The sequence below is a fragment of the Lathyrus oleraceus genome, chromosome 6 (genome assembly GCF_024323335.1).
Source record: "Lathyrus oleraceus cultivar Zhongwan6 chromosome 6, CAAS_Psat_ZW6_1.0, whole genome shotgun sequence".
In the NCBI taxonomy this organism is placed as follows: domain Eukaryota; kingdom Viridiplantae; phylum Streptophyta; class Magnoliopsida; order Fabales; family Fabaceae; genus Lathyrus; species Lathyrus oleraceus.
Window position 1 is genome coordinate 480,215,283 of NC_066584.1, and position 62,991 is coordinate 480,278,273.

The 62,991-nt window shown below is 35.4% G+C and overlaps 2 protein-coding genes and 1 long non-coding RNA gene across 7 annotated transcripts in view; 2 read left to right on the forward strand and 1 right to left on the reverse strand.

Annotated features, from left to right (window-relative positions):
• The window catches only part of LOC127092824 (uncharacterized), a 2,953-nt gene extending 1,994 nt beyond the window's left edge, over positions 1-959 (forward strand). For 2 of the 4 annotated variants that reach the window (XR_007792307.1, XR_007792305.1), the window contains exons 7-8: positions 1-232; positions 406-959. The exon at positions 1-232 is cut by the window's left edge and continues 136 nt beyond it. This is a non-coding gene — a long non-coding RNA (uncharacterized LOC127092824). The remainder of the gene's footprint in view (positions 233-405) is intronic. The other 2 variants (XR_007792306.1, XR_007792308.1) reach the window with 2 other exon arrangements.
• A 33,744-nt stretch (positions 960-34,703) lies between these two features.
• LOC127098518 (LEAF RUST 10 DISEASE-RESISTANCE LOCUS RECEPTOR-LIKE PROTEIN KINASE-like 1.2) lies at positions 34,704-46,245 on the forward strand. 2 transcript variants are annotated; one of them, XM_051037130.1, is made up of 4 exons: positions 34,704-35,595; positions 44,378-44,428; positions 44,670-44,927; positions 45,007-46,245. In XM_051037130.1, the coding sequence occupies exons 1-4, from the start codon at positions 34,815-34,817 to the stop codon at positions 46,005-46,007; spliced, it is 2,091 nt and encodes a 696-aa protein (XP_050893087.1). In that variant the 5' UTR covers positions 34,704-34,814; the 3' UTR covers positions 46,008-46,245. The 2 variants fall into 2 exon arrangements, with proteins under 2 accessions (XP_050893087.1, XP_050893088.1); XM_051037131.1 differs by lacking the exon at positions 34,704-35,595 and adding an exon at positions 42,356-43,932.
• Positions 46,246-56,075: 9,830 nt separating this feature from the next.
• LOC127096364 (uncharacterized) lies at positions 56,076-60,177 on the reverse strand. Its single transcript, XM_051034942.1, has 4 exons — positions 59,628-60,177; positions 59,398-59,522; positions 58,476-59,259; positions 56,076-56,908 (listed from the first exon to the last, which is right to left on the reverse strand). The coding sequence occupies exons 1-4, from the start codon at positions 60,175-60,177 to the stop codon at positions 56,076-56,078; spliced, it is 2,292 nt and encodes a 763-aa protein (XP_050890899.1).
• Between the last annotated feature and the right edge of the window lie 2,814 nt (positions 60,178-62,991).

The window sequence follows — 62,991 nt, forward strand, 5'->3', positions numbered from 1 at the left end:
TCAAAAATTCTGCAGGATTCTTATGGTAAGTTTGATATATTTCCATCAACTTCTCAAGGCTCTCCTTCTAGCAGATATCTCCTTATTCCAAAGTTTTCTTTCAGTAGCTTCAACCATTAGTTTCAAGGAAACATGCTTCAGGTTTGAACTGCAAATACCACAGGTTACAATTCCTTTGTCAACATAGCTGTGATGACTACATGCTACAGCATCTTAAGCTCTGGCATCTCAGGTAAATTTTCTAACCGCATTCTAGTTCGGCATCAGTGTTGGTTGAAAACTAGTTAGTAACTATGACATCTGCACCATAAAGCTTCAAATTTATCACATGCCTTAAATCTATTTGAGCATATTTGGTACCGGAGAGCACACTCAGATCTAACCGTCGAACTATCTGTCATGCAGGAACTGAAGACCGAGTGGTTGCAAGGAACAAAAACAGGTTGCTTGAACCAGCCTAGGCAGAGAGGATTTGTATAACATGGATACAAAGGAGTCTTCCGCCAATGTGAACAGAAAAATCCTTCATACTCACGAGTTCAAGTAACTAGTAGAAACCACCTTCAGCAGCAACAACAATACTTTCATATGCAACTGATGTGTAAATCCGTGGCTATGAGCATGAACTGCTCCTCCCTTATTATTTGTTAACTTTGTCACTTTGTAAACAAAATTGATTTTTCAGCATAATTGGTCATTCTTGATTCTAGTAAACTATAACAAGTTGATCAATTTTCCTTCTTTTTTGTGAAGGTTCTATTAGGAACTGGAAAGCGATGTTGAAAACCTTCTGTTATGATATTGATTTGTTATCATGTGTTGTAGAACTCTTTTTTGGAGTGAATTATTGGGATGCTGGAATTTAGATTCTTGATGGAGTTTTGATTATTCATTAAGATTGTATTTGTAGGATTTATGTAATAGGATGAACTTGTATGAAAATGTTGAGAAATGCAATTTGGAACATGATTTTTTTATTATTTATGAAAATGTTGTAATGCTATTTTGATTTTGAAATGTACTATGGATATAAAAATGGATTTTTTTAGAAATAATCCAAGACTAATTTAAATATCAATTTAAATAATAATAAAAAATCAGTAGAAAACCCAATCAAAATCAAATTAATCCAATAATTTGTTAAAATTACTTTTGACATCAATTCTAACATCTATTTGAAAATTAAAATCAATTAGAGTTTTGAATCATTAGTAAAGATAACAATTAAAATTAAATTGAAATTTGGCTTTAAACTTGATTTGAAATTAAAATCAAATATTGAAAAATTACAAAAGTCAAGTGATTAAAATCCATTTTATACTGATGAATGTATGCAAAATGCACAAATAAAAGAAAAAAATGAAAAAATTTCAGGATCAAAATCGGGGTATGACAGTTGCCCCTATTTAAGTATCTTCTACTTGAGAATATGAAGCAGGACACTCTTCATATGATCATAGTGGGAGATGATTAAATACTAAGAAGACCCGGATTTTGATCCTGAATCCCCATGACATGATGTGATATGATATGATATGCCATGATATGCCATGATATGCATGGATATGCATGGATGCATGATTTTTTGTAATTTTATCTGCTAGGGATATGATGGACCCTTGACAGGAGATGCTAACAGACAGACCAAACTGGGGAATACTGATGATCCACAGGGAGACAAACAAATGGTAAGAAACAACTTGCTGGGGAAACAGTCCTGCTGGAGAATCAGACACACACTGGGGAGTATTCAAAGTGAGATTTGATAAATGACACTTGGGATACAAGAGATTTCGGTAGTAAGTTCACACATGACTTACTAAACCCGAATAAGGAAGAAAATGCTACAACAGGTTCATATATGACCTGACAACGCTGGGGAATAATAAAGGAGAAAACTCTTCAGAACAGGTTCATGTATGACCTGACACCGGAATAAGGGTTCAACAACAGGTTCATTCATGACCTGAATGGTATTGAACAAACAGAGAAAGAAATCTTCAGAGCAGGTTCAAGCATGACCGGGCCCTGGAATAAAAGGGTTCAATGACAGGTTCGTACATGACCTGAATAGGATTGAACAAAGAATCTTCAGAGTAGGTTCAAGCATGACCGGACCCCGGAATAAAAAGGTTCAATGACAGGTTCATACATGACCTGAATAGGATTGAACAAAGAATCTTCAGAGTAGGTTCAAGCATGACCGGACCCCGGAATAAAAAGGTTCAATGACAGGTTCGTACATGACCTGAATAGGATTGAACAAAGAATCTTCAGAGTAGGTTCAAGCATGACCGGACCCCGGAATAAAAGGGTTCAATGACAGGTTCGTACATGACCTGAATAGGATTGAACAAAGGATCTTCAGAGTAGGTTCAAGCATGACCGGACCCCGGAATAAAAGGGTTCAATGACAGGTTCGTACATGACCTGAATAGGATTGAACAAAGGATCTTCAGAGTAGGTTCAAGCATGACCGGACCCCGGAATAAAAAGGTTCAATGACAGGTTCATATAAGACCTGAATAGGATTGAACAAAGAATCTTCAGAGTAGGTTCAAGCATGACCGGACCCCGGAATAACAACAAATGGACCTTGACCGTAAGCAATGGACTACAACCAGCTTTTAACGGATTTTGCCAATAACAATTGGACTTGAAAATGACCACGAAAACCGGATGTTGGTTTAGGGATACCAAAGACAAGCTGGAATTAGAGGTCAAAGGATCTAGGATCGACAACAAGACCTGGGTCAATGCAAAATGAGCACGAAATACATTTCGGCTATGCATGATTTGCATTTCCTTTTATGCATGATATATGAATGATCATGATTATGAGAATGCTGACATTTGGCAGACTGGGTGTTTGTAGAGACAGAGATTCTGATTCCTCAACACCAATAACTCATACTCGTACAATTAACAGGCGCATCCATAGGAGCAACTATCATGATTGACAGTTATAAATAACCAAAGGTCCATCCTTCTAGAGGATTCATAAGTTGTACTCCATGGAGACTTTTGTTGGTGATCCTGGAGTATTTATGCAAACTTTGAGCCTTTTGGGGAAACAAAAGATTTTCCTTCGATTTTCACATGTATCAAAGTAAATTTGTTCTAAGTTTCAAATTCTTTTTCCAAGTTTCAAAATTTCATTATTAACAAATAAATGACATTTTGCATAACAAAGAAGAGCATAGATGAACATAAATTAACAATGATTGGGAAAACTTGTATTTTATTCAAGAATGGTAGCCCACCAATGGCGTAGCTCCATAGAGCGTTACAATTTTTTTGAAAATGGCAATAAGGAAAGGTTTACATTGAAAATGGACTACAACCAGAATTTAGATTCTTGATGGAGTTTTGATTATTCATTAAGATTGTATTTGTAGGATTTATGTAATAGGATGAACTTGTATGAAAATGTTGAGAAATGCAATTTGGAACATGATTTTTTTATTATTTATGAAAATGTTGTAATGCTATTTTGATTTTGAAATGTACTATGGATATAAAAATGGATTTTTTTAGAAATAATCCAAGACTAATTTAAATATCAATTTAAATAATAATAAAAAATCAGTAGAAAACCCAATCAAAATCAAATTAATCCAATAATTTGTTAAAATTACTTTTGACATCAATTCTAACATCTATTTGAAAATTAAAATCAATTAGAGTTTTGAATCATTAGTAAAGATAACAATTAAAATTAAATTGAAATTTGGCTTTAAACTTGATTTGAAATTAAAATCAAATATTGAAAAATTACAAAAGTCAAGTGATTAAAATCCATTTTATACTGATGAATGTATGCAAAATGCACAAATAAAAGAAAAAAATGAAAAAATTTCAGGATCAAAATCGGGGTATGACACATAGATTGATCTTTGTAACTTACATATCTTTTAGGATTCTTCTGGTATGCCAAATCCTTCAGGCTGTGTCATGTATACATCCTCAAGAAGATTCCCATTAAGGAAAGCAGTTTTGACATCCATCTGCCATATTTCATAATCATGATATGCAGCGATAGCAAGTAAAATCCGAACAGATTTAAGCATTGCAACTGGTGAAAAGGTTTCATCATAGTCAATCCCATGAATTTGTTTATATCCTTTTGCAATCAGTATTGCCTTATAGGTATGTACCTTACCATCCATGTCAGTCTTCTTTTTGGAGACCCACTTGCATCCTATAGGGTTAACTCCTACAGGAGGCTCTACCAAGGTCCAAACTTGGTTTGTGTACATGGAATCCATTTATAATTTCATGGCTTCTAGCCACTTCTCAGACTCGGGACCAGTTATGGCCTCTTGGTAGGTCACAGGCTCATCTTGATCCATGAGTAATACATCACCTTGATCAGTTATGAGATATCCATATCTCTCAGGTAGGTCACGTATCCTGCTTGACCTACGCTGCTCATGTTCTACTTGAGCAGGTTGCTCCTCCACAACTACTTGTGTTTCCTGCTCTAATTCCTCTATAGGTGTATCAATGCTTTATGATTCTTGAATTTCTTCAAGCTCTACTTTCCTCCCACTGATTCCTTTGGAAATAAAATCCTTTTCTAGGAAAACTCCAGTTCGAGCGACAAACACTTTGCCCTCAGAAGGATTGTAGAAGTAATACCCTCTTGTTTCTTTAGGATACCCCACAAATAAGCATTTGTCAGATTTGGGCTCAAGCTTAGTTGAAATTTGTCGTTTCACATAAACCTCGCAACCCCAAATCTTCATGTAAGACATATACGGTTTCTTACCACTCCATATCTCATATGGTGTCTTCTCAACCTCTTTGGATGGAACACAGTTAGGTGTGTAAGCTGCTGTCAATAGTGCATGTCCCCAAAAGGAGTTTGGAAGATTGGCGTGACTCATCATGGATCAGACCATGTCTAACAGGGTTCGATTTCTTCTCTCAGATACACCATTCCATTGGGGTGTTCCAGGAGGAGTAAGTTGGGATAGGATCCCACACTCTTTCAGATGGTCATCAAACTCTAGGCTTAAATACTCACCACCTCGATCTGATTGAAGAGTTTTAATATTCTTACCTAGTTGGTTTTTTACTTCATTCTTGAATTCCTTGAACTTTTCAAAGGACTCTGATTTGTGTTTCATTAAATACACATAACCATATCTACTAAAATCATCAGTGAATGTGATGAAGTACAGAAAACCTCCTCTGGCTGGTATGTTCAGTGGTCCATGTAACACCCCTTTTTCTACCCCAAAATACTTAACATATAATCAGAGTAAATAGGCACGCATATAACCAAAAGGGCGTCACATCGACGTTTTCAAAAACTAAAAGCTTTCAAAAACCAACATCATTCATCATTAATATACACTACACCTGGTCATTCAAAATAACACATTTCAATTATCATGAATATTCAAGAATATACGTTCGCAGCGGAAAATAATGAATACTCATGCATTTCATAAAATGATCCATGTCCCATACCATGATCATCTCTCAATAATCTCTTCAAAATAATCTAAAAGCATAATCAGAATATTTGGCACTATGACCCCTCAACAGCAATTGCAAACAAGCATGTTCACGAGTAATAACATAATACTTATCCAAATAGGATACGAGTTCAATACTACTAATCTATCCAGTGTTACATGACCAGAGCATTGACTCATTACCTAGTCTTCAAACTAAAATACGGAAACTCTCCGGCTAATCTCGAGTGAGCTACCATCCACTCACTGCAGCAATACTACTCCTGAGTATCTGCACGATATCCATGTAAAGGTAACATTCAAACAGAAAGGGTGAGAATTCAAATCATTATGAAGAAGTATAATAAGGCACAATGATTAAATCAACAATTAAAGGAATTCATCACACTTTGTATAACCATGTAAATAATATTAATCAACATTTATTTCACATATTTCAAACACACACAAAAACTCAAGGGTTATAACATTCAAATCCAATATTACATTCTCAAATATACACACAACTACAATTATCACAAAATCACGTATTTTGCTAAATTATGTATCCAAACATCACCAAATTCAATTACCATATCTCATACACACATCACAATCATAACAATGCATACACTCAATTATCACATAACTCTAATGTGACTCAATGCAAGACATGTGACTCTATGCATGCGGTACCTCAATGTGAACCCAACGTTTCACCGCTTTCCGATTCAATATCTAGAATCCAAGCCACCACGTCTATTTCCAATTAAGGATCAACGTCTGCTACGCCTATTTCCAATTAAGGATCAACGTCTATATGGACCCAACGTTCCACCTCTTTCCGATTCAACATCTAGAATCCAAGCCACCACGTCTATTTCCAATTAAGGATCAACGTCTGCTACGCCTATTTCCAATTAAGGATCAACGTCTATATGGACCCAACGTTCCACCGCTTTCCGATTCAACATCTAGAATCCAAGCCACCACGTCTATTTCCAATTAAGGATCAACGTCTGCTACGCCTATTTCCAATTAAGGATCAACGTCTATATGGACCCAACGTTCCACCGCTTTCCGATTCAACATCTAGAATCCAAGCCACTACGTCTATTTCCAATTAAGGATCAACGTCTGCTACGCCTATTTCCATTCAAGGATCAACGTCTAATACCATGTGAACCCACAGTTTCACCGCTTCCACTATGAAGCCGACCATGCCATGAATGAATGTACAAATACCAATACATATGCAATTAAGATCATCTCTACCATCTTAACATTCCACATATCACCATAATTCAACTCTATGAATTATCCATCAATGGTACATATACACATTTATAACAATATATCATTCACAAATCCACCAATGGTACATATACACATTCATAACAATATATCATTCACAATCCACCAATGGTACATATACACATTCATAACAATATATCATTCACAATCCACCAATGGCACATATACACATTCATAACAATATATCATCCACAATTCACCAATGGTACATATACACATTCATAACAATATATCATTCACAATCCACCAATGGTACATATACACATTCATAACAATATATCATTCACAATCCACCAATGGTACATATACACATTCATAACATTATAACATTCACAAATATAGGCTAATTATCAACTACACACACTTAGATTGCATTTCAAAATAAATACAGCATTTAAAATCTCAATTTTTCACTTTTCAAACAGTGGTAACCGGTTAACGCTCGGTGAGTAACCGGTTACTGTAAAACAGAATTAACAGATTTTTAAGCAAGTAACCGGTTAACGCTCGGTGGGTAACCCGTTACTCAGTTTAATAGAATGCAGATTTTTAAGCAAGTAACCGGTTAACGCTCGGTGAGTAACCGGTTACTGTAAAACAGAATGCAGAATTTTCTGCGTTTTTTATCGTTGGAGGACTTTCGGACCTCCGATTTCGATTCCGTAAAAAGCTACACGTTCAGAAAATTATAACTCATACAATACCATAATTATATAACGTTAATTTTCAGTTTTAGCACAATTAAATCACCATAATCAAGAATATTCATCAAGACCTAACAATTCCAAAATCATGCAAATTAAGGATTTTAACCTAAACATGCTTCTACCCATTGACCCGATCATACTAACCCATAACAATAAGGATTCCCCCCTTACCTCTTCAATTTTTTGGAAACCCTAACTCCTTTCTTGTTCTTCCCCTCTTCTCCTTACTTTTCCTCTTCTCTTTCTCTATTGTCTTCAAATGATTAAATGAATCCTAATTCTCACTCCCTTACCTCTTATTTATAGTATTATATTTGGGCTTAAAGAGTGATATCTCTAATTTAATTAATAGGCCAAATAAGACCTAATATTTAAATATCTCTAATTAGTTCAATTAAATTAAACTAATTCAATATGCACGCCAAGCTAATTAATTTCATTATTCAATTATATCTCATATCAACTAAATAATCAATTAACACACCAAATTAATTAATATAATCAATTATTATACCACCTAACAACCAATTAATTAATTAACACTCTAAATAAATAAAATAAAATAAAATAATAATAATAATAATATAAGAATTAAATACTAGAAATTGGGTTGTTATAGTCCACATACATCAGTATGTATGAGGCCCAAAAGATCATTCGCTCTTTCACCTTTTCCTGTGAATGGAGACTTTGTCATCTTTCCAATTAAACAAGATCTGCATGTCTCATATGATTCATAATCAAAAGAGTCCAAGAGTCCATCTTTATGGAGTTTGGAAATGTGTTTCTCATTTATGTGGCCTAATCGACAATGCCAAAGGTAAGTTGGATTTAACTCGTTAGGTTTCATCTTTTTCGTATTAATGTTATAAATAGGCATTTTGAGATCAAGGACATATAGTCCACTGCTCATTTGTGCAGTAGCATAGAATATATCATTCAAATAAATTGAGCAACAATTGTTCTTTATTATAAATGAAAAACCAAACTTGTCCAAACAAGAAATGGAAATAATATCCCTGTTAATTGCAAGTACATAATAACAGTTCTCTAACTGAATTATTAAACCACTAGGTAAAGTCAATACATAAGTTCCTACGGCTAAAGCAGCAACCTTTGCTCCATTGCCAACTCGTAGGTCAACTTCACCTTTTGCCAAATCTCTACTTCCTTTAAGCCCCTGCACATTTGTACAATTGTGAGAACCGCATCCAGTATCTAATACCTATGATGCAGAAGTAGATAAATTTATTTCAATAACAAAATTACCTGAAGTTGAAGTCTCTACTCCATTCTTCATATCTTCCAAGTACTTTGGGCAGTTTCTCTTCCAGTGTCCGGTCTTACCGCAATGGAAGCAGGTGTCTGCCTTTGCTATGCCTCCACTAGGCTTCAAAGCAGCAATAATGGGTATGGGTTTGGCAACTTCCTTGCCTTTCCCTTTATCACCCTGCTTGATGGGCCTTTTGTTCAGTCTCTTTCCATTTCCGATCATCAGAATGGACTTCCCTTTTGACTTCAGGTTCTGCTCAGCAGTCTTTAACATGGCTAGCAGTTCAGGAAGAGATTTGTCCATATCCTTCATATTGAAATTTAGGACAAATTGACTGAATCTATCTGACAATGATTGCAAAATCAAATCAGTCGCAAGTTCATTTTCGAGGGGAAAACCCAACCTTTCAAGGTTTTCCACATACCCAATCATCTTGAGCACATGGGGACCTACAGGGGCTCCCTCAGCTAACTTGCCTTGAAAAAGGGCTTTTGAAACTTCAAACCTTTCATGCCTTGCTTGCTCTTGATAGAGCATCTTCAGGTGTTCGATCATATCGAACGCTGTCATGTTCTCATGTTGCTTTTGCAACTCTGAGTTCATGGTAGCTAGCATGAGACAAGCAGTTTCATTGGCATCTTCGACATGCTTCTTATAAGCATCTCTTTCTGCCTTAGGTGCAGAACTAGGAGGTTCCTCTTCAGGAAAAGGTGTCTCCAAGACATACAACTTTCTATCATGTTTGAGGACAATCCTCAGGTTTCGGTGCCAATCCAGAAAATTTGTCCTAAACAATTTTTCCTTGTCAAGGATTGATCGCAAAATGTTGTTTGAGGTGTTTGTTGTCATGGTAATCTACGTGAAATTAATGAAAATATAAGTATCAATAACATATTTAATTAGGCCTTTAATTAAATATGCTCCCACTATTTTACTCAAAATAAATGACCCTCATCATTTGATTCGGAAAATCCCGTTGGAAGATTTTCTAGTGGGTCAAGATCCACATTTCACTTTGTTCTAAGTCCGCGTAGATGGATTACACAAAACTAGGTTATTTAGGTAGGAACTCCTTCCAATTGTATCTAATACAACTCTCGAAAATTTCAGTTGGATGAATAACTCCTTATTCCAATCCATCATATGGATCATTTCCAACTCTTGCTTCTAAACATATATAATCTTATTATAATTTGTTTAGTTAAGTTTGACTCATTGTTTTAGCAGTTGGATATTACAATTATCCCATCGCACCTTACTAATATAGAACATGCACCTCGCGTAGGCGAAACCTACATTATCCGATACTAGTCTTGATGAATGCTAAAACTTGGAAAGCATAAACTTAATATTTAATTTTGAGGGAAGTGCAATTATTCTGATCTCACCGGCTTATTTATCATATAAGTCGTCTCTCACATGCATCAACATACATAATGAAACAGTTATGGCCCCTAGCGCAATTGTTCTCCCAAGCCAATGAGAGAATCTAAGCTAACCTAATAACGATCCAAGCTTCTCCAAGCAAGATTTTCAAGGTTGTCCTCCTTTGATATTGAATTCTTCTCTTTCTTCATAACATTACATTTCTCCAAGCAAGATCTTCAAGGTTGTCCTCCTTCGATATTTAATTCTTCTCTTTCTTCATAACATTACATTACAGGAGAAAGAAACTCGTTTTACATACGAGGGAGTGAGATGAGAAAAGAAGTTACATTAAGAGATTAAAAGAGAGGCACGACACGCATGTCGTATTTTAAAATCCCAAAACAAAATAAAGGAAAACTAAGGCCATAACCAATCATCACAAGACAATAATAATAAACACATTATTATTATTATTAATTTTAATTCTTTTAATTAATTAAAACCAAATTAAATTTCGGTGGTCGATCACACTATGCAGAGCTAGCCGGGGGTCCGCTGCCTGGTCAGCGGACGGGGGTCAAGGGGGCAGCGTCCCTTGCAGGGTTGTAGGGGCAGCGCCCCTGTCCGAAATTTTAATGAATAATTCATTTGAAATCGGCGTCGTTTTGCATCAACACAACTCTTGCGCAGTCACAAAACAGAAACCCCGAGAATTCTGACTCTGTGAATGTGACGACTGTCACAAGCATGTTACGACCGTCACAAGCATGTTACGACCATCACGTCCAGCTTCCTACGACCGTCACAGGCCCATGACGAACGTCACGCGACCAAAATAACAGAAACGCCTAGAATTCTGGATCTTTGAATGTGACGACCGTCACAAAGCATGTTACGACCGTCACGTCTAGCTTGTTACGATCGTCACAGGTTCGTGACGAACGTCACGCGGCCAAAATCAACGCTTTTGAAACAGTCAACAGACGTGATCCAACAAGCCCTCAATTCACAACTCTTTGACGGCACAACCCTTGTGACGTCACTAACCCTAAAGCACCAATTTTAGATAGTCAAACACACCTCGATTGTTGATTCAGTATGATTGATCAACAGGTCATTACTTCACCATACTAATGTCGGATTCCAAAGCAAATGACCATTGATCGCTCAAAGGAAAACAACCATTTAGTGTTTGAATGAACGAAACAGAAACAGTATATCATATATACCGTACTTTGCATTAGGATTACTTATATCATATATATAACTTGATCGATCTCATTGCGTAACCTATGGACGATCGATGTATCGCTGCTTCACCATACTAATGTCGGTTCCGAAGCATAGTCAACATCAATCATCCAAATCGTACAAACATGATGCCAAATTTAATTACTCGTTTATTCTTTAATTCATTATGTCTTTTAATCATATTAATACAGAAAATAAACAGCTCTCCGATGCATGGTTTCGTAAGTGGCTCTGATACCACTGAAGGAGAAGGGCGATTCAAAGCGCAGCGGAAATTAAAATTTTCTCCTTTAGTGATCCTTACGAATGGGCATGATTAGTGATAGAATCGTTACCTCTTGTGACGATTGAAACCTTTGGTGCAGATCTCTTGTGACGATTGAAACCTTTGATGCAGATTTAAGGAGCGATCACGAACGTTGAACGATGACAATGCCTCTACTCAGTCCACACGAACGGATTCCTTCAATCTCAGTGCTAGCTACTACGAATGAAGGCTTTGTATGAGATAGAGATAGATAGATAGATAGATAGATAGATAGAGAGAGAGAGAGAGAGAGAGAGAGAGAGAGAGAGAGAGAGAGAGAGAGAGAGAGAGAGAAAACAAAAATGCAACCGCAATGAATGCTTCTGCACAAGGGTTCTATTTATAGAACCACTTGTGTGGGCTTCAAGCTAAAAAGCCCACTTAAGTGTATTTGGCCCATATCTTATAATATGCCAAAATCACTTAAGCGTGTGGTACCTTACCATATTTCGTATTTTACTTAAGCACACCGTACCTTACGATGTTCTATAATTCACTTAAGTGCACCGTACCTTACGGTGTTCCTTAGTTACTCTATCTCTCATCAATCCGTCCTTTGTGTGTGACCCTGTAGGTTTTCGCGGAATTAGAAATTATATTAAATCACGTATTTAACATAATAAACAGTGAACGGTATCTAGCAACACATCACTGCTACCCAAGACACGAAAATGTCATGTGATCTGACAAATCCTTCTGTGATAATACTTATGTGTACAATTACCCTTTTGCCCTTATGTCTATATTGAACACAAGGCACATACCGTGTCATCCTTGTCCAGTTCAATATTAGGCCCATAGACATTTATCCTGTTACACAGGATGGGCAAATTCCATCTAGGTCACTCATGTCCCTCAGCATGCTTCGTGGAGTACCCATCAACTGTCTTTATGGTTATCCAGTTACGGACAACGTTTGATCAGCAATAAAGCACTTGACTCTACATCTAGGTTCCATAGTGGTTTCAGGTCGAAGGGTGGTATACACCATTATCACCATGAGAATAACTTATGACACTTTGCATAACATTCTATGTAGTATTCTCATAGCGGGTCAATCCAGTATAAACATTACTCTTAATATTTATACCTATGTTTAAGACTTGATAACTCCTTATCTATGATCCATGAGATGTGATCATCAGTCTATATACATAATAGTCTTTATGCTTTAATGTTATCCCACTTCACAATAAAGCTCGACTACATATACTTTAAGAATAGTGTCCTTATATTTAATGTGATCTCATGATTAAGTCATACTTAATACATTAAACGGACTAGCTATTCTAGGGACTTTATTAAACAAACATAATAAAGAAACAAAATTTTATTATTAATAAATAATTCGATACAAGTACCAAAAGTATTGGCCTCTAGGGCTTACACCAACAGATTCAACACTATTGATTGATGAAGAGATATAGTCTATTGAAAACCCCTCTACAAGAGAATTTGCAATTAACCATAAATTCCTTCAAGGCTCATGGGATAATTTGGCAGAGAATGAAGGAAATAAGGAGGAATTGCTTGATGCTGACTCCATACCTCAAAGTGTTCCAGGTTTCACTATGGTGAGAGCAAAAGATAAGAAGAATAAGTTGAAATCTAGAAGTAGTTATGGAACCATGTCAAAGGTTGTCCAATCCAAACATTTACAATTATTTGAATTTATTGGAACCCTAGGGGTCTTGTCAATCTCCCCACTGAATTTTCTCTTAACATACCGATTCTAACTAATAAGCTTGGATTTCTTTTTATATCTAAAACTTGGATGAGATTTGACATGTTATGTAACACCCCGATAATAATAAAATAATTATTTAAATTGAGTTAATAATATATTTATTAATTTAATTAAATAATTGGAAATTTTATTATTATTATTATTGGAAAATATATATATGTTGGAAATAAGGAAAAGAGCCCATTTTGGAGTAAAAAGGTTTTCACGTGAAAACAGAGAAACGATCGTGAAAGAGGAAAAGGGCAAAGAGACAGAGCAAGGGCTGAAGGTTGAAGAGAGAAAAGCTTGGAGCTCAAAGATTTGCCGGATTAATCAGGTAAGGGGGGTTTATCGTCGATTAATGGGTATTATGGGATAATATGTGATGGGTAGTGATAAGCCGTTAATTTGACCCTAATTGGGATTATTGATGCTGAAGAATTATGTTGGATAAATTGTATTTAGACTGTAATTGAATCTGTGTTTGGGTTAGTTGTGAAATTCCGAACGTATAGCTTTTTACGGAATCGGAATCGGAGGTCCGGAAGTCCTCCAACGGCGGAAAATGCGGAGAATTCTGCATTCTGCCTTGTGTTAGCGCAGGAACTGCTGTTTTGTCTGCGTTAACCGGTTAACCCAGGGTGTTAACCGGTTAACACTGTTTTGAATTGTGAAAATGTACTGTTTTGCCTGCGTTAACCGGTTAACCCAGGGCGTTAACCGGTTAACACTGTTGCGTTTTGCCAGAAAATGTGTTTTTGCCTGCGTTAACCGGTTAACCCAGGGCGTTAACCGGTTAACACTGTTGCAGAGTGGAAAATTGGCTTTTTAATGTTGTGTACATAATTGAGAGTCGGCCTATGTTGGCGTATGATGTAATAGGGATTATTTCCCGCTGTTTTGAGCAGTATAGGTATTAGTAGAGTGTGCTAATACTGTGTTTAATTGATTTACATGATAATGATGTGTTGATACATATGTTGATGATGTATGATGGTATGCATAATGATGTGAATGTATGTATTATGCATGTATGTGTGAATGGACTGTTGTATGGCTTAGAGTGTGAGCATATGTCCGTTGTGAATTGTTGTTGATGCTGCATTGCTAGATGATTAGCGTGCATAGCATAGCCTTTGGGGCTGTAGCTAATTCCCATGGTGAGGAATTAGTGAGTGAATCATTGTGGATTTGTTGTTGATGTTTGCATGCTAGATGATTAGTGTCATAGTCTAGCCTTCGGGGCTGTAGCTAATTCCCATGGTGAGGAATTAGTGAGTGAGTCATTAGATCTCAAATGAGTGGGACTAGTGAGCTTAGTAGCCGTATCTGGAGGGATCGGTGAGCTTGAACTATATGTTCAAGAATAGTCGGTACCGCATGTGTGGAGTCTCATTGCATAATGTATGTATGGCGTATAATATGAATGGATGTATTCCAATATTATACGTGTGTTTGTGTTGTTGTAGAGTATGATTTGAGATTATACTTGCGTGTTATGGAATGTTGAGTATGATGTGAGCTGATGTGCTGTTACTGATTGTATGTTGTGATTAGGGTGGTTAATGTGTTAAATTACTTAACATGACATTATATTCTATAATGCTTATTATATTGATTGAGGAACTCACCCTTACAACTATTTTTCAGGTAACGAGAAATGAGTTGAGTAGAAGCGAATGCTTGGAGTCTAGTGTAGTCTCCTTAGTGGGTCATGCTCTGATAGATGTAACATCGGGAGGGAACCTTCTTAATTATATTGTTAAAGATTGTTGAACCAGTTTACATGTAGTATGTTACATGTTTTGATTAATTTGATTTATATCCGCTGCGATTTATGCAAATGTTTAATTGATTAAATAAAGAGCATGACAGTTATTTTGGAACTTGGTGTGAATGAGTGTGTGACACCCTTAACTGCATAATTACTCTGATATATGTTTATTATTTTAATTAAATATTTGGGGTATTTTAGAAGGGTGTTACATGTTACCTCAATCTTGGTTCTTGAGGCTTGTTCTAAATTCACTTTCTATTAATAGTAGGACTAATGTTAACCCTAACCTTATGTAGTTTTGCAAGTTCTCATTTTCCCTTGTGGTCATATCTGTTGGTGATCAACATGTTACTTTCTCATCAGTTATGGATGATAAAGTTTTTGAGTTAATTTCCATGTATGCGTCAACTAATTATATTAGGAGAAGACTCTTGTGGGATGAGACATCCATTCTTCTAGATAGTCATCATATCCAATGGTGCTTGATAGGGGATTTCAATATTGTGTTAGATGCTCATGAACACAAGGGTTCATCTGACCTTACTAGATTTCCTATTCAAGAATTATAAGATTGGAAAAACAATAATGAGCTTCTCCATTTACCAAAAAATGGTTATTTCTATTCTTGGTCAAATGGTCTGCTTAGTAGCTCTCATACTCTAAAAAGTTTGGACAAAAAAATTTGCAACAGGGAATGGATTTCTCAACAACCAGGTTGCTTGTAACACTTTGCCCAATATTGGGTCTGATCATCATCCTTTGAAGCTTCATCCCACTCCTTATTTGAGGATAGCTCTCTGACTTTCTCAATAACTCCACCAAATGTGCGTTCTGCTGGTGGGGTCATCTGAGTTTTCGCCAAATCCTCAGGCTTTTTCTTCTTCTTCTTTTCTTCTTTTGCCTCTTTCCTTATCTCATTATGGATTTCCTTCTCAAAATCCCATTTATCTGCCTAGAATGTTTTTCTATTGCATAAGTTTCTAGCTCTATGTGCTTTGGTGTTGGTTATGCATATGCTTTTATAGGGGTTTGTTTCAAATCTCCTCCATCTTGAAGACTATGATCTTTGAGACTTGTGCTTCTAAAGCTTATTGTTTCTTGGAAACCATGTTGTCACAGTCTATCTTTGACCATTTGAAAAATGTGGTCCGCGTGCTTAACTGTCATCAGTATATGCATTTATTATCTTTTTGTTAATGACAAAAGGGGAAGAAATTCATGGGAGTATTTAAGAAGGTTAAAAGTATTTTTTAAATGGTTTTAATTAATTTTGAACCCTGATTAATTAAATATTTTGATAATGCTTTCATATGAATATTATATTTTATCAATGAGAGGCTTAATCAACATAGATATGACTTATGGGGAGCTTACAAACCTCAACTTAAGAACTATCATACTAAAGGAGGAGCTTACAAACCTCAACCTAAGGTCTGTCAAACTCAAGGGGAGCTTACAAACCTCAGACCCTGATGTTATAATCTGTTAATTAAATTATAAGATTCAATTAACATAGATAAGGAGTTAAGGGGGCTTGCAAACCTCATCTTAATGTTCTATAAGACCTAGGGGGAGCTTACGGACCTCACCTTAATGGACAGTCTAACTTAGGGGGAGCTTACAAACCTCAGACTCTGATGTTAGTGTGTGTTAATTAAATCATCAAACATGTTCTTAAATATATTTGTTTATCATCATCAAAAAGGGGGAGACTGTTAGAATAAGATTTGTTTATGCCCTTAAAAGGTTTTGATGATAACAAAGTATTTAAAGAACAATAGGGTTTGCTAATAAGTTGTTCAAGTGTGTAGGATCACAAGCATATAATCTATCCTGATTGAAAGCATATGTAGAGAAGTAATTTAAAGTTTGATTCTGATTGATCAGAATATGAACTTGTTAATCGCCTTTGAAGGCATTAGAATCTGAAGGCATCAGACTCTGGTCTCATGACCTAGCTTCTGATGACAGCTCAGTTTCCAAAGACGTGAAGAGCAGTTGATCCGTACACTATACAAAAGCATTCTTGTATTACCAAAGCCCCAAAATTTTGGACATAGTCAACTAGGATTTTGTTTTACAAGGCAAAAGGAATGGTGATGCGACATTTTTAGTCTTTCTATCTTTTGGTAGATACCTAGTACTTTGAAAGGTGCTTTTGATTATGCCATTATTCAGTGGGTAAAGCTCCAGACCAGATGTAAGTCTCCAACGTCTCTCTTGACATACTTCTTCATTAAGTTTGCTCATTATGTTCAAATCCTCCAACAACTTTTTCTCAACCTCTATAAGAGGAAGCTGGAGATTCAAAGGAGGGTTACAACATCACAACACATTACAAGATCTTTTGCATAACTCTGAGTTGTTATTTATGTAACTGTTATTACTTAAGATCATAAGATTTCTTATCGTTATTTATCTTAGAAATATTAGAAAGGTTGAAAACCTTTGTGATTTTTGCACAACTGTTATACTTTTGATTGGGTATTAAAGTATAATAGTTATATTTTCTACTAAACCTCTGTTTAAAGTAAAGGAAGTCTCTTGCCTGTGTGCTTGAGCTAAGAAGTATCTTTCTAGGTTGATTGAGCAAGGAAGTCTCTTGTCTGAGGACTTAAGCAAGAAAGTCTCTTTCTAGGTTAATTGAGCAAGGAAGTCTCTTTTCTTAGGACTTGAACAAAAGTCTCTTTCTAGGTTGGTTGAGCAGTGAAATATTTTGCAAGTGTGCTTGAGCAATTTGTAAGTTGTTTGGTTATAGTGAAAAGCTCTTGTTAAGACAAAGGGAATGAACTACTCTCAGTTGAGGAGAGAAACCATGATAATCTTTGTTGTGTGTTGCTTGGCATCTAGTCATCACCTTCTTTGTTTTATTTGAACCAAAGAAAACCCAAAATTTTCAAACCCAGGAAAAACCCAAAACTCACATTCATCAACCCAGAAACACATATTCATCAAAATCTCCTTCTTCACCAAATTCTTTCACCTCTCAAAACACACATTCATCAACCAATAAATGCACATTCATCAAAATATGTATTGAAGAACCCTAAAATAACACAGTTGTGTAGCTTCTCCCCAATCTGTCACATCTTTGAATCACATCAATTTTAATTAATCAAATCAATTACCATTGTTGAAAAATATATTCTTCTGAAATTGCAGTCATGGTTGGTATCATTTTAGTTTTGATGATTTGTCAATTTGCGTGTATCTGCATTATTTGATTTATAACACATTTGTACTTTGTCAATTATATGAGTATGCATTGTTGTTGTAATTCAAGATTGTAATTTATTTAGAATCTTTTGTATTTGTTTGCTTCAGTTATAACTAGTTTTGTGCCTTTGAGAACCTCTCCATTCATTGTCTTAGTAGTTGAATCCATGGAAATATCTCATTTTTTAGCCTCGCAAGATGTCTTAAATCATAGTGTTAATCATTGCTTGAATCATAAGTTAGAATGCTTGAATTAAGGCTACAGATATGTTTGATACGAATCATGCATATTGTGTCTCGAATCATGAAGTCTTGTGAAAGTTGGAAATTGGATCTATCTCATTTGAGTTGAATCATAGAAGAGTGCGATTCGAATAAAAACTCTTTATAACTCGAATCATGAGATACACATGACTCGAAGTATGGCCTCACTCATTTCTTTCCAACCTTTGATTTAAGTTGTTGTTTCTATAATTTGAATCATTGCTTCATGATTTGATGAAACTCATTATTTTTAAAGTGCCATATCTAAAAAAAACATTACTCTCCAATATATTTTGATTTTGTCTACTATTCTTATTTGAGTGTGTGACCATGAACACAAGAGTGACTGAGTGTGCCGATAACCAGAAGGTCAGGTTCGGTACGCATATGCTGTCAGAGGAAGCTGATGATTGGTGGGTTGCTACCCGCACCGAGTTGGAAACTGCTGGGAATGCTGAAATCACTTGGGCTGTGTTCAGAGAGAGATTTCTGAGGAAGTACTTTCCAGAGGATGTCAGAGGAAAGAAAGAGATAGAATTCTTGGAATTGAAGCAGGGTAACAAGTCTGTTACGGAGTATGCTGCTAAGTTCACAGAACTGTCGAAGTATTACACTCCCTATAATGAGGCTGCTGGAGAATTTTCGAAATGTGTGAAGTTTGAGAACGGGTTGCGTCCTGAGATCAAACAGGCTATTGGATATCAGCGGATCAGAGTGTTTTCTGACTTGGTTGACTGTTGCAGGATTTTTGAACAGGATTCCAAAGCCAGAGCAGAGAGCTATCAGCAACGGGTTGATAGGAAAGGCAAGAATCAGAATGATCGTGGAAAACCGTATGCAGCTGGCAAAGGTTTTCAGAAGCAGAGTGGGATGAAGAGGCCTAGTGGGGGAGACTCTAGTGCTCCTGTTAAGTGTTATAGATGTGGTCGGGCCGGACATCGTGTCCATGAGTGTACCAGTGCTGAGATGAAGTGTTTCAAGTGTGGCAAAGGTGGTCATTTGGCTGTAGAGTGTCGGTTGAAGACTGTAACTTGTTTCAACTGTGGAGAGTTGGGTCATATCAGTCCACAGTGTCCTAAGCCGAAGAAAGAGAATCAGTCAGGAGGCAAGGTCTTTGCTTTATCGGGTTCTGAGACTTTTGCAGATGATCGTTTGATCCGAGGTACGTGTTATATTAATGGCTTTCCTCTTGTAGCTATTATTGACACCGGTGCTACTCATTCCTTTATATCTTTGGATTGTGCTGTGAAACTTAAGTTAGAGATATCTGAGATGCATGGTAGTATGGTGATTGATACTCCTGCAAAGGGTTCAGTGACTACTACTTCAGTTTGTTTGAATTGTCCTTTGAGTATTTTTGGTAGAGACTTTGGGATAGACCTTGTGTGTCTTCCCCTAGTGCAGATTGATGTTATCTTGGGTATGAACTGGTTGGTGTTTAACCGAGTTTCTATCAACTGTTTTGATAAGACTGTGATATTTCCTGAGAGTGAGGAAGGAAAGAGTTTGTTTCTATCAGCAAGGCAGGTGAATGAGGAAGTAGCAGATGGGGCAGAGTTGTTTATGCTGTTAGCGACTTTAGAGGCTAAAGATAAACTGGTGATTGGCGATCTAGCCGTGGTGTGTGATTTTCCTGATGTGTTTCCCGAAGAAGTGAATGAATTACCGCCAGAGCGTGAAGTTGAGTTCTCAATTGATTTGGTACCTGGTACTAGACCGATATCGATGGCTCCGTATCGTATGCCTGCTGTTGAGTTAGCTGAATTGAAGAGTCAGCTGGAAGATCTGTTGGATAAGAAGTTTATTCGTCCGAGTGTGTCACCGTGGGGTGCGCCAGTGTTATTGGTTAAGAAGAAAGAAGGTACTATGAGGTTGTGTGTGGATTACAGGCAACTGAATAAAGTGACGATCAAGAATCGGTATCCTTTGTCGAGGATTGATGATTTGATGGATCAGTTGGTTGGTGCGAGTGTGTTCAGCAAGATAGATTTGAGATCGGGATATCATCAGATACGTGTGAAAACTGAGGATATTCAGAAGGCTGCTTTCAGAACAAGGTATGGACATTATGAGTATTCTGTAATGCCTTTTGGTGTGACTAATGCGCCTGGAGTATTCATGGAGTATATGAATAGAATTTTCCATCCGTACCTAGACCAGTTTGTTGTGGTGTTTATTGATGACATTTTGGTGTATTCGAAATCTGAAGAAGAGCATGTTGAGCATTTGAGAGTGGTTTTAGAAGTTCTACGAGAAAAGAAGTTATTTGCTAAACTCTCTAAATGTGAATTTTGGTTAGAAGAGGTTAGTTTTCTTGGTCATGTGATTTCAAGAGGTGGTGTTGCTGTTGATCCTTCTAAGATAGAAGCGGTATCTAAGTGGGAAGCTCCGAAGTCAGTTTCTGAGATAAGGAGTTTTCTTGGTTTGGCTGGTTATTATAGGAAGTTCATTGAGGGATTTTCTAAGTTGGCGTTACCGTTGACGATGTTGACTAGAAAGGGGCAAGCGTTTGTTTGGGACTCCAAATGTGAAGAAGGTTTCCAAGAGTTAAAGAGAAGGTTAACTAGTGCTCCTATTCTGATATTACCGAGTTCGTCGGAATCATTTGAGGTTTACTGTGATGCTTCATTGTTGGGTTTGGGTGGTGTGTTGATGCAGAATAAGCAGGTTATAGCTTATGCTTCGAGACAGCTGAGGGTTCATGAGAGGAACTATCCGACACACGATTTAGAGTTGGCAGCTGTGGTGTTTGTTCTGAAGTTATGGAGGCATTATTCGTACGGGTCAAGATTTGAAGTTTTCAGTGACCATAAAAGTTTAAAGTATTTGTTTGATCAGAAAGAGCTGAATATGAGACAGAGGAGATGGTTAGAATTTCTGAAGGATTATGACTTTGGTTTGAATTACCATCCGGGTAAAGCAAACGTAGTGGCTGATGCATTGAGTCGGAAATCATTACATATGTCTATGTTAATGGTTAGGGAATTGGATTTAATTGAGCAGTTTAGAGATTTGAGTTTGGTGTGTGAGAGTACTCACAATAGTGTTAAATTGGGAATGTTGAAGTTAACGAGTGGTATTTTGGATGAGATTAGAGAGGGTCAGAAATCCGATGTGCTTTTGGTTGATAAGTTGACTCTAGTGAATCAAGGTCAAGGTGGTGAATTCAGAGTTGATGAGAATGGTATTTTGAAATTTGGTAGTCGGGTGTGTATTCCGGATGTTACTGAGCTTAAGAAGAGTATTCTTGAGGAAGGACATTGTAGTGGTTTGAGCATTCATCCTGGAGCTACGAAGATGTATCATGATTTGAAAAAGTTATTTTGGTGGCCGGGAATGAAAAGAGAAATTGCGAGTTTTGTTTATTCCTGTTTGACTTGTCAGAAGTCAAAGGTTGAGCATCAGAAGCCGTCTGGGCTAATGCAACCGTTGGCTATTCCAGAGTGGAAGTGGGATAGTATCAGTATGGATTTTGTTTCTGGTTTACCGAGGACAAGTAAGAATTTTGAAGCTATTTGGGTGATTGTTGACAGATTGACGAAGTCGGCTCATTTCATTCCGATCAGAATGGATTATCCGTTAGAGAGACTAGCCGAGTTGTATATTGAGAAGATTGTAAGTTTGCATGGTATTCCGTCTAGTATTGTTTCGGACCGAGATCCTAGATTTACATCGAAGTTCTGGGAAGGTTTGCAGAAGGCTTTGGGAACTAAGCTGAGATTGAGTTCTGCATATCATCCGCAGACTGATGGTCAGACTGAGAGGACCATTCAGTCATTAGAGGATCTTTTGAGAGCTTGTGTCTTGGAAAAAGGAGGCGCTTGGGATTGTTATTTGCCTTTGATTGAGTTTACCTACAACAATAGTTTTCATTCGAGCCTTGGTATGGCACCGTTTGAAGCTTTGTATGGTAGGAGATGTCGGACGCCTTTATGTTGGTATGAGTCCGGTGAGAGTGCTGTGGTTGGACCGGAGATTGTTCAACAGACTACAGAAAAGATTAAGATGATTCAGGAGAAGATGAGAATTGCTCAGAGTCGTCAGAAGAGTTATCATGATAAGAGGAGGAAGTCACTTGAGTTCCAAGAGGGAGATCATGTGTTTCTTCGCGTTACTTCGATAACTGGTGTTGGTCGAGCTTTGAAGTCGAAAAAGTTGACACCTCGATTTATTGGTCCTTATCAGATTCTGGAGAGGATAGGGGAGGTAGCCTATCGTGTCGCTTTACCGCCGTCGCTTGCGAATTTGCATGAGGTTTTTCATGTGTCTCAGTTGAGGAGGTACATTCATGATCCGTCGCATGTCGTCCAAGTAGATGATGTACAGGTGAGAGATAACCTGACTGTTGAAACATCACCTATGAGGATCGAGGATCGAGAGTTGAAGCAGTTGCGGGGTAAAGAGATTGCCTTGGTGAAGGTAGCTTGGGGAGGACCAGCAGGTGGCAATGTGACTTGGGAACTGGAGAGTAAGATGAAGGAGTCTTACCCGGAGTTGTTCGCTTGAGGTATGTTTTCGAGGACGAAAACTCTTTTAGTGGGGGAGAGTTGTAACACCCCGATAATAATAAAATAATTATTTAAATTGAGTTAATAATATATTTATTAATTTAATTAAATAATTGGAAATTTTATTATTATTATTATTGGAAAATATATATATGTTGGAAATAAGGAAAAGAGCCCATTTTGGAGTAAAAAGGTTTTCACGTGAAAACAGAGAAACGATCGTGAAAGAGGAAAAGGGCAAAGAGACAGAGCAAGGGCTGAAGGTTGAAGAGAGAAAAGCTTGGAGCTCAAAGATTTGCCGGATTAATCAGGTAAGGGGGGTTTATCGTCGATTAATGGGTATTATGGGATAATATGTGATGGGTAGTGATAAGCCGTTAATTTGACCCTAATTGGGATTATTGATGCTGAAGAATTATGTTGGATAAATTGTATTTAGACTGTAATTGAATCTGTGTTTGGGTTAGTTGTGAAATTCCGAACGTATAGCTTTTTACGGAATCGGAATCGGAGGTCCGGAAGTCCTCCAACGGCGGAAAATGCGGAGAATTCTGCATTCTGCCTTGTGTTAGCGCAGGAACTGCTGTTTTGTCTGCGTTAACCGGTTAACCCAGGGCGTTAACCGGTTAACACTGTTTTGAATTGTGAAAATGTACTGTTTTGCCTGCGTTAACCGGTTAACCCAGGGCGTTAACCGGTTAACACTGTTGCGTTTTGCCAGAAAATGTGTTTTTGCCTGCGTTAACCGGTTAACCCAGGGCGTTAACCGGTTAACACTGTTGCAGAGTGGAAAATTGGCTTTTTAATGTTGTGTACATAATTGAGAGTCGGCCTATGTTGGCGTATGATGTAATAAGGATTATTTCCCGCTGTTTTGAGCAGTATAGGTATTAGTAGAGTGTGCTAATACTGTGTTTAATTGATTTACATGATAATGATGTGTTGATACATATGTTGATGATGTATGATGGTATGCATAATGATGTGAATGTATGTATTATGCATGTATGTGTGAATGGACTGTTGTATGGCTTAGAGTGTGAGCATATGTCCGTTGTGAATTGTTGTTGATGCTGCATTGCTAGATGATTAGCGTGCATAGCATAGCCTTTGGGGCTGTAGCTAATTCCCATGGTGAGGAATTAGTGAGTGAATCATTGTGGATTTGTTGTTGATGTTTGCATGCTAGATGATTAGTGTCATAGTCTAGCCTTCGGGGCTGTAGCTAATTCCCATGGTGAGGAATTAGTGAGTGAGTCATTAGATCTCAAATGAGTGGGACTAGTGAGCTTAGTAGCCGTATCTGGAGGGATCGGTGAGCTTGAACTATATGTTCAAGAATAGTCGGTACCGCATGTGTGGAGTCTCATTGCATAATGTATGTATGGCGTATAATATGAATGGATGTATTCCAATATTATACGTGTGTTTGTGTTGTTGTAGAGTATGATTTGAGATTATACTTGCGTGTTATGGAATGTTGAGTATGATGTGAGCTGATGTGCTGTTACTGATTGTATGTTGTGATTAGGGTGGTTAATGTGTTAAATTACTTAACATGACATTATATTCTATAATGCTTATTATATTGATTGAGGAACTCACCCTTACAACTATTTTTCAGGTAACGAGAAATGAGTTGAGTAGAAGCGAATGCTTGGAGTCTAGTGTAGTCTCCTTAGTGGGTCATGCTCTGATAGATGTAACATCGGGAGGGAACCTTCTTAATTATATTGTTAAAGATTGTTGAACCAGTTTACATGTAGTATGTTACATGTTTTGATTAATTTGATTTATATCCGCTGCGATTTATGCAAATGTTTAATTGATTAAATAAAGAGCATGACAGTTATTTTGGAACTTGGTGTGAATGAGTGTGTGACACCCTTAACTGCATAATTACTCTGATATATGTTTATTATTTTAATTAAATATTTGGGGTATTTTAGAAGGGTGTTACATGTTACCTCAATCTTGGTTCTTGAGGCTTGTTCTAAATTCACTTTCTATTAATAGTAGGACTAATGTTAACCCTAACCTTATGTAGTTTTGCAAGTTCTCATTTTCCCTTGTGGTCATATCTGTTGGTGATCAACATGTTACTTTCTCATCAGTTATGGATGATAAAGTTTTTGAGTTAATTTCCATGTATGCGTCAACTAATTATATTAGGAGAAGACTCTTGTGGGATGAGACATCCATTCTTCTAGATAGTCATCATATCCAATGGTGCTTGATAGGGGATTTCAATATTGTGTTAGATGCTCATGAACACAAGGGTTCATCTGACCTTACTAGATTTCCTATTCAAGAATTATAAGATTGGAAAAACAATAATGAGCTTCTCCATTTACCAAAAAATGGTTATTTCTATTCTTGGTCAAATGGTCTGCTTAGTAGCTCTCATACTCTAAAAAGTTTGGACAAAAAAATTTGCAACAGGGAATGGATTTCTCAACAACCAGGTTGCTTGTAACACTTTGCCCAATATTGGGTCTGATCATCATCCTTTGAAGCTTCATCCCACTCCTTATTTGAGGATAGCTCTCTGACTTTCTCAATAACTCCACCAAATGTGCGTTCTGCTGGTGGGGTCATCTGAGTTTTCGCCAAATCCTCAGGCTTTTTCTTCTTCTTCTTTTCTTCTTTTGCCTCTTTCCTTATCTCATTATGGATTTCCTTCTCAAAATCCCATTTATCTGCCTAGAATGTTTTTCTATTGCATAAGTTTCTAGCTCTATGTGCTTTGGTGTTGGTTATGCATATGCTTTTATAGGGGTTTGTTTCAAATCTCCTCCATCTTGAAGACTATGATCTTTGAGACTTGTGCTTCTAAAGCTTATTGTTTCTTGGAAACCATGTTGTCACAGTCTATCTTTGACCATTTGAAAAATGTGGTCCGCGTGCTTAACTGTCATCAGTATATGCATTTATTATCTTTTTGTTAATGACAAAAGGGGAAGAAATTCATGGGAGTATTTAAGAAGGTTAAAAGTATTTTTTAAATGGTTTTAATTAATTTTGAACCCTGATTAATTAAATATTTTGATAATGCTTTCATATGAATATTATATTTTATCAATGAGAGGCTTAATCAACATAGATATGACTTATGGGGAGCTTACAAACCTCAACTTAAGAACTATCATACTAAAGGAGGAGCTTACAAACCTCAACCTAAGGTCTGTCAAACTCAAGGGGAGCTTACAAACCTCAGACCCTGATGTTATAATCTGTTAATTAAATTATAAGATTCAATTAACATAGATAAGGAGTTAAGGGGGCTTGCAAACCTCATCTTAATGTTCTATAAGACCTAGGGGGAGCTTACGGACCTCACCTTAATGGACAGTCTAACTTAGGGGGAGCTTACAAACCTCAGACTCTGATGTTAGTGTGTGTTAATTAAATCATCAAACATGTTCTTAAATATATTTGTTTATCATCATCAAAAAGGGGGAGACTGTTAGAATAAGATTTGTTTATGCCCTTAAAAGGTTTTGATGATAACAAAGTATTTAAAGAACAATAGGGTTTGCTAATAAGTTGTTCAAGTGTGTAGGATCACAAGCATATAATCTATCCTGATTGAAAGCATATGTAGAGAAGTAATTTAAAGTTTGATTCTGATTGATCAGAATATGAACTTGTTAATCGCCTTTGAAGGCATTAGAATCTGAAGGCATCAGACTCTGGTCTCATGACCTAGCTTCTGATGACAGCTCAGTTTCCAAAGACGTGAAGAGCAGTTGATCCGTACACTATACAAAAGCATTCTTGTATTACCAAAGCCCCAAAATTTTGGACATAGTCAACTAGGATTTTGTTTTACAAGGCAAAAGGAATGGTGATGCGACATTTTTAGTCTTTCTATCTTTTGGTAGATACCTAGTACTTTGAAAGGTGCTTTTGATTATGCCATTATTCAGTGGGTAAAGCTCCAGACCAGATGTAAGTCTCCAACGTCTCTCTTGACATACTTCTTCATTAAGTTTGCTCATTATGTTCAAATCCTCCAACAACTTTTTCTCAACCTCTATAAGAGGAAGCTGGAGATTCAAAGGAGGGTTACAACATCACAACACATTACAAGATCTTTTGCATAACTCTGAGTTGTTATTTATGTAACTGTTATTACTTAAGATCATAAGATTTCTTATCGTTATTTATCTTAGAAATATTAGAAAGGTTGAAAACCTTTGTGATTTTTGCACAACTGTTATACTTTTGATTGGGTATTAAAGTATAATAGTTATATTTTCTACTAAACCTCTGTTTAAAGTAAAGGAAGTCTCTTGCCTGTGTGCTTGAGCTAAGAAGTATCTTTCTAGGTTGATTGAGCAAGGAAGTCTCTTGTCTGAGGACTTAAGCAAGAAAGTCTCTTTCTAGGTTAATTGAGCAAGGAAGTCTCTTTTCTTAGGACTTGAACAAAAGTCTCTTTCTAGGTTGGTTGAGCAGTGAAATATTTTGCAAGTGTGCTTGAGCAATTTGTAAGTTGTTTGGTTATAGTGAAAAGCTCTTGTTAAGACAAAGGGAATGAACTACTCTCAGTTGAGGAGAGAAACCATGATAATCTTTGTTGTGTGTTGCTTGGCATCTAGTCATCACCTTCTTTGTTTTATTTGAACCAAAGAAAACCCAAAATTTTCAAACCCAGGAAAAACCCAAAACTCACATTCATCAACCCAGAAACACATATTCATCAAAATCTCCTTCTTCACCAAATTCTTTCACCTCTCAAAACACACATTCATCAACCAATAAATGCACATTCATCAAAATATGTATTGAAGAACCCTAAAATAACACAGTTGTGTAGCTTCTCCCCAATCTGTCACATCTTTGAATCACATCAATTTTAATTAATCAAATCAATTACCATTGTTGAAAAATATATTCTTCTGAAATTGCAGTCATGGTTGGTATCATTTTAGTTTTGATGATTTGTCAATTTGCGTGTATCTGCATTATTTGATTTATAACACATTTGTACTTTGTCAATTATATGAGTATGCATTGTTGTTGTAATTCAAGATTGTAATTTATTTAGAATCTTTTGTATTTGTTTGCTTCAGTTATAACTAGTTTTGTGCCTTTGAGAACCTCTCCATTCATTGTCTTAGTAGTTGAATCCATGGAAATATCTCATTTTTTAGCCTCGCAAGATGTCTTAAATCATAGTGTTAATCATTGCTTGAATCATAAGTTAGAATGCTTGAATTAAGGCTACAGATATGTTTGATACGAATCATGCATATTGTGTCTCGAATCATGAAGTCTTGTGAAAGTTGGAAATTGGATCTATCTCATTTGAGTTGAATCATAGAAGAGTGCGATTCGAATAAAAACTCTTTATAACTCGAATCATGAGATACACATGACTCGAAGTATGGCCTCACTCATTTCTTTCCAACCTTTGATTTAAGTTGTTGTTTCTATAATTTGAATCATTGCTTCATGATTTGATGAAACTCATTATTTTTAAAGTGCCATATCTAAAAAAAACATTACTCTCCAATATATTTTGATTTTGTCTACTATTCTTATTTGAGTGTGTGACCATGAACACAAGAGTGAGTGAATGAATCTCTATAAAGTGTGTGGTGACATAATCTCTTGTAACGTCATTGAATGTTTTTATAGTAGAACATAAAAAATCAAGAGAGAGAATTGATCAATCTATGAATATTCACCAAGAACTCAAAAACTCATTTTTTTCCCAAGAATCTTAAGAGAACCTAGTGCATGTTATTCATTCACCAACACCTATCTCCTTGTTGATACCTTGTGATTAACCTTCTAGAATGTAGATCTTGTAAGAATTAGTTTTTTTTTTGTGTGTGTATGTGTGTGTGTGTGTGTGTGTGTGTGTGTGAGAGAGAGAGAGAGAGAGAGAGAGAGAGAGTGAGTGTGTGTGTGTGTGTGTGTGTGTGTGAGAGAGAGAGAGAGAGAGAGAGATTATTCAGATATTATTTATCGTCTTCAACCTTTATCAAAAACCATTTTAATGATTGAGTGTGATAGTAGACTAAAGTTACATTAGGGAATCTAATGTTTTTCTTGAAGTTATGTTTTTGTGTATCAGGTGGAAGAATAATTTCTTGGACATGGTTTTTGGTTTTGTGTTGTTCATAAAGAGAGAACAGTTTCTATATACTCCATTCAAGACTTTGGTGAAATCTTGTGAAGGTTGTCGTAGAACAAAGTTAGGATTTATCCAATTATTCAAGGCTAATGGAAATCACTCAGACAAGTCTTTGTCAGATTCGAGAAAAGAATGCTACAAAAATGAAGCTTGGTGCAAGTTATTATTGATAACAAGATTATTGGATCAAGATCATTGAGGATCTTGTATGTTGCAGTTGAGTATCTGCATCAATAAAAGGTATTGGTATTTGATATGTGTGTAGGCTAATATAGTGTGATTGTTTATGTTCGAAATGATGATAGTTCATTGTATTTGTACATGAACTCTTGAAAATAGTGAAATACATGATTATTCTCCCAATGATTTTAAACCATTGAAGGTTGGAGTAGGTGTCTACAAGGACAATAGCACTGAACCAATATATATATATATATATATATATATATATATATATATATATATTATGCACTCTCTTTCTTCCTTATCTCTCTTTAATTTTATGCATTATTTATGTAAGTGTTATAGCATATCATAGTTTGTATGTCATATAGGTTATATCGTGCTTATATCGGTTTATTGTGTAAGCATATGTGTACGTTGCATCAGACCTATTGAGTCGTCTTTAAATCAATTATGATAAAAATTCATGACTATATTAGGATATTAAATTGCTTGGATCAAGCAACTTGAATCATGCTATTTTATTATGTCCTTTAAAGGATAATGTTTTTAGTGACATCATTGAAATACATTGGTTAGAATTCATATTGATGGAATTCTAATCTTCCATCTCATTTTATTTTCGCTTCCACCCATTAAACTCTGAGTTTGTGTAAAAAGCTTTTGAAATTGTTTTTAAAGAGAAAAAGTCTATTCAACCCCCCTTCTACACCTTTTTCATATTTATATTCCCAACCAACATATTCTTCATTAATCAAATATATTCTAACCTTAAATGAAACCTCCACAACGAAAATCAAATTTGCGGATCTGGGAATTTAAGTTCATGGTATTCAAATCTGGATCTTATGGGTCTTCAAGGTCACGACTCATAATAACTTTTAAACAAAAATTAAATTTGTTTTCCTGAAAGATTGCATAGTTTAGATAATGTTGATTCACATTTGTGATGTTATGTTGCTAGCAATAACTAGGCGACTTAATTCTTCTGCAACCTTTTTATATTAACAAGTCAAAGTAGTTATAAGAAAATGTAGGAAGGAACATTTGTAGTTGATTTGTAACTCTTGGTTTGTTCCCTCTCAATCATCTATGTGGTATTTCTAGATTTGGTAATATTATGGACGTGAAATGATAGTATATTAGCAAATCGCCCAACAAATTGAAATTCTAGTATATCCTGTTTGGGAAAAAGGAATGATTCTTTTTAGCATAGAGGATGAAGGAAGAGCAGAAGTGGTGATGCTTCATATTGGAGGCATGTTGGACATGTTTGGTTTAACACAAAGGTGCACAAAATATTTTGGTATGCTAAAAAAGTGATTCAATCATTATTAGCAAAATACATTTTGAATTATTCTTTTATGTCGACTATGATTGAAGTTAAATTGCTTCACGTGTAGTTTTGTCAATGTTATGCAAGAGTATTATGAAATTTAGAAATTTTAGGATTTGAGGATGAGGATGAAGAACAACAATTAAAATTAAGAAATTTTTCAACGATCAATTTTTCCGTTGCTAAATCGATCACAAAAGTTGGCCTAACCACGTGGCATTCCATGTTAGTGCCACGTAGCCTTGCCCATTGACATTGACTAACGGAATAAACAGAAAGGATTAAGGTGGCCAATTCCCAAAGTTGATGAATCAAAATAGTTTTTTAAAAGTTAATAGAGGAACTTCAAGTACAAGATAAGAGACCAAAAATAATATTTAGCCCAACTTTTTTAAGCAATATTAGTACATTTTAATGTATATGTTATTTTTCATATGTTTAAAATAGATAATAATTTTAGAAATTAATATGCTCAATTATTTTTAGTATTTTTTGAATTGATATTAAAATCAATTTATTTTATCATTATTAAAACAATGCTAATTTTATATAAGAACTAGTTAACTGTGGGGTTTGGACGGTTTTGACGTTAAAAATCATACGAACCGCGAGAGAAAAAGCATACGGTTCGTTTTGGTTCGGTTGACTTTTAGAAATAAAACCAAATCAAATCAAACCAAACCAATACAGTATGAATCGTTTGATTGGTTTGATTTATTATATGATTTTTATTAAGACATACATACCTATATAGAGAACAACATAATTTAATGTATAGTCATTCATATATTATCATAAAATAAATTTATAATTGTCAAAATAAATTTATAATTTGATGCATAAATATGATTTTTTTACACAATGCATAAATATGAATTATATCTTATGTCTAAAGGATAATATACATGAGATTACATTTTTAAATAAATTTGAAATGATATATTATGAAGTTATAAGCAATTGTGTGCATGTAGTTATGTTAGGGGATAACACTATAATTTCTTTTTTATTATTATTATTTAAATTTATTCTTTTAATCTTATTATTATCAATGTCAACAAATTAAAAATGAAAATAAAAATAAATATATAACAATTTCATTCAAATAAATACAATAATATTCACTTATAATAATATTTTATTTTTAGTTGATATGTAAATTAAAATAAATATCATATAAAAAATACGATAAAATATACACATAGTATTTGTTAATTTATTTAAATAATTAAAAAGTATATAATAGTGTTTAAGATTTTGTAATATATTGCAGTTTAGTTTGGTTTACTTCGATTTACAAAATATAAATAGCAAATCGAATCGAACTGCACAGTTTTGTTAGAAAATTACTCAAATACATCCGAATCAAATGCAACTTTTTACGATTTTGACTTGATTCAGGTTGGTTAATGATTTTTTATTTCCCCGGTTAGGTTTTGAACATCCATAAATTAGCTTTAGTTTTGAAAAGATAAAACTACTAAGTTTTTTCTTTAAATTATTGACAAATTAGTATCTACAGTTGCATTATAAATATACATTACTCTTTTTTTAAAAGGACAATGCAAGTGTATATATATTCAATTTTTTTACTCGAATAACCCATTTTTTAAAAAAAATCCCAAAATAACCCAGATTTTAGATTAATTCTCAAACTACCCCACTTTAAAAAAAACATTAACATGTAAGTGCCAGATGAACTGACACCTACCCTTAACTTTAAAGAGGAGACGCCAATTGAATTGGCTACAACACATGGTGTTGTCAATCCAATTGACGCATGTGTGTAAAGAATGAGAGGAGGCGCCAATTGGTCTGTCTCCTCTGTGTATTTTGTAATTTTTGTATGTATAAATAGAGATGTTGTGTGATTCATTTTTCCACATCTCTTTTCATTATATTGAAAATATGATTCGTCTTCGTCGCTGCTATGGAAAAGTGATTTATTCGAGAGACAAACCTCCGATGAAGATGCTATTCTAGAACATTTGTCATTTCGAGCAACTACAGAGGGAGTTGGTTCGCTGGTTAGATGAAAACATACCTGAAGACAAACAAATTAGAAGTATTGGGAGACTCGATCCCGTACGTGGATGGGTGCGAGTTAAAAATGATAAGGATGTTAGGGAAGTGATGTTCGTACCAAATGATATCAGATTGATTGTTGCAATCAGTTAGAAATGTTTGTGGTTACATATTTTTATCTGTTTTGATATTTGTTGTTTGTGTTGTTTATTCAGACTTGTTCGATTTTAAGTGTGTTTAAGTTGGAATGATGTTTGTTGTTAACCTTGTTGTAACAAAAAGTTATTAATATATCAAAATCAAAGGTTACAAAAATTGAAAGGAGGTACTAAATTATGTATAGGTTGCTCCGAGACTGGGACATTTTTTCTTATTGTGTTTGGGTTGACGACATATATTACATAATCTTATCATTTTATTAGTTGTATCCATTTCTGTTCTAATACGCGTGTTGTTTGGCCGTCCTTTTTTCTTTCTTCACATTTCATCGTTGTGCCAAACTATGTCACCTTGATATGGAGGCCAATATTCCTCTATTGCTAGCACTGAGAAGCTTTCGTTATAGACATTCAAGACAGTAATGACCTTGTAAACATAAGATAGATGGGTGTAACCGTCCTGGCGAGTATGTGCGCATGCCACAACGACATGGGAGCAAGGTATACAGAAGGTCTAAAACTTGCCATAGTCGCACCAACTTTTGTTTAGTCTGATAGCATAAGATAAATTTGGCATCCCCTAATTGTGGTTCATTGTTTCCTGTACACTGAAATTTTTCCTATGACAGTCAAAGATTGTAACCGCGTGTTGGTTTCCTTTTTCATCACTTTCATACAACATTTATTTAATAATTAACCTGACATTAACACTGCACTCCATCTTTCGCCTTTGGTTGCATCCAACACATCACCCTACCATAGTCGCCTTAGCCAAAACATTCAGCGATCATTTAACACCAACTGTCCCTCCTCATACTATAGCCCAGAAGCTCAAACATCACAAAACCAAAACATGCAACAATCATATGGCTATCAAACACCACAACAATTATTTCAACCTTTCCTTGACGCATCATTCACACCAATGTCGCCCTTCAATTGTCCTGGTCGCCCTCCAATAACTCAAACACAACCCAACTACTCTAGCATGGGTCACGAACTCAGCTATGGCGGTAGCGCTTTATTGCATACACAAGACTACGCAGATTTGTCTAAATATCTTAGAGAATCTCTTGTAAATGGTGGTGATGTTTCTGGGCCTTCAAATCCTTAAACACCTGGGATGAATCATCAACGTGAGTTAGATCACGCGTTCGGGTAGCTAGGGAATGTGGTACCGGAGGTGGGTTAGGTCATCCCGGTCAACGACATTAGTCTTTTTGGTATTCATATGTAAATGCATATTAATATTAATACCAATTGGTTCGATTTCGACTTTTATATAAAATGTACATTGTTTTTTAAAAAGTACACAACACACATATGTGTCAGTCCAATTGACGCCTCCTCTTAAACCTAATACATAGGCGCCAATTGGGTTGACAACACTAGGTGTATAAGTCAATCCAATTGACGCCGCCTCTTTAACTTAGAAAGCAGATTCTAATTCATCTGACACCAATTCTTCAGAGTGAATTATTTTTGAAAATTATTTGAAATGTGGATTATTTTGAGATTTTTAAAAAAAACTAAATTATTTAAATAAAAAAGTTCTATATATTCTTTGATTTTTATGTGTTAAGTCATAATCAGAATTTTCCATACAAAGATATACATTCAAAGTAATGGGGCCGAAAAGAACAACTAGACAGCTCTTTTATACTCAAAGGATTCAACTTGCAGGTCAAACCTTTCACGGTTCTCAATTGGTGGCACAACTCTCTTATCTCACTTTCTCTCTCTCTCTTCATTAGCCTCTGACTTCTATCATCTATCACACATATCTCCAAAATGAACCAAAAACCTCTCTTCTTCCATTTCTCTTCTCCTCTGATTTATTCATACTACATCACCCTCTTCTATATCTTCACCACAACCACTCCATGCTATGCTGTAGATCCATATTTTGAAGCTTGTGAACCCAAAACATGTGGAAACCAAACTATAACCTACCCTTTCTACATCAATGGAATACAAGAACCCTTTTGTGGCTACCCTGGTTTTGGTATCACTTGTGACAATACTATTGGTTTTCCAATCCTTAATCTTTCTAATACCTTTTATACAATCAACCAAATATTCTATCAGAATCATTCATTTAGAGTGTCCAATACTATGTTTTCAAGAACAGACACAAAAAAAGGTTGTCTTTCATTTCCACCTACTCAAAACCTCAGTTTTCCTTATAACATGTTCTATCTCGCACATAATCAAACCGAGGTAAGATTATTCTTCGGATGTAACTCATCGAAGCTACCCAGAAGTCTGCAAAGGAACAAAATTGGTTGCTCTCCAGGAAACGAAACGAGTTCGGTTGTGGCATTGTATGCGGATGATAAAAATGTAAGCTTTGTGTCGAAGAATTGTAGGGATGAGGTGGTTTATGCAAGGGTGGAAAATGGCGTGAAAGGGGAGATTCAAGAGGCTCTGAGAAAAGGGTTTCGGTTGAATTGGATAGCCAGTGATTGCAAGGAATGTAACAGTACTGGAGGGAGATGTGGGTTTGCAGTAGATATATTCAATTTCAGATGTTACTGTACTGATAGAGTTCATGCTGCAAAATGTGATACAGGTTTGTCTCTGCTTAATTCTTAATTTCCCTTTGTGCTTTCTTTATATCAGTATCATAGTTCTGTTATTACGGTGAAAATTAAGGCTATGTTTGGATGGGGGCTGTGAAGGATTTTTCGGGTTGATCATATTTTGTTTCAACCTGAAACAACAAATACAAACTAGCATGTCAACTTGAAAAACCAGCGTGGTTTTGAGAAACACCAAGAAATACCTAACGTAGACTAAATTTGATTTGATAAGACAGAGCTTTCGTTATCATAGATAGGTTTAAGATAAGGGTCAGAGGTTTTTTTTTCCAATCCTAAATCACATTTGCTTGAATCAAACCGTGATCTGTCCTATCAAATCTAAAGTCAATCAGCACATGATCAACTAACTATTCATTCATCTCATAATTGCGCATATGCATTAGTATTTATTTGTGTGCAACAACTTGTCAACGATATGAGTTTTTGTGCGTTTTTCCAGCTGTCACACTCATTTCCCTTCTAACTTTTTCTATTTAATGATTGAGATTGGACGAACAAACAAGTTTATAGAAAATTAAGGAACAGTTGCGCATACATAAAAATTGGTTCATGCATCTGTCAAGGGACAAACAAAATGTTAAACCTCTTATGGATATATTGTTGACTGAGGGGAGCCTAAGTCAATAACAGGATTTCCTGCTATAACAACATGAAACTGTAGCAGATTTCAGCCGGTCAATTTAAAATCAAAGGTCGGTATCCTTTTATCATGTGAAATTAAGGGCATGTTTGAATTGATTTCCAAAAACTGTATTTTAGTTCTCAAAAATTATAAAACTAAAAATTTGTTTGATAAGACTTTTCTGTCATAGAGTTTTCAAAATTAATTTTAGTATTCTGTTTTTAAAAACTAAAAAGTAAAAACATCTTTTAGATGTTTTTCTTTTCTATTTGGTGTTTTGAAAATATTCGAAAATAGTGATTTTTCATTAATGGTATTACCGTAAATATGTTAAACTTTTTGTTTTTTATTTTGTTTTTGCAAGTTTGTGAATTTTTTTAATACAGCATCATGATAACAATGTTATGTGTTTTTCTAATTTTGTTTTAACATTATTTGTGAGTTTTTTTTACTGTATCATACGTTTTATCCATTTTTAATCGTATAAAAAATCCACTTTAATATAGAATTCTCTCAATTGATTATTTTTAATCAAAAGTAAAATTTATAAAAATATATTTAAATTGGTAAAGTTTATCTTTTTTAATATAGTCCATATTTGATGACTCATGAAAATTATTATATATTTTATTTGGCATTATTTATTTAAAGTCTTAATTATATTTAAACTTTATTTTAGATCCCTTAATTTTTATTGGTTCTATGTTGCTCCGTTATATTACAATACCAAAAACTTTAGTACTTTAATTTTTATTTTGATATTTAATTTATTTTAAAAATTACTGTAGATTCTAAAATAATTTAAATAAAATTGATTTGAATGTTATAAAAAAATTAATTAATTATAAATAAATATATTATATATGAGTTTTGCTAAGATAGAATCATTTAATTTTTAACGAGTATATATATATATATATATATATATATATATATATATATATATATATATATATATATATATATATATATATATATATATATATATATATATATATATATATATATATATATATATATATATATTCAAATGATTAATAAAATATTAAAATAGAAAATCTTAAATATTCAGATTGTTTATTAACTTACTAAAATTATATATTGATTTGTATTAGAGTTATTTTACTATAAAACTTAAAAGATTAGATTTTAGGATCTTTAAGATATTCATTTTTAAAAAAAATTAGAAATCAAAAACAATTTTTCCAAACAAATTTTTAAGTTTTTAATTTTTAAAACGATTTTTAAAAATAGAGCTACCAAACAGATTTTATTCCATTAATTTTTTTAAAAACAATTTTTTAAGACTGATTTATAAAATCATTTCTAAAAATAGAAAATCAAAACACAATCAAACGAACCCTAAATATTTTGAAGATTAATGATACATTCGTTTACCAAATATTTTATTAGGGGCATATCAACATACACAATGAAGTTTCTTTTATCTTTTCTTTTTAACCACTCATATACAATGAAGCTTAATTTCTTATGCTCCTAATGCTCTTTCATCTCTCGTATGGGTATAATGTTGGTCCATCGTAAAAAAATTTTAAAAATTATTAAAGTGAGGAGTTGGCGAGCTATATGTACCAAAAAGATTGTTCTATTTATTTTATAAATAAATAAATAAAAATTATGTAAATCACATGAAATTATAAAAGAAAATATAAACAAAGTAACGGTGTACTTATATTATTGTTTAAGTAATAAAGAATAGATTCAATTAGACTAGTCCTTGAACTTAATTTATAATTTTGATTTTTTAGTTTTTAAAAAATTGTTAGTCAATTGATTTTCTCAAAAATGTTATTTTTCTCGTTAAATTTTTTCAAAATAAAAGTTAAGTTATATTTAAGTGACATCCTAGCTAACTTATTTTAGTATTATAGTATCACGTGCATTCAAAATCTCAAATTATTAACATTCAAAAAATTAGGCAATTTTTTTTCAACTCTATAGTCTGTAATACACATCTCCGAAAATTCAAAATTATTCTCGGGTATTTTTGAAGATGAATCTTCAAAAGTATCTTAAATCTCGTATCTTTTTTAAATCAAGCAGTCATCTTTTTTTTTTGTCAAAAATTGATCCGGAGATGCATCTGTGAATATTTTTTTGATTAATTCGAAGATGCATCTCCCAAAATTTACTTGCATGCATCTTGGGCAGAAACATTATTCTAAATTTGTACTTTTTAAATCGAAGTCATTTTAATTCAACTAACAGTGCCATAATTTGATTCAAACATTAATAATCACGAACATCATAGAACAAGGTAATACATTAATTAAAAAAATATCATATAATATTATAAACATTGTTCTTAAAGTATAGAAATAATACTAAAACATCTCAAAATACAAATAAAAGCATAACCTACTGTGTATGCCTAATCATAACTGATTGACTCCTCCTCTGCCTCTGTTACTTTTACCAAGGCATTTTGTGTCTGGGTAAGAACATAATGTGCTAGGTCAAGTGCATCATCGTCGTCTCTCTCAAATAACCCAAACTCTATACATAATCCGCATAATATTTTGACAGATCGGCTACGCATCAATGACATGGTCATTCCTGACCTCCCCATTCTCCAGGATCTTCTCATGAGCATGCCTAGATGGACGTCCAGGTGCATCTGGTGTCATGATAGGACGTGACACACTATAGAACCAAGTCATGTAATCATCCACATAAGACCACTGAGATGTGATTGACATACTTCGATACCCCTCCAATATCAGGTGACTCGTAATCTGCTAGTATGTCATCAAGATGTCTGCGGAGGATGCTGTTAGGAGCAGACTCGAGGGGGGGGGGGGGGGTATCATAATGATCTGCACATATCCAAACTGATGCATGCATCGCTCTAGCAGATACATAAACATCATATTTCTCCCACATGCCAACCATCTGAAGTAAAATAAAATGGGGTTGAAGACAACAGTGTCCCAATGAGTGGTGTATTGTGTCCAATTGATGTCATCATGTTGAGTCCGGTCAATATACACACGAAACGACCGCACAACAACATTCCCTCTGCGCAGGCAATACATCTAATGAAAAGCCCGTGTTTGTAACAATGGAAGAAACAAATACCAGTCTTGCCTTAACAACCCAAATGCAACCAAATCATAGGGCATGTCTCTAACAACTACCTATTTCGAATGTGACTACTATCTAATGCATTTAAAACTAACTTTTTTTTACCTAATACATTAATAAAAAAAATGTTGATGATGATAAAAAATATTGAATGTAGTAAGTGAAGTTTGTGATTGTTACTATTGAAGTAGGGGCAGTGTTGTTCCTTGAAAAATTATCTGGAAGAATGCTCATGAGCTCCAATGAAGGTATCTCAAAAATATGTAAAATGAAAAAAGAATGAAGGAGAAGATGGAAGGTTTGTACGTGTGTTATATATAAATTAAATGTGTTTGACGATGCTTCTCTGAAAAAACTAATAAATATGAAAAAATGGTTAATTCAGAAATGCATATGCGGACAAACCCTAAAAACACATACGAAGATGCATCCCCAAATTAAATTTTGACAAACGGAGGAAAACCAACTATTTACACTTATTTTGTGTGAAAACGTCACTTTCAAAGATACATCTCCGTACTTTAAAGATATTTTTGAATTTTTATATAGAGCTTGTGAGATGGTTTAAAGTTGAAAAAAGAAATTCCCCAAAATTATTACTCGGTGATTTAAATGAATGGACTCAATCTGTAGATTAGCAAGTTAGGTGGGTTGGTTTTTCATAGCCCACATTGTACTTTTGATGAACTAGGAATGTGGGCCTGTTTGGTTCAACTTGTTTGGAAGAAATTCACTTAGCATCACTAAGATTATACTTGACATTTTCTATATTTCTGTAATATAAAAAATACTTCTTCTATTTTCTCATTAATTACATATTAATTTTTTTTCCAAACGCAAAAAAAACATTGATAGATCATACAAAAAAATTTAATATGATTCTTTATCGAATTGTTTATGAAATTGGTAATAATACGTTAAATGGATAAAAAAAATCATAATCTAAAATATATAAAATAATATGCGAGTAATGTATTTCGGCAACAAATTATGCAGGTGAAATAAAAACTTAAAATATTATTAAAAATTATTTTTTTTATAATTTTTTAAAAACTCTGATAAATATGCATAAAATTATTGAAACTTTTAAAATTATGATAAAAGTATATAAAATTAGGTATCAGACTTTCCTAAATTTATAAAAAATACATAAAATTCAGGTATCATTTTCGTAGTAAATTTCGCAGATAATATATTTTTACGGTAAATTTTACGAATAAAAATCAAACACTTCAAATATTATTAAAATATAATTTTTTTTATCAAATCTTGTAAAATCTGACACTTCACATATTCCCAAATTTTTTGAAAAATTGATGAAACGCATAGAATTAAATATCAATCTTTTTAAAATCAGGAAAAAAATGGTCATATAGTCCAAATTATCAAAAATAATTGTAGATAATGTATTTCTACATTGAATTTTACAGGTAAAAATTAAATACTTAAAAGAAAATAGTTTTTCTATCAGAATTTTAAAAAAAATCAGGCTCTTGAAAAATTTAATAAAATTTTAAAATCAAAAGATATTAGGGCCAAATAAACATTATCTAGATATTGATATTAGAGTGCCATTATCTAGAGTGTGTCTAAAAAAATAGATTTTCTATTTTCATAAATAAGATCAAATAGAGTATTATTTTAGACACATTCTATTTGATTTTGTTTATAAAAACAGAAAATTTATTTTTTTAAATTAATTAAATAATTAATATAATTTAATAAATATAAACCAGATTGTATTAATTATTTAATAAATTTAAAAAATCTATATTTTCTTATAAATAGAACTTGAAGAATCGAGAGTGTCAAGCTGAATGATAACAATCGATGTTCATTAAAAATGACACAACATAATTCAACTGTTCATTAAAAATGACACAACATAATTCGACTATGTTGATCTTTTTTCCATGTTGATTTTTTCATAAAAGTAATAATAATTGTACTTGGTTCATATTAATGAAGTTTGGTATGAAAAGGGCATAGAAGATAGTTTTTGGTCAAATGGTTCACATTAAAAAGAAAAATATTACTGTACTGAAAAGACAGATATCAATCCGTACTTGCTATATCACAATAAATCTAATATACTACATAATTTAAAATAATAAGTTTTCCTATTTTCATCTAATTAATAATCATACTACTCATTACATGGTTCATTCTTTTTCCATTGCAATGTATTCCAAAAAAATAGTTTATACTATTAAGTCCAAAAAATTAGAATAAGACTGTTTTAAAAAAACAATGCAATAAAATAGTTCATCTTATAGACAAAATTAATTTTCATAAGAGGGTCTTTTATATAGGTCTTGCTTGTTAGTAAATGTTTGTTTTTGTAAATATTCACCCTAGACTAAAATCATACTAATAATGCAAAAAATATTCATTTTAAATTATGAATCATTTTAAAATACCAATAAAATATTTATAATTCTATTTCTATCATATCCTTTAATATTTATTACTGTATATTTTTTCAACAATATAATTTCTTCTTTATAGAAATTAATTACATTTTTTATTTTATTTATAAAAATTAATTATAGTTTTTTTAATTTAATTGCAGATTCTAATTAGTCTCACTTTTCAAATTCAAATAGTTTTAACCACCTTTTATATTTTTTTACATTGAAAATTAATGAATTTATTTTTTATGGTGCATAACTTATATATTTTATCTTTAAAGTTTTTTATAAGTTATTTTTATCCTATTCTCACATTTTGTTCATTAAAAATTGGTGACGTGTCAATTTTTAATTATATTTTTTATCTTTAAAATATTATACAAAAAAATTTATATAATAATTTATCAAATTTCACAGATAAATTTTAAGTGAAAAATAGGAGGGAAATAAGACTTTCTGAATTTAAAATAAAAGACTAATTTTGTAAATAAACTAAAATAAAACAATTGAATATGTAATTTAGTCTATATTTTTTAATATTTAAACAATTAATTTATAATTTTCAACTGATGAAATATTCTTTACTAAAAAAAACATATTTAATGAATGATGATTAGTCTTCAATTAGGAAAAAAAATTCAATAAATATTGACCATTGATTTTACAATAAATCTTCCAATTTGCACTCATTATGACGACAACAATTACACTGGATAAAGATGAACAATAGTACTCCTAATTTAGAGGGACACGCAACACAAGACATTAAGGTAACTAATCAGAGGCCAAAGAAGTTTGAAGTCAAGGATTATGACATAGACAGTTAAGGAAGATGAGACAACATTGACAGTTAACGCGTTTTCTCATGATCCCTCCTTGAACAGTCATTATGAAGTGAAGTGTGAACCTTTGATTATTTGTCTTATTATTCCCAAAGACTCTTTCAACTTCAAATTGCTGCTTGTTTTTTCTCTCATCTTTTTCCAGTATTTCAACCAAGGGCCCACTTTTTTGTTTATTTCAAAACCTCTACATTGACTCAGTTTTTGATATTTCTCAATCGCAGTTTCCTTGCATATAAGTTAACTACTGGTTTATTATCCTAGTTTTGATGGTTTAGACGGATCCGAAACCAATAAGAGAAGATTCAGATTTGCAGTTTATGAAGTCAAGTCTTTGTCTTTATTCAAAAATAGGAGTTTAGTAACTTGAGCATGAAGTTGGTCTCACTTCCCTAAAGGCCAAAAATATAGATATCATGTGTTCCCACCTTCATTTCCATTCATGTTCATTTTCCATTTGGTGTATGAAGCATTTAAAGTTGGTGGTGTTATTTTATTGTGTAGACTGAAAAGTGTAAAAACAAGTTAGACAGACTTCAACTTATTTTAGAACATCATATCCCTGACCCCTTTTGCACATAAAGTAGCTAGGAGAATTAAGGATGAATCTAGTTTGCGAATTTCTGTTCCTTTTGTTTTCTCACCTTATGTTACTTGGTAATGGGTACAAAGAAGATTGTCCAGCTTCATTAAAATGTGGTTTCTTAGGCAATATCAGCTTCCCTTTCACTACAACAGAATACCAGGATTGTGGTTTATTGCCAATACATAATTGTGATGATCCAGGGAAGCCCAAAATGGTCCAATTTCAGAATAAAGGAAAATGGTTGGAGGTTGAAATTGTAAATCCTCTTGAGTTTCGCGGTGGTAATGCTACTAGTGCTTGTGTTTTCAGAGACAGGAATCTCTACCAACTGCTGCAAAACAAAAGTTGTGAAGCTTTCAAATATAATTATACTCTTCCTCCAACCTCTCACTTTGTTTCTTTGCGTATAGAAACTCATGCAACCTTGTTCATGTGCAACCGTACCCTCCATGTAAACCCTCCGAAACATATGCATATGCATAACTATACAAACTGCCCTCTCTATGATTTTTACTACCAGCCTTATAAAATTGCTGATAATGTATCTCGGAGTGCTTTTACAGCTTGTACAAATGCCCTGCTTCCCGCTAAAGACTTTGCTGACTCTGATGACCCTTTTACTTTCGTAACGGCTGATATCCTAGTTCAATTAAACATAACAGAGGAATGTGCACGGTGTCACTACAACCAAAGAGGACGATGTCAACTTGACAGCAAAGGGAGGTTTTTGTGTGCCAATGGTATACTAAAACAGACACCCTGGAAACACAAGTGCACTGAACTAATATAATAGTTGATTCTTTTATCTTCTTTTCACGTTATAGGTTCATAAATGTTCCAATTTAAATTTATGAAACATTGTTTATTTTTCCTGCAAAATACCTCAAGCCCAGTTCCTTCTCCCACATTATCAGAGTCAGATATCTCAAGAGTAGTAGTGGCACTACTTGATGTGTCTAATCTAAAGTACAAACTTGTTGTCTTCAATATTTTGATTTTGAATTTAGCATTTTCTACACATTTCAGCTGATTTACAATTAGTCTATTAATCTTGGATGGCAAGAGCTGTGTTCCACTGATTGACTGGTTAATATTGTCTGTGCAACACTGAGTTAGCAAACCATATTTTTCTCTGCACAGCTTTATTTTCATATGTCAAACCTGAATTGTTTCCTCTAACTGCAGCTATGGTTCCAAAGCGAAAAGGGCTGACGCGGAATGTTAAACTGGGTATAGGTAATGTACCGTTTACATAACTTTCAGCACATAATTTAAAATTCAATGATTTTGAGTGTGAAAGTTCATTAGTATGTTCAACTCATATGATCTTCAGATTTGTTCATATTTATTTTGATAAATTCTTTTGTTCAAAATACATGTTCGTATGATTCCAATCTATGCAATTACAGGTTTCATTCCCTTTGTTATGTTTTATAGTAATCTTAGATTTATATATTCTTTTGGCCATTTTCCACAGGTTTGGGTATTGGAATCCTGGGCATCTTGTTCATCGGGTTGCTGTTTCTCCAACTCTACAAACGAAAACATACTATCTCGGTTGGACACTTCCAATCTAGTAACTCTTATTCTGATTCGTCCATAAATCCACGCAGAGAAATTGGTAGTAAACACTTCGGAGTTCCATTGTTCTCCTACGACGAGCTTAGAAAAGCAACAAACAATTTCGACCATACTAAAGAACTTGGAGATGGAGGCTTTGGTACAGTCTACTTTGGTAGGTACACAATTAAATAACATACTAAATTAATCTTTCCATCTTATTGTATAACTTATACTTCAATCTTAAAATTCAGGGAAACTTCCCGATGGACGTGAAGTTGCCGTCAAACGTTTATACGAACACAACTATAGAAGAGTAGAACAGTTTATGAACGAAGTTAATATCCTGACAACTTTGCGCCATAAAAATCTCGTGTCTCTTTATGGCTGCACATCACAGCACAGCCGTGAACTACTGCTTGTGTATGAATATATCTCAAATGGCACCATCGCAAGTCATCTCCATGGTGAATTGGCCAAGCCAAACTTACTACCATGGTCTATCCGAATTAAAATTGCCATAGAGACTGCTACTGCCTTGACTTATCTCCATGCTTCTGGTATCATCCACCGTGATGTGAAAACCAGCAACATACTCCTTGACGACAATTTTCGTGTTAAAGTTGCAGATTTTGGCCTTTCAAGATTATTCCCTGAGGATGCCACTCATGTCTCCACGGCTCCACAAGGGACACCGGGTTACCTTGACCCCGAGTATCACCAATTTTATCAGCTTACTAGCAAGAGTGATGTATATAGTTTTGGGGTTGTTTTGATTGAGCTGATATCATCTAAGCCTGCTGTTGATATAAACAGAAGTAGGGAAGAGATTAACTTGTCAACTCTAGCCACAAAGAAGATTCAAGAAAGTGCAATTGATGAGCTGGTAGATCCTAGTCTTGGTTTTCATTCAGACGATGAGGTTAATAGCATGATAGTTTCAGTGGCAGAATTGGCATTTCAGTGTTTGCAAAGGGACAAGGAGTTGAGACCTTCTATGGAAGAAGTGTTAGATGAACTTAGGAGAATAGAGAGTGGGAGGGATGTGGTTGAGGTTGTAGAGGAAGCAGATGTTGATGGTGTTGGTGTTGGCGTTGGATCTTCGCACAGTAATGTAAATCCACCACCAGCCTCACCAGAATGGGATGAAGTTGGATTATTGAGGAATGTGAAGAATATGAAGCATCCGTCTTCACCAAACACCGTCACTGATAAATGGGAAAGTATTAGTACTACACCTAATGCCAGTGCTTAATCACTGCCTAGTATCAATTGTTAATAGTCCATTTTACTGAATCAACTACAAGCAATGATTGTTAGTTGAAACATGAAAATGAGCGAGTACAATGTATCATTCTCGTCTCATCTGTTTATATAGATGATTATTTTAAGAGACATTGCAGTCAGGCAAAGAGTTGAGATGGAGGTACATGTAAATATTATAAAAAGAGGTACAGAAATAAGACAAAAAAAAGGGAAAATTTTGGATACAATGTTTACTATGCTATTCAAGAGCTATCTGCTTATCCTTGGATTTTTCTTTTAAATTTAATAAATCGTCATGAGAGCAGCTAGCATCTTTTCGTCATATCGTTTAAGAGTTCGACCCTTTGCATTATTTAGAGTTTGTTTCCCTTGTTACTGGAACTTCATAGCATCATGATGCATTTTTTCCTCTTAATCTTTGGAATGCTAATTTGCAAACTATATATGTTCATATCTTGTTGCTCCACCAAGTAATATATCACATTTCAAGGTACTGCATAAACATATAGTCCGTCCGGTACAAACACCACAGACCAACTTTAACGAAAACTGACTTAGCCCGGTTGATACAATAAGGAACCGACCACATACCGGGTCGGAGCCACTCTTTGAATCTAAAATGCTGAGAAGTAAAAATCAATTTGATTCAACTGGTTTAGTTGTTGAAGCGATGGCTCGATTCAAACTGTGTTTGAACAAACTAGGTCTTTAAAACTGTTTCTAACTAGTGGTTGAACCTTAATATGCAGTTAACAAAAACTTAAAAATGTAATGGGAGAAAAAACGAAAAATTTGATACCCTACAAATCGTTTTAGATAAGCATGAACAAGGCCAAGAAATTTTGTCCTCGTTTTCTTGCCTTTGCCTTTTGGGCAAGGTTACATGTTGGAAGCTAAATTGGAATCATGAAATATATTGAAAGTCATGAAATATAAGTGTGACTGTCAAATTGATGCCGTCTTTTTCATTGTTTGTACGCCTCACAGACTTGAAATAGGGTCAGGAAAAGGAAAAGATAGAAAGAATTGAACTTTATATATATATATATATATATATATATATATATATATATATATATATATATATATATATATATATATATATATATTAATTAAGAAAAAATAATATCTTAATTGATACTACTAATAAAAACAATAGATACATAATAATAATAATAAAATAATATCTCAACACTCCCTGACAAGGTGGTGCGTATACATCATAAGCATCCATCTTGTCACATATATATGTAATACGAGGTCTTGGAAGAGATTTTACAAAGAAGCGTATACATCGTAAGCATCCATCTTGTCACATATATATGTAATATGAGGTCTTGGAAGAGATTTTACAAAGAAGTTAACAAGTTGATCCTTTAAATTAACAAATGAGATTTTGATGGTCCCAGTAGTAATCTTTTCTCTAAGAAAGTGACAGTCGACTTCTATATGCTTTGTCCTTTCATGAAAAACTGGATTGAAGGAGAGGTGCAAAGCTGTTTGGTTGTCACATATAAGTTCCATAGGGCCGACTTCACAAAAATGAAGTTCCTGTAGTAAATGCTTTAACCACAAGAGCTCACATGTGGCATGGGCCATGACTCGATACTCAGCTTCCGTACTTGATCGAGCAACGGCCGTTTGCTTTTTGCTTTTCTATGAGATCAAATATCCCCAAATAAAAACACAATAACCTGATGTACATATTGTATCACTTGCATCTCCTGCCAAATCAGCATCTGAATATCCAATGATATCAGTGTTGCCTCTATCACAAAAATCAAGCCCTTTTCTAGGTGATCCTTTGATATACTTAAGGATTAGAATAACTTCTTCCCAATGGTTATCACAAGGAAAATTTAAGAATTAACTTACCACAATGACCGAAAAAGATATATCAAGTCTAGTCAAGGTAAGATAATTCAACTTTCCTACAAGTCTTCGATATCTTCCTGGATCAGTATATGACTCCCCCTGATTAGAGAGAAGCTTTACATTAGGATCCACGAGTGTCAACTGGTTTGCAGTCTGTACGACTTGTTTCTTCCAAAATATCAAGAGCGTACTTCCTTTGAGAGATAACAATATCTGACTTTGATTGAGCTACCTCAACTCCTAGAAAGTAACGAAGAGGACCCAAATCCTTAGTCTGAATTTTTTTGAAATAAGTGTTGTTTTAAAGCCTTGATACCCTCAAAATCATCACCTGTAATTACAATGTCGTCAACATAAACCACTAGATAAATATATTTATTGGAGGAGCATTTGGTGAAAACAAAGTGATCTGATTCACACTGATTCATCCCAAATTGTTGCAACACTTTACTAAGTCTTCTAAACCATGCCCGAGGTGATTGTTTCAAGTCATACAAAGACTTGTGTAATTTACACACCCGATTACACTCCCCCTGAGCAACAAACCCAGGAGGTTGCTCCATGTAAATCTCCTCTTTCAAGTCACCATGCAAGAATGCATTCTTGATATCCAATTGAAATAGAGGCCATTATTTCATGGCAGCCATGGCTAGAAAGAGACGAACAAATGCCATCTTCGCAATAGAAGAGAAAGTATCACTATAATCTTGACCGCAGACTTGAGTGTGTCCTTTTGCCACAAAGCGAGCTTTCAATCGATCTACCTGTCCATCAGGACCAACCTTAACATTAAATATCCACCTACAACCAACAACAGATTTTCCAGGTGGGAGAGGAACAAACTCCCAAGTATGATTAGATTCTAAAGCTGACATTTCATCAAATATTGTTTGTCTCCACCCTAGATGGGATAAAGCTTCCTGAATAGTTTTAGGAATAGAAATAGATGCAAGTGCAGTAACAAACGCACAATAGATAGGAAATAACCGGTGATAAGACACACAATTATAAATAGGAACAAACTCCCAAGTATGATTAGATTCTAAAGCTGGCATTTCATCAAATATTGCCTGGCTCCACCCTGGATGGGATAAAGCTTCCTGGATAGTTTTAGGAATAGAAACAGATGCAAGTGCAGTAACAAATGCACAATAGATAGGAAATAACCGGTGATAAGACACACAATTATAAATAAGATAAGGATTACGGGTTGAACAATTACCTTTACCTTTACAGATGGCAATGGGCAAGTTAGGAGACGGGGCCGAAGCAAGGGTGTAAGCGCTTGGAATAGAAGTTAAATCATGTGGCCTCAACCTTCTCTCATAGGTAATGTCATACCGATTCAACAGAAGTGAAGACTCGTCTATCACAACGGGTGAACTAGACGATAAAAGATTGAACTCAACCGACTCAAAATAAGGAATAAGCAAAACTTGATCTAAATTAGTTTCAGGGACACCTGAGTTGGGAAAGTATGGTACATCCTCAAAGAATGTAACATCAGCAGATGTGTAGAAACAATGTGTAAAAGGAGAGTAACACCGATATCCCTTTTATGTTGGAGAATAGCCATCCAAGGCGCAGCGGAATTTAAAAATTTCTCCATTTAGTGATCCTTACGAATGGGCATGATTAGTGATAGAATCGTTACCTCTTGTGGCGATTCAAACCTTTGGTGCAGATCTCTGATAATGATCAAAACCTTTGATACAGATCCACGGGGCGATCACGAACGTTGAACGATGACAACATCTCTACTCAGTCCACACGAACGGATTCCTTCAATCGCAGTGCTAGCTGTTATGAATGAAGGCTTTGAGTGAGAGAAAGAGGGAAACAAAATTCCAAGTCTCTACTTGAATTTCTGTCTGAGTGGATTAGACTGACAATGCTTCTACCCAAGGGGTTCTATTTATAGAACCACTTGTGTGGGCTTCAAGCCAAAAAGCCCACTTAAGTGCATTTTGGACCATATCTCATAATATGCCAAAATCACTTAAGTATTTGGTACCTTACCATATTTCGTCTCCCACTTAAGTGCACCGTACCTTACGGTGTTCCTTAATTATTCTATCTCTCATCAATCCGTCCTTTGTGTGTGACCCTATAGGTTTTCGCGACGTTGGCAATTATATTAAATCACACATTTAACATAATAAACAGTGAGCGGTATCTAGCAACACATCACTGCTATCCAAGTCACGAAAATGTCATGTGATCTGACAAAACCTCCTGTGATAATAATTATGTGTATAATTACCCCTTTGCCCTTATGTCTATATTGAACACAAGGTATAGACCGTGTCACCCTTGTCCAGTTCAATATTGGGCCCATAGACATTTATCCTGTTACGCAGGATTGGCAAATTCCATCTAGGACACTCATGTCCCTCAGCATGCTTCGTGGAGTACTCATCAACTGTCTTTATGGTCATCCAGTTACGGATGACGTTGGATCAGTAATAAGGCACTCAACTCTACATCTAGGATCCATAGTGGTTTCAGGTCGAAGAGTGGTATACACTATTATCACCATGAGAATAACTTATGACACTTTGCATAACTTTCTATATAGTATTCTCATAGCGGGTCAATCCGGTATAAATATTACTCCTAATATTCATACCTACGTTTAAGACTTGATAACTCTTTATCCATGATCCATGAGATGTGATCATCAGTCTACAAACATAATAGTCTTAATGCTTTAATGTTATCCCACTTCACATTAAAGCTCGACTACGGATACTTTAAGAACAGTGCCCTTATGTTTAATGTGTTCTCATGATTAAGTCACACTTAATACATTAAACGGACTATCTATTCTAGGGACTTTATTAATCAACCATAATAAAGAAAATGCCTTTTATTATTAATAAATAATTCGATACAAGTACCAAAAAAATATTGGCCTCTAGGGCTTACACCAACAATCTCCCACTAGCACTAGAGCCAATCAGGCATACCCCGTATGCCCATTGATCTAGTATGTCCATCATGCTTCTGCTGCGCAAGAGGCTTTGTCAGTGGGTCAGCTATATTGTCTACTGTATGTACTTTACATATTTTCACATCTCCTCTATCTATTATCTCTCGAATGAGATGATAACGCCTAAGTATGTGTTTGGATCGTTGGTGAGATCTAGGCTCCTTAGCTTGTGCGATAGCACCATTGTTATCACAATAGAGACCAATGGGATCCACAATGCTAGGGACTATGCCAAGTTCACTAATGAACTTCCTGATCCAAACAGCTTCCTTTGCTGCACTTGAGGCAGCAATATACTCGGCCTCGGTCGTAGAATCAGCAACTGTATCTTGCTTTGAACTTTTCCAGCTCACAGCGCCACCGTTCAAGCAAAACACATAACCAGATTGCGATCTAAAGTCATCCTTATCTGTCTGGAAGCTAGCATCAGTGTAACCAATTACAGCCAACTCTTCCTGACCTCCATATATCAAGAATGATTCCTTAGTCCTTCTTAAGTACTTAAGAATATTCTTAACAGCTACCCAATGGGCATTACCAGGATCAGATTGGTACCTACTTGTTGCACTTAAAGCATATGAGACATCTGGTCGAGTACATAACATGGCATACATGATAGATCCTATTGCAGATGCATATGGAGTCTCATTCATGTGTTCCCTTTCTTCCTTAGTTGAAGGGGATTGTGTTTTTGACAGACACAGGCCATGTTGCATAGGTATGAATCCTTTCTTGGAATCATGCATATGAAAGCGTCTCAACACTTTGTCTATGTATGTACTCTGACTTAGGCCAAGCAGTTTTTATGATCTATCTCTATAGATTCTGATTCCTAATATATAGGCTGCTTCACCTAGGTCCTTCATAGAAAAGCATTTCCCCAACCAAGTCTTTACTTGTTGCAGGGAAGGGATATCGTTTCCAATGAGTAATATGTCATCTACATATAACACCAGGAACACGATCATGCTCCCACTAACCTTCTTGTAGACACAAGGCTCATCTTCGTTCTTGGTGAATCCATATTGTTTTACCGTTTCATCAAATCGAAGATTCCAGCTTCTGGAAGCTTGCTTCAATCCATAGATTGATCTTTGTAGCTTACATATCTTATGGGCTTCTTCTGGTATGTCAAATCCTTCAGGCTGTGTCATGTACACATCCTCAAGAAGATTCCCGTTAAGGAAAGCAGTTTTGACATCCATCTGCCATATTTCGTAATCATGATATGCAGCAATAGCAAGTAAAATCCGAACAGATTTAAGCATTGCAACTGGTGAAAAGGTTTCATCATAGTCAACCCCATGAATTTGTTTATATCCTTTTGCAACCAGTCTTGCTTTATAGGTATGTACCTTACCATCCATGTCAGTCTTCTTTTTGAAGACCCACTTGCATCCTATAGGATTAACTCCTACAGGAGGCTCTACTAAGTTCCAAACTTGGTTAGTGTACATGGAATCTATTTCGGATTTCATGGCCTCTAGCCACTTCTCAGACTCGGGACCAGTTATGGCCTCTTGGTAGGTCACAGGCTCATCTTGATCCATGAGTAATACATCACCTTGATCTGTTATGAGATATCCATATCTCTCAGGTAGGTGACATATCCTGCCTGACCTACGCTGGTCTTGTTCTACTTGAGCAGGTTGCTCAACCATTTGTGTTTCCTGCTCTAATTCCTCCATAGGTGTATCGATGCTTTGTGATTCTTGAATTTCTTCAAGCTCTACTTTCCTCCCACTGGTTCCTTTGGAAATAAAATCCTTTTCTAGGAAAACTCCAGTTCGAGCGACAAACACTTTGCCCTCAGAAGGATTGTAGAAGTAATATCCTCTTGTTTCTTTAGGATATCCCACAAATAAGCATTTGTCAGATTTGGGCTCAAGCTTAGTTGAAATTTGTCGTTTCACATAAACTTCGCAACCCCAAGTCTTCATGTAAGACATATGTGGTCTCTTACCACTTCATATCTCATATGGTGTCTTTTCAACCTTTTGGATGGAACACGGTTAAGTGTGTAAGCTAATGTCAATGGTGTATGTCCTCAAAAGGAGTTTGGAAGATTGGTGTGACTCATCATGGATTGGACCATGTCCAACAGGGTTCGATTTCTTCTCTCAGGTACACCCTTCCATTGGGATGTTCCAGGAGGAGTAAGTTGGGATAGGATCCCACACTCTTTCAGATGGTCATCAAACTCTAGGATTAAATACTCATCACTTCGATCTGATCGAAGAGTTTTAATATTCTTACCTAGTTGTATTAATGTTATTAATAGGCATTTCAAGATCAAGGACATATAGTCCATTGTTCATTTGTGCAGTAGCATAGAATATATCATTCAAATAAATTGAGCAACAATTGTTCTTTATTATAAATGAAAAACCAAACTTGTCAAAACAAGCAATGGAAATAATATTTCTGCTAATTGCAGGTACATAATAACAGTTCTCTAACTGAATTATTAAACCACTAGGTAAAGTCAATACAAAAGTTCTTACGGCTAAAGCAGCAACCTTTGCTCCATAGCCAACTCGTAGGTCGACTTCACCTTTTGCCAAATCTCTACTTCTTTTCAGCCCCTGCACATTTGTATAAATGTGAGAACCGCATCCAGTATCTAATACCCATGATGCAGAAATAGATAAATTAATAACAAAAATACCTGAAGTTGAAGTCTCTACTCCATTCTTCTTATCTTCCAGGTACTTTGGGCAGTTCCTCTTCCAGTGTCCGGTCTTACCGCAATGGAAGCATGTGCCTTCTTTTGCTATACCTCCACTAGGCTTCAAAGCAGCAGTGGGTCTGGGATTGGCAACTTCCTTGCCCTTCCCCTTATCACTCTGCTTAGTGGGCCTTTTGTTCTGTCTCTTTCCATTTCCGATCATCAGAATGGACTTCCCTTTTGACTTCAGATTCTGCTCGGCAGTTCTTAACATGGCGAGCAGTTCAGGAAGAGATTTGTCCATATCAATCATATTGAAATTTAGGACAAATTGACTGAAACTATCTGGCAACGATTGCAAGATCAAATCAGTTGCAAGTTCCTTTTCGAGGGGAAAACCCAATCTCTCAAGGTTTTCCACATACCCAATCATCTTGAGTACATGGGGACCTACAGGGGCTCCCTCAGCTAACTTGCTTTGAAAAAGGGCTTTTGAAACTTCAAACCTCTCATGCCTTGCTTGCTCTTGATAGAGCAACTTCAGGTGTTCGATCATATCGAACGCTGACATGTTCTCATGTTGCTTTTGCAATTCTGAGTTCATGGTAGCCAGCATGAGACAAGCAGTTTCATTGGCATCATCGACATGCTTCTTATAAGCATCTCTTTCTGCCTTAGGTGCAGAACTAGGAGGTTCCTCTTCAGGAACAGGTGTCTCCAAGACATACAGCTTTTTATCATGTTTGAGGACAATCCTCAGGTTTCGGTGCCAATCCAGAAAATTTGTCCCAGACAATTTTTCCTTATCAAGGATTGATCGCAGGATGTTGTTAGAGGTGTTTGTTGTCATGGTAATCTACAAAAGGATTAATGAAAATATAAGTATCATTGACATATTCAATTAGGCCTTTAATTAAATATGCTCCCACTATTTTATTCAAAACAAATGACCCTCATCATCTGATTCGGAAAATCCCGTTGGAAGATTTTCTAGTGGGTCGAGATCCATATTTCACTTCGTTCTAAGTCCGCGTAGGCGGATTACACAAAACTAGGTTATTTAGGTAGGAACTCCTTCCAATTGTATCTCATACAACTCTCGAAAATTTCAATTGGGTGAATAACTCCTTATTCCAATCCATCATATGGATTATTCCCAACTCTTACTTCTAAACATATATATAATCTTATTATAATTTTTTTAGTTAAGTTTGACCCATTGTTTTAACAGTTGGATATTACAATTATCCCATCGCACCTTACTAATATATAGATCATGCACCTCGCGTAGGCGAAACCTACATTATCCATTACTAGTCTTGATGAGTGTTAAAACTTGGAAAGCTTAAAACTTAATATTTAGTTTTGAGGGAATTGCAATTATTCTGATCTCACCGGCTTGTTTATCATATAAACCGTCTCTCACATGCATCAACATACATTCACATGCATCAACATACATACATACATAATGAAACAGTTATGGCCCCTAGCGCAATTGTTCTCCCAAGCCAATGAGAGAACCTAAGCTAACCTACGACGATCTAAGCTTCTCCAAGCAAGATCTTCAAGGTTGTCCTCCTTTGGCACTGACTTCTTTGCTTTCTTCATATCATTACATTACATGAAAGAAACTCGTTTTACATACGAGGGAGTGAGATGAGAAAAGAAGTTACATTTTGGAGATTAAGAGAGAGGCACGACACGCAGGTCGTATTTTAAAACCCAAAATCAAACAAAGGAAAACTAAGGCCATAACCGATCACCACAAGGCAATAATAAACACTTTATTATTATTATAATTAATTCCTTTAATTAATTAAAATCAAATTAAATTTCGACGACCGATCACACTACGCAGAGTTAGCCGGGGGTCCGCTGCCCGGACAGCGGGAACGGGTGTTCCGCTGCCCGGTCAGCGGACGGTGGTTCCCCCTGATTCAACTTTCCTACAAATCTTCGATATCTTCCTGGATCAGTATATGACTCCCCCTGATTAGAGAGAAGCTTTACATTAGGATCCACGAGTGTCAACTGGTTTGCAGTCTGTACGACTTGTTTCTTCCAAAATATCAAGAGCGTACTTCCTTTGAGAGATAACAATATCTGACTTTGATTGAGCTACCTCAACTCCTAGAAAGTAACGAAGAGGACCCAAATCCTTAGTCTGAATTTTTTTGAAATAAGTGTTGTTTTAAAGCCTTGATACCCTCAAAATCATCACCTGTAATTACAATGTCGTCAACATAAACCACTAGATAAATATATTTATTGGAGGAGCATTTGGTGAAAACAAAGTGATCTGATTCACACTGATTCATCCCAAATTGTTGCAACACTTTACTAAGTCTTCTAAACCATGCCCGAGGTGATTGTTTCAAGTCATACAAAGACTTGTGTAATTTACACACCCGATTACACTCCCCCTGAGCAACAAACCCAGGAGGTTGCTCCATGTAAATCTCCTCTTTCAAGTCACCATGCAAGAATGCATTCTTGATATCCAATTGAAATAGAGGCCATTATTTCATGGCAGCCATGGCTAGAAAGAGACGAACAAATGCCATCTTCGCAATAGAAGAGAAAGTATCACTATAATCTTGACCGCAGACTTGAGTGTGTCCTTTTGCCACAAAGCGAGCTTTCAATCGATCTACCTGTCCATCAGGACCAACCTTAACATTAAATATCCACCTACAACCAACAACAGATTTTCCAGGTGGGAGAGGAACAAACTCCCAAGTATGATTAGATTCTAAAGCTGACATTTCATCAAATATTGTTTGTCTCCACCCTAGATGGGATAAAGCTTCCTGAATAGTTTTAGGAATAGAAATAGATGCAAGTGCAGTAACAAACGCACAATAGATAGGAAATAACCGGTGATAAGACACACAATTATAAATAGGAACAAACTCCCAAGTATGATTAGATTCTAAAGCTGGCATTTCATCAAATATTGCCTGGCTCCACCCTGGATGGGATAAAGCTTCCTGGATAGTTTTAGGAATAGAAACAGATGCAAGTGCAGTAACAAATGCACAATAGATAGGAAATAACCGGTGATAAGACACACAATTATAAATAAGATAAGGATTACGGGTTGAACAATTACCTTTACCTTTACAGATGGCAATGGGCAAGTTAGGAGACGGGGCCGAAGCAAGGGTGTAAGCGCTTGGAATAGAAGTTAAATCATGTGGCCTCAACCTTCTCTCATAGGTAATGTCATACCGATTCAACAGAAGTGAAGACTCGTCTATCACAACGGGTGAACTAGACGATAAAAGATTGAACTCAACCGACTCAAAATAAGGAATAAGCAAAACTTGATCTAAATTAGTTTCAGGGACACCTGAGTTGGGAAAGTATGGTACATCCTCAAAGAATGTAACATCAGCAGATGTGTAGAAACAATGTGTAAAAGGAGAGTAACACCGATATCCCTTTTATGTTGGAGAATAGCCATCCAAGGCGCAGCGGAATTTAAAAATTTCTCCATTTAGTGATCCTTACGAATGGGCATGATTAGTGATAGAATCGTTACCTCTTGTGGCGATTCAAACCTTTGGTGCAGATCTCTGATAATGATCAAAACCTTTGATACAGATCCACGGGGCGATCACGAACGTTGAACGATGACAACGTCTCTACTCAGTCCACACGAACGGATTCCTTCAATCGCAGTGCTAGCTGTTATGAATGAAGGCTTTGAGTGAGAGAAAGAGGGAAACAAAATTCCAAGTCTCTACTTGAATTTCTGTCTGAGTGGATTAGACTGACAATGCTTCTACCCAAGGGGTTCTATTTATAGAACCACTTGTGTGGGCTTCAAGCCAAAAAGCCCACTTAAGTGCATTTTGGACCATATCTCATAATATGCCAAAATCACTTAAGTATTTGGTACCTTACCATATTTCGTCTCCCACTTAAGTGCACCGTACCTTACGGTGTTCCTTAATTATTCTATCTCTCATCAATCCGTCCTTTGTGTGTGACCCTATAGGTTTTCGCGACGTTGGCAATTATATTAAATCACACATTTAACATAATAAACAGTGAGCGGTATCTAGCAACACATCACTGCTACCCAAGTCACGAAAATGTCATGTGATCTGACAAAACCTCCTGTGATAATAATTATGTGTATAATTACCCCTTTGCCCTTATGTATATATTGAACACAAGGTATAGACCGTGTCACCCTTGTCCAGTTCAATATTGGGCCCATAGACATTTATCCTGTTACGCAGGATTGGCAAATTCCATCTAGGACACTCATGTCCCTCAGCATGCTTCGTGGAGTACTCATCAACTGTCTTTATGGTCATCCAGTTACGGATGACGTTGGATCAGTAATAAGGCACTCAACTCTACATCTAGGATCCATAGTGGTTTCAGGTCGAAGAGTGGTATACACTATTATCACCATGAGAATAACTTATGACACTTTGCATAACTTTCTATATAGTATTCTCATAGCGGGTCAATCCGGTATAAATATTACTCCTAATATTCATACCTACATTTAAGACTTGATAACTCTTTATCCATGATCCATGAGATGTGATCATCAGTCTACAAACATAATAGTCTTAATGCTTTAATGTTATCCCACTTCACATTAAAGCTCGACTACGGATACTTTAAGAACAGTGCCCTTATGTTTAATGTGTTCTCATGATTAAGTCACACTTAATACATTAAACGGACTATCTATTCTAGGGACTTTATTAATCAACCATAATAAAGAAAATGCCTTTTATTATTAATAAATAATTCGATACAAGTACCAAAAAAATATTGGCCTCTAGGGCTTACACCAACATTTTAGACACAGGAGTAGCCCGGAAAAACACATTTGATGGCACGAGCAGGCATTTTATCATGACGTGGGGACAAATCATGAACAAAACAAGTACATCCAAAAACACGAGGGGAAACAACATACAAGGGATCTGTAGGATGCACCAGGGAATGAAGAACCTGATCATTCAACACAGAGAATGACATGCGGTTAATTAAATACCCGACAGTAAGAACAACATCACCCCAAAATTTTAGAGGTAAATTGACATTTAGCAAAAGGGTAAGAGCAGTGTCAACAATATGTCTATGTTTTATTTCAGCAACACCATTTTGTTGAGGCGTATGGGGACAACTCGATTGATGTATGATGCCTTTGGAATGCATTAAAGAGTTGAAGCAATCAGAAAAGTATTCTTTTGCATTATCACTGTGTAAAATACAAATTGTTTTGCCAAACTGTGTTGAGATTTCAGAACAGAAATTCTTAAAAATATTAAACAATTCAAAACGATCTTTCATTAAAAACATCCAAATACATCTTGAGAAATCATCAATAAAAGTAACATAATACCTATATCCTAGGATAGAAGGAATCCAACTAGGACCCCACACATCGCAATGAACGACATCAAAAAGAGACAAAGCTCTACTATTAATGTGGCGGGAAAAAGAAACTCTAACTTGTTTTCCTAACTGACATGAATCAAATTGTAAGGACTCTAAATGAGGAAGACCTGACACCATTTTCTTCAATTTTGATAAACTCAGATGACCTAAGCGACGATGCAGAAGATCGGGAGATTCAGTAGTAACACATATAATGGAAGTGGGTGGTTGAAGATAATAAAGACCACTAGATTCAATTTTAACTCCAATCGTTTGTCCCATACTCCGGTCCTGTATCAAAAAGGAATCATAAGTAAATGTTATGACACAGTTCAAAGATCTGATTAATTTGCTTATAAAAATCAAATTGAAAGGGCAATTAGGAATCAATAAAACAGAACTCAAAGAGAGTGAGGGAATATGTGATACTCGTCTAACACCAGTTGCCTCAACTCTAGATCCATCCGCAATAGTAATATAATGTGGATATTTAGGTGGTGATAGTTCAGAGAACAATGAGGCATTACCGGTCAAATGGTCTGAAGCACCTGAATCTATAACCCATCCAATAGGAGTGGCATGAGAAAGACAAACCATAGAATTACCAGTACGAGCAATAGTAGCCGAGGAGGTGGCTTGTTGTGCTCAATTGCAAATACTTCTGATACTCATCGGCAGAGAAAGTAGTTTCGAGTTCACCCTTTGATTCACGGCTTGCAACGGTTTGAGCAACATTAACAGTTTTGTTCGGGTAGCCATGTAAGTCAAAACACCGATCTTGAGTGTGCCCATCTTTTCTACAATGAGTGCAATAGAAGTTACTTCTACCTCCTCTACCACGTCCTCGACCACTGCCACGTCCACCACGTCCTTCATTACTAAAGTAGAAACAAAATCAGAGGACTCGGGAGTAGTATAACTGTCATCACTTGGTAGAAATACCCGGACGAGACGATCAATTAGTTCTTCTACCGTAGGGATGGTAATATTTGTTAACGCCTGGTCTTTAACGGAACTATATTCTTTAGAGAGGTCATGAAGGACAAACACCATGAGCATATTGTCAAGTTTGCCCAATATCTTCGTAATATCATCACTAACCAGCATAAGTTTGAGGTCATCAATAGTAGATTGAGCACGGATGAGATATTCTGATAAGTCTTGATCATTCATTTGAAGAGTAGCCAAATTGCGGACCGATGCATACATTCTTTGAATATCGCTAGCATAAAGGTTTTTAGCCTTCTGCCAAACCTCATAACATGATCTCTACGCACGAAAGTGTGCCATCAAATTTGGTTCAATATAATTTTACAACAATGATACAAGTTGATAATCAGCGACTTCCCAATCATCTTTTATCTCTTTATCAATTTCATAAACCTTTTTAGTAAGATGGTAATAACGAGTGTTCCTTGAAACACAAACGAAATAAGACACTTTTTGGGAGGATTCTTCTCAACATCACCCTCCTTTAGGCTTGGAATTTCAGTCATGATTTCAACACCACCAACTAAAGAACTCTAGATCACCGAAGCAACACAAGAAAAAAAGGGTTGTGACCCAAAAAAAAAAAAGAAATAGGGTTGTGAACCAAGAAAAGAATAGGGTTTTGAATCAAGCTCTATATACCATATTGAATTTGAATTTCTTATATTATTATGTGAAGAAATATACGCATATGTATAGGTTTAAGCCTCCTAATCAACTCTACTAATAAAGGAAAGATTTAATACAACAATATCTTAAATAATATCTTAATTGATACTACCAATAAAAACGGCAAATTTACCGAGATAACCCACATTTTCGAAGAAATTCCCAAAATAACCCAGTTTTCAAAAAATTTCCCAATATACCCCACTTTTAGAGGGAGGCGCCAATTGGATTGGCGCCCCCTCTTAAAAATTGCAAGGAGGCGCCAATTGGATTGGCTAGGGCACCTGCCCTAGCCAATCCAATTGGCGCCCATGTGTAATTTTTAAGAGGGGGCGCCAATCCAATTGGCGCCTCCCTTAAAAAAGCCTCAAATGAAAAAACTTCCAACATGAAAGTTGTAGATCTTTTCAAGACAATGAATTTGGATATAAATTTTGCAACATTTGGATTTTTTATGAGAAAGTTATGGGCAGTTGAAGTTGGACTTCTGAGTTTTTTAACTGTTATCTGACCGATAATGTTTTGTATTATTGCATGTGTTTCTTTTAGGAATATGAATTTTTATCCAATATAACATTTGAACTAGACATCTTAAATTTTCCAATTCACTTGGTACCACCTCAAAATAATTAAAAATGAGTGAGTTAGGTCTTTGCGAACTTGACCCAAAATTAGGGTTTATGTCAAAACAAGTGTATGTGAATTTTGCCAAAAGGGACCAACTTCAAGCCCTTTAGTTTGAATGATAAAAGCCTCAAATGACAAAACCTTCAACATAAAAGTTGTAGATCTTTTCAAGATAATGAATTTGGACTAAAGTTTTGCATCATTTGCAATTTTTATGAGAAAGGTATGGGCACCTGAACTTGGACTCTTTGACATTTTATTTGTTATCTGACCGATAATGTTTTGTATTATTGCATGTGTTTGTGTTAGAGTTATGAATTTTTGTCCAACATAACAAGTGAAGTAGACACCTTAAATTTTCCAATGCACTTGGTCCCACCTCAAAATAATTAAAAATGAGTGAGGTAGGTCCTTGCGAACTTGACCCAAAATTAGGGTTTCTGTCAAAATATGTGTATGTGAATTTTGCCAAAAGGGACCAAATTCAAGCCCTTCAACATAACAATAACAAGTCCTTGAATTAGGGTTTCTGACCTATAAATTTTTGTATTATGATATGTGTTTATTTTAGAATTATGAAAGAAACCTAATGTTTGGAGTTTACACAAAGATAAATTTGACATAATACGAATTGATATTAATAAAATTTGGATTTTACACAAAGAATCCTAATGGTGATGACCGGGATCACCTAACCGACCTCCGGTCCCACATCCCCTAGCTACCCTAACCCTTGGCCCTAACCCACGTTGACGATTTTGCACCGGTGTTTGTTCATCTGATGGTCCAGGAGCGTCATTACCTCCTACAGGAGAAGATCCGTTGAGGTATTCAGCCAACTCAGCATAGTCTTCAGTATTCAATGATGGTGTACCGGCGTAGCTGAGCTCATGACCCATGCCAGAGAAGTTGGGGTGTGGTTGACTCATGGATGGGCGACCGGGACGGTTGAAGGGGGACATGGGTGACAATGATGGGTCTAGGAAAGGTTGGAAAGGTTGTTGGGGTGTTTGGAAGAGATATGGTTGTGGGATGTTTTGGTATTGTGATGTTTGGGGTTCTTGGCTACGGTAGGTGATGGGGCGGTTAGTGTTTTGGGTAAGGCGACTTTGGTAGGGTGATGGTGTGGGTGCGAAGCGATGTTCGGTCGAAGGTTGATGGTCCATTTGTTGGTGGTGGTATGGGGGATGTTCTTGGTTTTGGGGTTGGGTGAATGGCATGTTTTGGTTGTATGTTTGTGTGTTTGTGGAACGGAAAGTTTGTCGGATAGGTGGTTGTGAGTAACCGGGCTGAGAATGTTGTTGGGGGTTAGATGTTGATCCTTCTTGTGTGTAACTTGTCTGGCGTGGGTCGTAGAGGTACATATCATCGGCGATGAATTGAAATCCAACTGATCTATACCAAGCCATATAAGTACGACTTGGTTTTATCTCATTTGGCATGACTGCGTCAGTTAAGACATGGTCATGACGGTGCTTCCACTTGCGACACTCTGATCTTGCGAAGGTTTGCCAAGGGTTGTAGTTCCATTGGTCGTTCACTTTACGCATATGCCATTCTCCTAGGCTAGCTGGGGGATCTGGGATATTCTGGACCATACCAAACTGCAGCTTCACACGATCGGTGTTGTGCAGCTCCACTATTGTGAACCGTATTATCGGTGTGCATGTTGTCCATACGGCTGCGTCTTCAGGGTTGATCTGATGCTCATGATCCATATTAAGGTATGGACGCCAA

Bases quoted from the DNA above. Each gene is read 5' to 3' on its own strand.
- LOC127096364 (XM_051034942.1), bottom strand. From the start codon at position 60,177: ATGTATGCATCGGTCCGCAATTTGGCTACTCTTCAAATGAATGATCAA. The intron at 59,260-59,397 runs GTATCACATATT...TTTTTGATACAG, and splicing joins AGGCAACTGGTGTTAGACGA to GACCGGAGTATGGGACAAAC. The intron at 56,909-58,475 runs GTACTTGTTTTG...TTCCCAACTCAG, and splicing joins TTCCCCTCGTGTTTTTGGAT to GTGTCCCTGAAACTAATTTA.
- LOC127098518 (XM_051037130.1), top strand. From the start codon at position 34,815: ATGAACCAAAAACCTCTCTTCTTCCATTTCTCTTCTCCTCTGATTTAT. The intron at 35,596-44,377 runs GTTTGTCTCTGC...CTCTAACTGCAG, and splicing joins TGCTGCAAAATGTGATACAG to CTATGGTTCCAAAGCGAAAA. The intron at 44,429-44,669 runs GTAATGTACCGT...CATTTTCCACAG, and splicing joins GAATGTTAAACTGGGTATAG to GTTTGGGTATTGGAATCCTG.